Here is a 72,089-nt window from a genome sequence, read left to right on the forward strand (position 1 = left end):
TGATGGAATCATGCATATATATGTTATAAGGCAGTCAAAAAACTTTCATAGTTATAAAATCATGCTTATATGTGTTCTAATGTTGTGAAAAAACTCTCATAGTGATTCAATCATGCATATATGTGTTCTAAGGTTGTCAAAAAACTTTCATAATAATTCAAGCATGCATATATGTGTTCTAAAGTAGTAAAAAAACTTTCATAATGCTGAAATCATGCTAATATGTATTCTAAGGTTGTAAAAAAAAATTCATAGTGATTCAATCATGCATATATGTGTTATAACGCAGTAAAAAAACTTTCATAATGATGAAATCAAGCTCATATGTGATGAAATCATGCATATACTAGCTTAAAATCTAAACACATTAAACAAAAGACACAAAACTTTCATACCTAAGAGGCACCTACAGACGAAGTTCCCCTCTTCCAAAAAAAGTTGCGCAACTCATTACAGGCAACGTCAGAAATGACTTCATGTAAATAGTCATGCATTGTGTCCTTAACAAGCTGGCGGACACTATCCTAAGAATTAGCAGGGTCAATCGGACACTGAGAGTTGATGCTGGCAGAAGAACTCTAAGAGCTCCGGCTGGAGGAGGCAACGATTGGAGTGGTGTTCATATTACTCTCAAATCTGAACACAAGACCCTTTTTTGGTTCACCAGTTGCAGTCACCCATGCTGCAGGATCAAAAGGCGGATGCTGAGTGGAGTCATCGCCATATCGCTCTGCCATCTGTTACTCGTATGACTCCTACAAAGTAATGATTACAGTATGGATTAATAATTAAGAATTACAATGTTCATGGTAACTTGTATATTACAATGTTTATTAATACAATAAATACATATCGTTGTCGCTATCGCCTTCTCTGATACGAACTATGTTGTGCTCTTACGTTTATGTGTTTCAACAAACACATCCTTGTAAGGCACAACACCTCTTTTTTCTGCTTTCTGCGAGGTTAAATGATAAAAAAATCAATTAAAAAGTATGCAACAATACTTAAAAATTTGACAATATATATATTGATGAGTTACCATTTTCTTCAGGTGGCTCTCAAAAGTCTTAGATCCACCTGTGTGTAGATGAGCATCAGACATCTTTGCTCGATTTTATGCAGCATTTGATGAGCAGTTTCAAAATTCATGGCCCATCCACTTGTCGCACATTGCATCCCAATAATCTGACTTGATAGTAGGAGGGTCATGGCCCTTCCACTGCAGTGGAGCATCTATCCCACCAGATGCTTTTATTGCTGCAATTTTCATATTGTGCAACATGTCTACAAATCGACTGGCAGCCATCTTCTGCCATACTCGCCTCGTGTCTTGCTCCTCCTTTGCAGTCGCAAAGCGATTCAAAGCCTACAAATAATTTCATAAAGTTAGGACACATGACTATAACAAAAAATTAAATATTAAGCACATTAGTTATGATAAATAATTATATATCATGAATAAGGACCACAATCTGTTCAACACCTTCTTCGGGTACTCTTTCTATTGAGCGATCGATCCTGAAAGATGTTGAACTAGTGACTGCCTAATTTTTCATATTACTTCTTGTGGCTCGAACCTCGCACTGCATATGAATTGATACACATTTACTAATGATATACACTATTTATAAAATAAGTATTGAATAAGTAAAAATGAAATACTTATGGTCAATTATAGATATACACTATTTGAATGAGTCATCGTATGTCAGACTGAGAAGACCTTGCATCCGATGTTGTCTCGTGACATGTGTGAATAGCTGGCGTAGGTGGGTCATATGCAGACAAAATATCATCTATTGAAAAATGAGTTAGAAATTCACACAATGCATATTTAAATTAATCAAGTATACAATTAGTTAAATGATATACTTATCGAAGTAGCCCGTGAAGTTGAAGGCTGAGACTGGCAACCACTGGGTGCTCGACCACTGTGACCTCCATGAACCATATTCTAACAAATAAAAATTTTATTTGGATCAGTTATACAACTCTATATCTTCATGAATACATAATCAAATCGAAAATAACTTCATGCAATACATTCAAATCATTCACATCAAATATTGTAATACATTCAAACATAAGATATGGCATCACTTGCTAATCATGGATAACTTATCTTTAACTTGCAATACAATTAGATCAGTTACACAACTCTATATCTTTATGGATACATAATCAGCATCGAAAATAACTTCATGCAATATATTCAAACATTGCAATACATTCAAATCATTGCAATACATTGCAATATATTCAAATCATTCACATCAAACATTGCAATGCATTCAAACATAAGATATGACATCACTTGTTACTCATGAATAACTTATTCTTAACTTGCAATACAATTGGATCAGTTACACAACTCTATATTTTCATGGATACATAATCAAATAAAAAATAACTTCATGCAATACATTCAAATCATTGCAATACATTTCAATACATTCAAACCATTCACATCAAACATTGCAATACATTTAAACATAAGATATGTATCACAAGATGCATTTCACTAGCTCGAGTATGCTTTCTCATCACTTGTTTGACTTTTATATTCTTCTTCTTTCTCCTCCTCCTCCTCTTTGTCTTCTTCTTCTTCATTGGGGGCTCATCCTCTTTATATATCATTTGGATCACATTCTTCCATACGTGTGCCATCAGACAATAAAGATATGACATACATACCATGTGCGACATCATGATCATAAGAGAAGTCATACATATCATCTGATTGATAGTAATCACCCTCTTCAGCAATCTTGTTTTCCTGTAATTGATCATACTCGGGGTATAGTTTAGACTTCACCTTGCAAACTGCCCACTATTCATTTCTATATGACTTTCTTGTATTCAGATATGAAGTATTGTAAACTTGTTGAGCTTGCGAGGCTAATATGAATGGTTTATATATTCCAAACCTTGATTTATGATTCACCTTCACAATGCCTGAAGCTTTGTCGACTCTTCTTGTTGTGTGATCAAACCAATGACATTTGAATAAAGTTACCATATTATTTATGCATAAGTAAGTCAACTCCATTATTTCTTCTATAACACCATAGTAGTCTTGTTCATTTTCATCGTAGCTGCTACCTTTGACACACATGTCACTTTCATCATTGACTTATTTACATTGTAGTCTTTTGTTTAGAATCGATAACCATTTACGATGTACCCGTTGTAACATTGCACAACTTTGGTCGGACCATATTGTAAATCACATATTCTTTGGTCATTAACATTACCATGGCAGACCTACAAGCATAAATAATAACTGTGATAACGACCAACTAAGTAACTTATTGTTGTTTACACGAAAAAAATGTATGTTATTGTCCTTACAAACTCTTTCAATTATGTCACAAACTTATTTTCATGTTCTTTCTGTACTTCTGAATCAGTGAGATGCGGAAGTTCTCTTTGCAACTCCAGATCAAATAATTTGCACTTAATAAATATTTATGTTACCGAACCATGTATGCACATATAAAACTTAGTGTTACATATTAAGTATACTTACTTGATGTAGGGGTCGATCACTGAGCAATTAAAAATGATATAGATTTGTGTTGTGTCTTGTTCTCGATCTTCCAAGTCTTGACAGACAACTGCCAAAGGCATACTCAAGTGGTAGAAATATCGACAGTTTGTCAGCTACAGTAAATTATTCTCCATCATCATTACGAGGTGGGCAAGTGTAACGTGTTGTAATGTGAGGTTCAAAGTACATAAATGAGAAATTTGAAATCTCTTCTAAAGTGTACCCCTCAAAAATAGAACCCTCCACTCTTGCTTTATTCTGAACCTTTTTTTAAGGTCAAACACACATCTGTCAATAATATATATCTCGTAATACAATAAATTCTCAATAGCATTAAAGAGAAAAATATAAAAAAAAACATACCTTTCAAATGGGTACATCCATCGATATTGCACATGACCACCAACCCTAAGTTCATATGGCAAATGTATAACCACACATTCCATAACATCGAAAAATTTTGGCAGAAATATCTTCTCTAGCTGACAAATAGTAGTGACGACAGAATGTTCGAGATTCTTTACTTCAGTTAATACAACTTTCAATACGCACAATATTCTAAAAAATCTACTCAATGTGAATAATACCTCCCATATAGGTTTGTCTAACATATCATAGAATGCTAGGGGAATCAACCGTTGCATAATGACATGACAATCATGAGTCTTTAACCAATATAATTATCCATCGTCTATCTTCACAGCTCGAGCAATGTTAGAGACATATCCATCTGAAAATCTTAATTGTTTCAACTATTGACATACCTGCTTTACTTGATCTGGTCCAAGTACGTACCTTGCCTTTGGTTTCAGTACTTTGCCATTGTACTCTTTGAGTTTCAATTCTGATATTTTACATATTACTTTTAAATTCATGCGGGCCTTCAGATTATCCTTCATTTTCTCTTTAACATTCATTACCATATTGAACACATTATCAAACATATTTTTCTCCACATACATAACATCCAAATTATGTCCTATCAATAAGGTCAGCCAATATGGTAGTTTCCAAAATATAGATTTCTTTGTCCAATTGTGATCCTTCTCAAATCCATGGAAGAGCGTTAAACTATGAGCATCTGTCAATACATCTGGAAAGTATTGCAATCATCTTAAAATCTCTATGCTAGACAACCGTGTAGGTGAACATTTCATTTCAATTATACCTGCTCGGAACACATTATTTTATCGTTAAAACGGATGTTCGTTGGGTAAAAATCGACAGTGATAATCAAATCAGCACGACTTCCGTCCATGCATCAATCTAAAAGATTTTGTATCCTCATGCGGTACGGACATGCCAACCTCCCATGTATGCTCCAACCAGATAACATACCATATGCAGAGAAGTCACTGATTGTCCATAGAACAGTAGCCTTCATATTGAAGTTTTGTTTTTTATGGGCATTGTACATGAGAACACCGTCATCCCACATTATTTTTAGTTCATCAATCAATGACCTTAAATATACATCAAGATTTTGGCGTGGAGAGGTCAGACCAGAGATCAATAGAGACAAGAAAAATTTTTGATACTTCATACATAAGCTTGGAGAAATGTTGTATTGGGTGACAAATACTGGCCAACACGAGTATGAAGTTGATCTATACCCAAATGGATTGAATCCATCTGTACATAAACCGAGCTTAACATTTCTCACTTCCATTGCGAATGTCTGATGAGTACGATCAAGGTGATTCTAAGCTTCCTCATCAACAAGATGCGTGATTTTGTCTTCATCATGTTGAACTTTATTTGCATGTCATCTCATGTGTTTAGTTGTCATCGAAGACATATATAATCGTTGCAATCTAGGATTGAGAGAGAAGTAGCAGAGCGACTTGTATGACACTTCTTTTGACCTCATGCTACCATTGTCTCTTGTATTTGACTTGAACCGAGGATGCCCACATGATGGACATGATCTTTTATTTTCTTTATCTTTGAAATACAACATGCAGTGATTTGGACAATCATCTATCTTTTGATACCCCATACCTAGAGTGTTGACCATAACCTACGCACGATAGAATTTTTTTAGCAATTTCTCATCTTTGGGCAACATACTCTTCACAATAGAACACAGACAATCAAAACATAATTGGCTCCAATTATACTCGAACTTCAAATTCAGTAGTTGAAGAACTGTAGACAAGATAGTGTGACTCTCACAACTATTCTAAAGTGGCTCATCAGCACATATAAGTAAGTTATAAAATCTACTAACTGCATCGTTTGTTGCTTCTTCCTCTACCCAAGTTGGTACATCATTAAGGCCCATAGCAGAACTCGGTTCTGGTCTTGCAGTATCACATATCAAATCCACATATGAATTATCGTGCACCACATCCACTTGTGCATCAAAATTGTTCCAAAATTCTTCACCATGAAGCATCCAATTCTGATAATCATTCACAAAACTCTTCCTGTATAGGTGATGTCTAACGTCATGAGGTTCTACAAATCGATTGTTATTACACATCGTGCAAGGGCACCTGATCCAACCGATGAGATCCATTGTACTGACACTTTTTGTTGCAAATTCAATAAAACTGTCAACACTATCTATATATTCAAGCGATACCTCATTGTCAACTATCGTACGATACATCCATTCATGGTTTGTAGTCATTTTGTCCTATGATATTATGGATATTATCCTAACCAAATAACAACGAATCATAAGAATGCTATAATGAAGAAAATATCTAATTTATCATGCATTCTTGGATATATATATCACAAAGATGTTTAGAAAGATGAAATTACATTAATAAACACAATATATTCAATTTAAGCATATTTTCATAATACAATTCCACATGGAGGGTTAAATTAATTCAAAAATAACTTCATGCAAGCGTGGATACACGACACACACACACACACACACACACACACACACACACACACACACACACACATATATATATATATATATATATATATATATATTACAAAGATATTTAGAAAGATGAAATCACATTCATAAACACAATACATTCAATTTAAGCATATTTTCATAATATAATTTCACTTGAAGGGTATATTTAATTTGAAAATAACTTTACACATGCATGGATACATGATACACGATACACACACACACACACACACACACACACACACATATATATATATATATATATATATATATATATATATATATATATATATATATATATCACAAACATATTTAGAAAGATGAAATCACATTCATAAACACGATACATTCAATTTATGCATGTTTTCATAATACAATTTCATATAAAGGGCATAATTAATTCAAAAATAACTTCATGCAAGCAAGGATACAGTAATGCCAAATATTGCAATACATTCAATCATTCATATCACAATAATGTCAAACATGTATCTGCAGCAAACACACTCCAATACCCCGCTAACTACTACCATGACTAGCATGAACTCCGAACTACAAAAATAAGAGCACTTCTATTTTCATACATTCAAATCATGCTAAGCATGATCTCCGAACTCTAGCAAAGCAGTCCTAGATATCCACAACTAAGTGAGTGTGTGAACAGAAAAGTGTTGTATCCAAGAAAGTAAATAACATATGATGCGCTTGCATCACTTACTCACTACGGGTATTTACCCGATTTTCTTTTGCCTTTGCATTTTTTTCTTATTTTTTTTTGCATTGCATTTTTAGCCGCATGCGATGCTTAGCACTAAGCATCGCATAATTAGCTCAGCTACGTACTTGCAATGCACATTTATATACAGCAAAAAAGGACGAGGGCAACGTTGAGAGGGGAGATACAGTCGTGGCCGAACCCCTCCCTCATAACCCAAGCAACAGGGAGGGGGTCTCAGCCCCTCCCTTACGAAGAAGAAGAAATGGGAGGGGGCTGAGCCCCTCTCTCAAAACCCAAGAAAAAGAAGACAGAGAGGGAAATCGACCCCTCCCTGGCAAAAAAGAAGGAACGGGTGGAGCAAGAGCCTTGCCCCCGCATGCCGAAAACACCCAGGCAGTAGGGGCAAAGCCCCTGCCGGTCAGAAGGAACGAGAGAGGTGTCTCCCCTGCCAATTGAAAAAACTGGCAGGGGTGCCCCTGCTTGCTAGTCGGAAAAGGGAGACAAGCTGGGGCGCAACCCCTACCAGTTGGCCAAAAAAAAATAGAGGACAAGCAGCCTCTGCCTGTCGGTCGAAAAAAAGGAGACGAAGAGGATGGGTGCATGTCGCCCAGCGGCATGTAGCTAGATGCAGTGTGGGCCGACGGAGGCAAAGGGGTCACCGTCTGCTAAGGGGTCGGCCGTTGGAGGCAAAGGTGACAGAGACGAAGAGGAAGACGGAGGGATGCTGAGAGAGAGAGAGAGAGAGAGAGAGAGAGAGAGAGAGAGAGAGAGAGAGAGAGAGACCTAAAAAATAAGCACAGTGTTGAAACATGCTAATGGATTTTTGGTGTTTTCTCAAAATTTTGATGGTAGAGATGTAATCTATGTGCTTATTTTTATAGGAATCACTTCCTGAAGCATTTGATTCCGATGCAACTATAGTATTTTATAAGATTTCAAAAAATCAATGGTCTACAATTTTCATAAATTTTTGAAGCTCCAAATACCATTTTTTCATCCAAAATGCATGATCCAAGTGTCGATTTCTACTAAATCAATCATGCTAAACACATCTATGGGGGTCAGAATTTTGAAAAAAATACCAAAAATCGATTAGCAAGTTTCATTTAGCACCGTGCATATTTTGTAGGTTTCCATCAAGTGTGTGATTCAAAAAATGGATCCATCACTAATCCAATCTGTTATTTTGCATTTTTTAATTTTTGTTAAAAGAAGCTACAAATTCAAGAGAACAAATGAGAAATATTGTTAATATACGATTACTTGTAACCGGGGCCAATCCAGTCAGAATTTGGCCCGTGGACCTAACAAGCTGGCTGTAGGATTTGTAGTAGACCCAACCCAGTTGGTCAACTGGTCCGGCCAGCCTAGCCCACGCATCGTCCAACAATAATTGTGCAGATACACTGCTAGAATGAAGAAAGATCCATGTGTTCATATGAAAATAAACAAAAATCCCTCCTGCCCACCTGGGAGACCCAACTTTGATCTTACGTAGGGATGTCAACGGGTCGGATGCATAAACCAACATCCAACCCAAATCCAAATCCTATTAGTCGGATTCAGTAGCCAAATTTGGATCCCAATAACAACCAGATTCGGGTTTGGTATTGAGTTTTCCATTCTAACCCGAATCTAAATCTGACTAAGATCTGAATCTGACTAAAACCCGAATCTGATTAAGTGTAAGTAACGGGTTTTAATAAAGTTGGATTCGAATTCATTTTCCGTGGAAGAAGGTGCTGCGAGCAAAGGGGCCCTAAAGCATTGTGGATGAGAATGAGATCTTTGGAGGCGAAGAAAATAGTGATTGGGTGCTAAAATGCTAATCAGTATCCATTCATAGGATGCTTTGCACAGTCATGAGAGCAATTACCATCATATCCTATATGACATTATATTCCATCACCACCGGGCATCGCACTCGATGGAGGTGTGCATAGATCGTACTGTCACACATCTCATTGCTCTGAGGCGAGATGTGCGGCGCTGATTGAATATGACCAACCATCGGTTATAACAACTTTGATTCCGAATAGGGAGCAATTACCAACATATTGTATATGACGTTCACCACCGAACATCACACTCGATGGAGGTGAGACATTGTCCACATATGAATAAGCACCAAGTAGGAAGCTCACAATGGCGATGCACATCCGGCTAAGTGGGTCGGCTAAAGGTTCCCAAGTAAAAGGAGGCCGAGAGTTCGATACCCGCAGTGCGCGACTTTTACTACGAGGCCTAAGTCAAACAGGAAGCTATCTCCGGTTATGATGCTTCTTTTACACTATGAATACCGATTCAGTTCCACAGTCAACATGATACATGATTCTTCTCGGCTAGTAATGGTACATTCAAACCATAGTTACCAGAAGCGCCACTATAAGGGGAAGTTTCCTAAACGGAAGCACTATGCTTCCCCCAAAAGGGAGAAGTGTAGGGGAAATTCGCTTTCCATTTATAGGAAGTAACATGCTTCTCATTTATGACTTGCCACTCGCTTCCCCCTCGCTTCTCCCTTGTTTCTTTTGTTTTTCATGCTAATATTTATTTTTTTCACTTTTGGCCGTCACATCCCACTTGTTTCCTTCACGTTTCCTTTTGTGCTTCTCACACGCATCCATAATCGCTTCCAAAATGAATCTCACTTTCAGCTTTACACTGCTTTTTAACACTGATCTCTTCCTTGCTTCCGCTTCAAGCATCCGTTTCGGTATCCATTTTGCTTTCTGGTAAATATGTTTCACACTAAATAAAAAAACTGAAAGCTCTTATGCCTCATCTTCCATGATTGCCATTCAAAATAAAGATATCTTGAAAGACCAAAAGTTAGGTTCTTCACTTTTAACTATAGAAATGACAAACTTTTTGACATTTTATTATAGTACTGAGGATACCAACTGGCTAGGATCCCTCTGCAGTATGTCATGGAAGTGCAGTGGGTGCTGCTGGCTCAGGTCAATACCTTTCTTAAGAGAGCGAAATTCTAGTAGTGGAGTTGAATTACTGTCCAAGACGTACAGCATGGTCACCATGCAAATTGAGCACACAAACATGGGAATTGGACCAAAGATCCAAAAGAGCAATATGGTGGCAAAATAGAGAGCTCTGAGGCCTAGAGACCAGAAATTGCTCCCTCTGATCACGGCTCGCTGCACGTATCCGACTGGTATTTCGCAATTTGGAGTGCTGATGAGGAAGTTGGCGTGGACAAAGTGTCGCGCGGACTGAATGAAGAAGGTGAAAGCCAGGAGAAAGAAGGCAAGGAGAGTCACATACTTGACACTTGCAGTGGATGGAGATGCATCTCCATAGTTGACATTGCCTGTGAATATCTTTGAAGAAGGGGAACTGCTTCCTATCCAAGTGCCTATGAGGGAGCTAAGTGCAATACATAGGGATGCTAAGTATGTTGCTGCTGATAGGTTGCTTGAGATCACATCCAAAGCAGTGCTGCTTGCACCTGAGGCCCTCTGCAACCAACACCATGAGAGGAAGAAATATCTTCTTAGGTAACAAGAAGTTAGAGGCTATGTCACGAATATCGTCGATATTATGAAAATATACATCACGATTTCAACGTTGATATCTTGAGAGGCTGGTATAATACCCCCCAAAAAAAATTGATATTTTCAAGAACATGGCCTATTCGAAAATATCTTGTTTTTATCATGACACTAACATGATAAAAAGAATCATCTGTAATACTTTTATTTTTTGTTTCTTATTTCTATTTGTACGTATTCCCAAGATTTATCCATGAAAAACGGATCAGCAGTGTGCACACATCCTAAACTCTTTGCTGGAGTGGGGCATAGGGAACCACAGTTTGGTTAGACTTATCCCTTATGCCATCCTCATCATCATACCCCATACATGACCTCATTGACACAAGTTATTTTGATCAAATGTGACGAGATAGATGGATTCAGCCTGGTCAATTTGATAGGAATCAAATTGTTTTTTTTAATCAACAAATTTTAGTATGTTTATGGTTATAGATTTTTTGATTACCACAAATCTTGTTTAAAGTCTAATTTTAGCCATTCAAATGTTGACTCAATAAATAAACCATGTAGACCATATCTATGAAGCCAGATTTGATAAAAAAACAACTTGCATCAATGAGATCCCAATATGGGTGACATAGGAGATGACTAGAACTGAATGGAAGGGGACCATGCCCATGTATATATAAGCTGCTCTAACTAGGATAAGAAGCGGACATGAACTTGGTTGGTTGAAACCGTGATCCGTATCCAAAGATAAAATTTGGCTAGATGTTGGGCCAGTTTTAGACGTGGAGAGAGAGAGAGAGAGAGAGAGAGAGAGAGAGAGAGAGAGAGAGAGAGAGAGAGACCAAAACAACATTTTCCAGAATGGATCTTAGTAAGGCTAGACTCCAAGTCGGACCAGGTCAGACAGGCCCGTTGTTGCTTGATGGGCCAGGAAGAAGGCTTAACCAGCCAACAGCAACCCAACTATGATAGGGCATGGTCCCCATCGAAAATCTGGTGCAGCTCGCGATGGGCCCCCATCGAAAATCTTTTTGGACTTGGAACCCAGAGCCTGATGTCCATCTGTAAGCCGTGAGTACGGATCCCATCATTTGAGATAGGATGGGTTCCATCCTACATTCAACCCTAGCCGCCCAATCAAGGGCTAGGCTTGGTCCACATTTTAACCTGGATGTGGACGGCTAGGATCGAAATGTCAAAGGATGAGATCCTTTTTGGTAGGGAATCCGGGGTCTAGTACTGGTTACTGGAATGGGATCTGAAGTCCAGATAAAATCCAATTCGTCCCGGTTGACAGCCTTCGAAGGTAAGAATGAGACGATTGGTTGAGAAGCTTAACGTTTTTATCAATTGGGTATGACAGAAATCAACGATGTGAGGAGAAAAGTAGGTCACAAATTGTTTTTGCAATAGAGTAAAGGAAAGAACAAGAAGGTAGAAAGAGTACTCCAAAGTCCCAAGTCACCCAACCTGGTATCTCTTGGGCCAGGTTAACTTTTGCCAAAAAGCGCGCGCGCGCACAGACACACACACGAGAGAGAGAGAGAGAGAGAGAGAGAGAGAGAGAGAGAGAGAGAGAGAGAGAGGTTTGTTAGAAAACTTCCCACTTATGTCAAGAAAAGAATTAGATATTCAAAGACCAAAAAACAAGCAGAACAACGGAGTTAAAGAGATTAATTGAGAGAGAGAGAGAGAGAGGTTTGTTAGAAAACTTCCCACTTATGTCAAGAAAAAAAAATAGATATTCAAAGACCAAAAAAAAAGCAGAACAATGTAGTTAAAGAGATTAATTGAGAGTGAGAGAGAGAGAGTTTTGAGAACTTTTGTGGTTACCTGCATCATCCTCTCCACCCAGGCCATCTTGTTGTGATTCTCGTACCCTATGACAGTGGTTTCAGGGCGCCTCAACACCCTGTAGAGGAGGAATAGATGGTATCCAAACATCAAAGCCAGGCTCGACGGCACCAATATCACATCCAACAACGCCCTCTCCATCACCACCTTCCTTCCAAACCCCCCACCTTCACTCCACGTAGCTTGCCTTCCTATACATAACATGGATCCTGACTCACAGTTTAATTAAGAGAAGAGGGTCGTGGGAAATTAATGGGAGGTGTTTGAACTCTCACATTATATACGAAAACAAGCAATCAATCAATAATGTGTAATGACACGTCGTGGGGCTCTGACCTTCTGTTCTACGGTTGAAAAGGAGGCGTTGGATTTATATAATAAACATAAATCATGGAATATGCTATGGTAGAGGAGAGGTATCAAATTAGATGGCCCCAACCCAAGAAATGAGGATTGCTTTTCTTTATATATATATATATATATATATATATATATATATATATATATATATAGTTAGGTTTTGTGGCGTAAGAAGGCAAATGGGAAAAAACAAAGCTTGCAAAGCAATAGGTGGCCAACACGCTACGCGAGAAATCATGGTCAATTGGTTATTGCTTGCATCTTGAAAAAAATCATGGTTATAAACCAGGTGTTGGTGGTAATATGTGATCATGTCCTGATCATGTTGATTAAATATTTAATTACCACGGAGTTTATTAGTCGATTATATTTGCATGTTACTATTGCCACTAAAGTTGTTCATAGGGAGAATCAGGTGCAATGTGATTGCACACTTTTAGTATACTGCTGCACCTGATCAACCACCATCTTCACTCCACGTAGCTTGCCTTCCTATACATAACATGAATCCTGACTCACAGTTTAATTAAGAGAAGAGGGTCGTGGGAAATTAATGGGAGGTGTTTGAACTCTCACATTATATACGAAAACAAGCAATCAATCAATAATGTGTAATGACACGTCGTGGGGCTCTGACCTTCTGTTCTACGGTTGAAAAGGAGGTGTTGGATTTATATAATAAACATAAATCATGGAATATGCTATGGTAGAGGAGACCCAAGGAATGAGGATTGCTTTTCTTATATATATATATATATATATATATATATATATATATATATATATATATATATATATATATATATATATATAGTTAGTTAGTTAGTTAGTTAGTTAGTTAGGTTTTGTGGCGTGAGAAGGCAAATGGGAAAAAACAAAGCTTGCAAAGCAATAGGTGGCCAACACTCTACGGGAGAAATCATGGCCAATTGGTTATTGCTTGCATCTTGAAAAAATTCATGGTTAGAAACCAGGTGTTGGTGGTAATATGTGATCATGTCCTGGTCATGTTGATTAAATATTTAATTACCACATAGTTTATTAGTCGGTTATATTTGCATGTTACTATTGCCACTAAAGTTGTTCTTAGGGAGAATCAGGTGCAATGTGAAGGAACACTTTTAGTATACTGCTGCACCTGATCAACCACCATCTTCGGCTTAGCAGCAGATGGTGGGTGATCAGGTGCAGCAGCACACGAAAAGTGTAGTCACATTGCACATGATCTCAATTCAGTTATTCCTATGTTGTTTTCATTCAGGCTGCAATTTGGAGGGTAGAGTACACGTAACCCGTGCAAGTACCTTAATGAGTGAGGTTGGGTAATGGAAAAGATGTGATGTAAATAGGGCTGAACATAATTTGTTTCAAATTCACAAATTTTGCAGTTGAAGAAGTCACGGAGGGGCTCCCCTTATCAGATGGGGGCAAATAGGTAAAGGGAAGGGATGTCATGAGTTCAAAAACTCAGGCAGTGGGGGTAGTTGTAGGAACAAACACTTTTATTATCAACCAAGTACAGAACCAGACCGCTTGTCTGTTAGGAGCAGCTAGTGCACGTCCCCTTGTGTTGGAATGTTGTAAGTTCGAATCCCAATGGTATCGTTGAATAACTAGTAAGGGTATGCCTAACCCCAGTTTGCCTATAAAAAAAAATACAGAACCAGACTTATTCCAGATATCCTTCTCCTGTTCATCACTGTTGTACTTGGGGTTTATTTTGCATTGTGTAACTCAAGCAAGTTGGCAGCTGTTGTACTTCAGCCTGGATAATTGATCATATCTGTCTCCCTTAGATAGTGTTTGAATGGTGGGATGCACTCGCTCGTGCATCACGACCACAACGGGCCCCCATGTCCCACGTCAAATGCGGGACATGGTCATCCCTGTTAAAGCGGGACAAAATGGTCCAAGACATTAACGTCTCCTGAACCATTGCATTTAGGGTGTTAAACGCACCCTTAAGAGGTATTTGAAACATGAGATAAAACCGCCCAGAGACACTCCAGTCCCCGCAGCGGGGTTGTCCTGTGTCTGTGACTGCCCCAGGGACAAAATGGCCTCACCCTGATGGGGTTGTTTTATCCCAAAAAGTGGGGATGACAGTGTCAAGAACCTTTTACCCGGGGTAAATGACACTGTCAGCATCCCAGCCAAAACGAAGACGCAGGGACACCCATGCCCCACTTTGGCCAGGGCGCCCACGTCCAGCGTTTGATGTGGAATGTGGGGCCCACGGTAAGCAGGATGAAGTTGTCCCAATAAACGAGTCACGCCATTCAGACAGCCCCTTGGGGCCTGTTTGTGTGCCGCGGAAATGCATGGGGGGGGGGGGGGCATGCATTCCCACAAGACCCATGCATTCCCACAAGACCTACCACACGAACGCGATTACACAAACATACCCTTATTCGTTGATTCATATGCAGACAATAGACAGCACCCTGCATGGATGCCCATTGCTTCTGTCAACTTATCCTTGCATAATAGTTAAACCAAGGTAGCACAGCTTTTCCTGACAATCTCAGTTGATAAAATCCATTTATAGAATCATATTGATACATAAAAAATCCAAAAGTTTTTAAACCCTTCTATTAAGCCAATCTTGGAAGTTGTCTATAAGCAAGCTCATTCATGAAACTTAAACAACTAGACTAGGCTCTTGGTAATGACCAGTTATGCATGCTTCTGGCATGTCAATGGCAATGAGTTCAGTTGTAGGTCAGAAACCACGCAACCAGGAGCTTATGAAGTCTAGGATTGAGCTATTCTTGATGCCTTAAATAGAAGGCCAATACAGATTTGGAAATTGCAGCAAATGATCAAATGCTTTCATTCAGTATAAACCAACTTTATAGCAGAGTTGTGGACAAAAAACCTTTGGAAAAGCCAATTGGTAACAAAGCAGTTTAAAAGGCATTCAAGTCTTGCCCAAACACAGCTTGAAATATTGGTTTGAGCAGAGTAGCAAAGAACCAAATTAGCCCAAGAATACATCCTGTCATTAGTCATCACTGAGGCAGAATGAAGGCTCAGCAAGAATGTTCTTTGCTATGAAATGAAGATAACACTACTACTCATTGAGCTGCTATAGCAAGACAGTATATATACTATTTTCCCAGCGTATCTCATTCTTTCCCAGATATGTGGGCTAGTGTATAACAGAAGATATCCAACAGAATAGACGCTACAACCTTTTCAAAATGGAAAAATGAAGCGGACAGAAACCTGGATGGTTGGTTAAGTCATCGTTACTGTCAAAGAAGAATCCATGTGATCTGAAGATGATTTGGATACGTCAATGGTTGCAGGGGCATCCGAGCAACTATTAGCCTCATAGCTTTTCATTCGAGGAGACATCATTAACACCTCCTCATGAGTGAATATCTGAATTTTGGAAACAATGTCACAGAACTCCCTGAAAAAGTATTGTGACAAATAAGATGCAAATTATAACATATGATGAGTATCCCATCAAACAGCAAGAGATTGGCAAAGCAACTTACTGCCATGGATCATCGCCCACAAGCATCATATCATTCTCGCTATCAGTATAGACTACTTGCCACCCTTTCTTAGGGTCATGCAACAGCCCTTCCATATCAAAGAGTTGCTCTAACTCTGAGATCAGATCATCATATCCATTGAGTTTTGAAAGATCAACGGCCCTCCCCACCAAGCTCCCTTGCTTGTGGACCTGCAACAACTTAGAATTGATAGCTGTCAGCTAGGACAGGGAGCATAAACCAGAACCAAATAGGTGAAATATCAAAAGTAAAAGAATTCTTACTTTAGTACAACTGCGACCGGATGATTTCAAAGAACACTGAATGTTAAGATGTACATGATTTTCACTTCTTTTTGAACCAGTTGTCAGGGGAAAATGCTGATGAGGCATCTTCCTTCCATGTAAGGCATCTACCGATGCAAGTACTGGATCTTGCACATTCGATTTAGATTCATCCATCTTTAAGGAAAAGCCAAAGAGCCTACAACTGCCTTTACCATGATTTTCAACAATTTGGCATTCATTACTTTCTTTTTCATAAGCAAGACAAGCAACATGTTCATCCTCATGCTGGTTGAGCAATCTCAAGGAATCCAATGGGCACATGCTTCCAAGTGCCTCTTGAGAACAATCCAAGCCATACACAGGAGAACCATGTCTCCTGTTTGATATTTCAGAATAATCAAACCAACCACCATAGTTGCCCTGTTCCACGCTTTTCTGTATGGTGTCAACCCCACATGTTGCATAAGGATACAAAGCCTGATTACTTGCTTGTTGGAACATGAAAACAGATGATGGTGAAGAAACCTTTGTTGATGTCCTCTGCTGCAACTGAGAAGTATATTCCTGCTTCTGCCAGGACTGTCTGTTTCCAGCATTTTGTATCTGAAGCCCTTCTGCAACTCCAAACCCTAACTTTTTTAATGGTAGGGCATCAACTTGAACAGGTGGTTTTGACTGAAAATTTTCTTGACCTTGCAAGACCTTTAGGAATCTATTAGACTCTCCAAAGCCTATGCACTTCTTATGACTGCCTGAAGCTCGGGATGGAGGCTTCGTGAATCCTACAATTCCGGCTAAGATGGAAGATTTAGCCAGGGCATTATGGCTCTGGTTACCAGGTGACCAATCATTTGTTGAATGAATGTTACCACACGGTGCACCAAAGCCTGAAATTTCTTGACCTTGCAAGACCTTTTGGAATCTTGAAGATTCATTGAAGTCTGGCAACCCACTTCCATCTGCAGGAAAAGAAGAGAGACAAATCTCCTTATCAAAATACAAATAAGGCACCTCCAGAACTATGCCGCTTCCGAAAATGAAAAACATACCAGGAAATGGGAATTCCACTCTGATGGATGGGAGACTTATCTTCGGTCTCTTTGACCCAGCTGTTAATGGCAAGCTGAAACCTGAAACTGAACTGGATGGCTCAATCTCCCATGGTGAAACTCTATCATGAAGATCAATTCCTGCATCGTCATCCCATTTGACCTGTAAAAATGTGATCAAAGACAAATACTTTGAATCAACATTTTAGAATCATGTGCATAATGCAATTACACTCATGAAATCAAACTAAAGTATGATTACAGCATATGTGATGGCAACAAATGACTTGATAACCAGATAGAACTGAGAGAAACAAAGAATCAAGTCAAATCAAAAGCTTATACTTCCATGTCATTTGCTCTTTCCAGTTATCAAGCAGCAGTCATTGTGTTCATTGGCACAATAACTGAGCTTATTGAAGAAAATCATGTCTATAACAATCAAGTTCACCACACAGCCGCGTATAGAGGTTTATGTAGTAAATAACTTAAATGTCAAATAAGAGAATAAAGTAGCACTAGGTATCAGTCTATCCAAATGCTCAAATTCACTAATACATCATCCAAAACAAAGAAAATAAATATAAAAGCATGACTAGCAGCTGTGTGCACGGGCACGTTGCATGTGCAAGAATTAAGTTATTAATGAACTCCACAAATTTCAGTTCAGCATCTTAATTTGAGTGCTAAAAAAATATGCTATTTCATAAACAGATCAATTATCAAAATATAAGATATGAAGTACAGATTCTATGATCTTTGGTCACTGCCCAAAAGTACCTCATGCTGTAAACAAATGACGGAAAACAATCAATAATTGAATACTCCCACAAGTTAACCATATCAACCACATCAAGAATGAATTTCACAAACTGAACACATTGAATATGATATTAGAGTCAGCAGCATGTACCACCAAACATCTCCATTTTGAGCCAGGCCATCTAATTGGATCAATATCACCAGTACCAGTTATCTGCCCAGCGTATCTGCAATTATCCATGCTTTCATCAGTCTATACGGATAGCGATGATATCTACTGAGCTTCAGCAAGTAGAAACAGATAACAAACCTCCTCTCGACTGCATCTTCAGTTTCAACTCTCATTTTGAGCCTCATCCCAATGGACAATGGACGGTTACAGATCTTAAAATACTTCCAGTAAGGTATGATAAATTCAGCTGGGCTGGCCCTAAATTTTTAGAGGTTAGGAAAGAACAAAGAAAAAAAAATGTCAGAACTCCCACAAGTACCAAGTAACAGCTGAATATCAGAAAACCTAATTATGATAAGCAACAATAGCCCTCCATTCAAAACTTAAAATGATCAGAAACATCTGATCTATAAGTATTCTAGCACTGAGGATGCAGCATGAAGATTATCTTTATGTTCAAATTATTGGTGTATTTCAAGATGTTCAAGGGAGCTGCAATCATTCATATCCCATCATTTAACTATTTTGTAAAAGATATTTTTCAACCAGAAGATATAGGTTCCAAAAGAAGAGACAATCAATTAGCAAAAATTACCAAATAACAAGGACCAAAGATACCTTTTGAAAAAAAAGGCAGAACTAACATTGTCTGAATATGTAAATTTGAGAAAAAAAGGAAAGGTGAGGTATGACAATGTCTTGCATACTTGAAGATCCAGTGAAGCAAAGTGACACAAAAAAACTATAAATGAATGACAATTACAAGAACGATCACCAAATACATGAAGGAGCAGGCTAAGATATTCACATAGAACATAGGCACTGATGAACTGAATCCATCTTAATACCGTAAATGTATATAGGGGTGTTTTAGTCATTTGTACATATAAGGGTATTGTGGTCATTGTACACATTGTATATTTTTTCTTTTTCTTATTTTTATTCTTTGTTTTATTTTGTATTTTTGTAAATCATAGAATAGGATTGAGCTTAGTGGCCTTTTGACCATAGAGTCGACTCCCTCTTGGTTCTCATGTGTATATAAAGGGGTTCAAACCCCATATCCTTTAAGGCTTTTAGCTAAAAGCTTTTGGTGAATATAAATCATATTTTTATATTTGTTGTGCACCCTTAAGTGGGTGATTTGTGTGGATTCGTGATTGTGTAATCGACCCATCAGTGGTCACTGTGATTGTGTGTGTCCATAAGAGACATCTTTGTATTTCATTACATGGTATCAGAGCCTTGATGCTCTTTTGATAAGGTGATCAAAAGACTCGTGGGAGATCGAGAAGATCGGATAGAGCCTTGAAAAGCATGCATATAGCCTCACTTGTAAGTTGATGCTCCTGTGGCTGATTTTTAAAGAGTAGAAAAGTTCATCATATCAAATTTGTGGAGCATTGCCAAACCAAGTACCTTCTACTCTTTTTGTTTTTCTTCTCTCTCAAATGACTGACAAAGAAGTGGCGACGATGGTCCCTATTAAACCAAGTACCTTCTACTCTTTTTGTTTTTCTTCTCTCTCAAATGACTGACAAAGAAGTGGCGACGATGGTCCCTATTAAGTTTGATGGTAATAACTACAACCTATGGGTCATCACCATCAAAAGAATCCTAATCGGAAAAGGCTTGTGTGAATATGTCGATAGTTTCTCAATGGAACCACAACCTATTCTCACAAAGACTCTTAGCGAAAATGTTGGGTCTACTAAGGAAGAGGTCCTTAAAGGAGAAGATAGAGAAACTGCTCTCTTAAATTATAAAAAATCCATGAAAGAATGGGAGATTGGACATGCAAAGGTCCTCTTCGTATTTATGAGAAGCTTGTGTAAGGACACATGTGAGACCATATTAGAATTTGAAAGAGCTGATGAAGCTTGACTCTTTATTAAACAAACCTATACTTAAAGTGATCACGCATATAGATGGGAGTTGCAATACAAAATTCATACTTGCAAGCAAGAAGAAAAAAATATAAGAGAGTACTACGGGACGCTCAAAAAGTTGTGGGATCAAATGGCAAAAATGGAACCTATTTGGGAAACCCCCAAAAGATGCCCAACAAAGGAAGAAACAAATTCTGAATGAATAATTTTTTCAATTCATGAGGGGTCTACGACTCAAATTTGAACAAATGATGAGCAACATCCTCTATAGAAAGCAATAAGAACTTTCACCTATTCATGAAATTTGGGCTCAAGTTTGCATAGAAGAAATGAGGTTAAAATCTCAAACCAAATCAAAGGAGTCCATGGATAATGTTCTAGCCGTTTCAAGACCGGGTGCTAATTCCCATACATATAAGCCTCTACTCAAATTCGTTACAAATCTGTTCAAAACGTATCAATATTTTGTTCTGATTCAGGGAGAGAATACATGTCAAACGATTTCAAAAGTTACTTAGAATCCAATGGAATCTTATACCAAAGGTCTTGTGCACACACACCTCAACAAAATGGATTAGCTGAACGAAAACATAGGCATATAGTAGAAACTACAAGGACGTTGCTCATTACCAAAGGTGTTCCAAAACATTTTTGGGTTGAGGCAGCTCTTACTGAAGTGAACTTATAAATAAGCTTCCATCATCAAAACTTCAAAATGTAACTCCGTATGAAAAACTTTTTGAAATTTCAGTTGATTATTTTAGACTAAGAACCTTTGGATGTAAGTGTTTTGTGTTGACAAACAAAAATGACAAGTTATCTTCAAGAGCCATCCCCTGTGTATTTCTTGAGTGAGAGTTAAAAGGGATTTTGATGCTATGATCTTGAACATGATAAATTATATATTTTAAGAAATGTTATGTTTTTAGAAAAGAAAAGTTTTTTTTGATAAAAATGTGCCTAAGAGAAGATGAATATATATATTCTTAGAATTGGTTCCAAAGAATGATAGAAATTTGATATCAAAAGGGAATCAAATTGATGATGATCAAATACATACTCAGTGTGGTGGACATCATGGTCATTCTCAAATTATTTAATATAAACGAAGACACAAAAGCTATCATCCTAATGCGTTAAAAAAATACTCCAACTTAAAAGCCCAAGAAACTAGAAATATTAGTCACTCCGAAAGACAACAAAAAGAACATGATAGATTCATAACCATATGAATCCTTTACCCCTCAATACAGAGTCTGTCTAGCAAAAATGTTCTCTTACTTGATAATTGACTATCTTACCACCTGGGAAGAAATTAATAGAATGTAGATGGTTCTTCAAGGTTAAAACTAAAAGTAATGAAACATTGAAAATACATAAAGCCAGACTAGTAACCAAGGGATACCCACGAGAATATGAGATAGATTATGATGAGACCTTTGTCCTTACCACGAAAATGACTAATGTTAGAACACTTATAGTTTTAGCTGCTGTTAGGAAATGGCCCATTTATCAAATGGATGTCCAAAATGCCTTCCTTAATAGAGAATTAAAAGAAAAAATATATATGGATCCACCACCTAGATCTGATATTACAAAAGGAAAGGTTTTTCATCTTAAAAAGGCCTTGTATGGTATCAAACAAGCACCTAAGGCCTTGTATGATCGTTTTAGTTCTGTTATGACTAGTCTTTGATATTTTTCATGTTATACTGACACCGCTTATTTGTTAAAAAATTTGTTGCAGGTATTGTAATTTTGCTTTTTTTATGTTGATGACATGAACATAAAAGGAGGAGATAAACAGGGAGCAAATCATATTAAACATGTACTTAAACAAAATTTTGAAATGACTGATTTAAGCTTTCTCAAACTTTTTCTCGGGAATGAAGTTGCTTATTCTACTGGAGGATATTTATTATCTCAATCTAAATTTGCTATTGAGTTTATTGACAGGTCTGGATTGACTGACGAAAAGAGAGTAGATACACCAGAAGTTATCAACTCAAAGATGAAGATTGATGATGGAACTCCATTAGATGATCCCACACCACATCGACAGATGATCGGTGCCTTGACATACTTAGACCGTCACCAGACCAAACATCACTCATGCAATTCACAATTCTAGTCATTTTCAGCACTCTCCTACCTCAGTTCATAAGTGTTGTTATGCGTATTATTAGGTATTTAAGAAATTTTATTAACACATTACTATTATTGTCTTCCTCCTCCCCTCTTGAATTAGTTGCTTACTCTAACTCTGATTGGGGAGGAGATCCCAATGATACATGCTCAACCACGGGCTTCTGTGTTTTTGTAGGACTCACTGGTGTCTTGAAAATGCAAAAAGCAACAAAAGGTTTCTTTGTTATCCACAAAAGAAGAATATCGGGCTATGGCCACAACATCAGAAATTGTTTGGTTGAGAAGCTTGCTGGCAGACATGGGAATACCATTAACCACACCATCCATGTTATGCTGACAACAAAAGTGCCATACACATTGCTGCAAATGATACATTTCATGAAGGCACTAAGCACATCGAGGTGGACTGCCATTATGTCAGAGAAGAATTTTTTAATAAGACAATTTTGTTGCCGCATGTCATGTCTGAATATCAGCTTGCAGACTTCTTCACTAAAGCCCTTCATTCGTCTAGATTTTATTTCTTTTTAGGCAAACTTTCGGTGATCACACCGTAGGTTTGATGGAGGGTGTTAATGTATATAGGGGTATTTTAGTTATTTGTACATATAAGGGTATTGTGGTCATTGTACATATTGTACATGTTTTCTTTTTCTTATTTTTATTCTTCCTTTTATTTTGTATTTTTGTAAATCCTAGAATAAGTTTGGGCTCAGTAGTCTTTTGACCATACATCCATTGGGATCTCTCCAACGACTCCCTCTTGGTTCCCATGTGTATATAAAGGGGTTCAAACCCCATATCTTGTAAGGCTTTTAGCTAAAAGGTTCTGGTGAATATAAATCATATTTTTATGTTTGTTGTGTGCCCTTAAGTGGGTGATTTGTGTGGATACGTGATTGTGTAATCGACTCATTAGTGGTCATTGTGATTGTGTGTCCATAAGAGACATCTTTGTATTTCATTACAAATAGTTTCTCAACATTTTAACAAAAGAACCAGATGACAATATTTGTTACATATTCATTTTATCAATTATTTATTTATTAGTCTTTATCATGAAATCATGCCAAAAATCATGATTTCTTAATTTTTGTTGTCATTTCTTCTAGAGTTTCCATTATCTTTGGCATTAATTCTGTTTTTGAATGCCTACAGATATTTTCCCAATATTTTTCATTGAACACCACCAAGACATTCCCTTGCCAAGAACATTGCAAGAATGGGAAACATTGAAGCCGACATGTTTGAATGGGAGGTGAAAATGTGAATACCTTAATAATAAGTCATCCAAGTGGAAGCAAAAAACAGAAAATAAAAATAAATGCTATGATTGATTCTGTTCTTGACAACCTATCTTGCAACAAATAGCTGCCAGTGCCTTGAGTTTTTTTTTTCTTTTTGGGCCTGTGAATCCATATGGAAAGGGTCATGATTTCTGCTAAGATGGGAAGCCAGTTGAAACCAGAGTTACCGGAAGCGCCTAGCTAAAAGGGGAAGCGCGCTTCCCCGAAGCGCGAAACGTCGCGCTTCCGAAGCGTGGGGGGAAGCGTCCCCCTTTTTTGGGAAGCGCGTTTCCCTTTAATGGGGGACGCGTTTCCCTTTAATGGGGGACGCGCTTCCCTTTAATGGGAAGCGCGCTTCCCATCACGCTTCCCCCACGCTTCCCCCTCGCTTCCCCCTCGCTTCCCCCACGCTTCCCCCTCGCTTCCCCTGTTTTTTTCAATTTTTTTTATTTTTTATTTTTTATTTTTATTTTTTTCGCTTCCCCCTCGCTTCCGAGACGCTTCCTAGGTCGCTTCCGAGACGCTTCCTAGGTCGCTTCCGAGACACTTCCCGAATCGCTCCTAAGTGGTCCCACACTTCCCCGCTTCCTAAAATTTTGAAAGTGCCTCGCTTCCCGCTCCCGCTTCCCGTATCGCTTCCCGCTCCCGCTTCCTCAACTGGCAACCATGGTTGAAACACATAAATTTGGCATAGGGTGAAAGGTGATCCTGTAATCTAGCATTTCAGCATAGAATCTGCACCTATAGAAAGCTTACCAAGAGAAGGGACTTCAAATAATGCCAATATAGAACGCATTGACTCTGCATTAAAACCTATTGGTAGCATTATCTGGTGGAAAAGGATTTCCAGGAGAATAACCAACGATGTACAGAAACAGGACAAAAACAATTAATGGGAGATAGGTGAAAGGTGGCTGATTTGTTCAAGTGTCACTGGAAAAGGTCAGAGTGAAATCTTCCAATCAATTGAGATGTCATTGGAAGATCATACAAGGACAAGCCACCCATACTGACTTTCCAGCACTGTTAAAATGCAGAACCACATGAAGTTTGTTTTATGCATTGTACTGAAGAAACTGCAAAAAACAGAATCATGAAAGCAGAAAAGCATACACCTTTATGAGTCATGTTGCTGCCTATTGTTACTTCAATAAGGGATAAACAAATCCACAACCATGAATGAAGCCTCTAACCATGGATTCATCCAATTTATTAAGTTGATAGCTATCAGCACAATATGAAGAACATTTTCCAAGGCAAATAAAGAGGAGAAATAGCAAAGTTATATTTGTTCTGTATCCTTGTACTCAATTTACAACCTTTTAACAAGGCATAAAGCCTTTTTTTAAGACTACAAAAATGAGAAAAAACGTGTTATAAGATCTTCACTGGGTTTCAACTTTTAACAATGCCAACCAACACACATTTTCTGTTATGTGGGAAGCTCTTGTTTAAATAAGAAAGATAGAAATCAAATTTAGCTTCATGAGCATGCTTTATAAACATTTTGTGATAGTCCTAAATGCGTTTAGACATTTACTTAGTTCATTCAAACACCAAACAACATCCACAATTTTACAGCGATACACATGATATCAATATATATCAAACCGACCATCATCATCACATCCAAAGTACTTGATGATAAGTCACATGGCTATATATTTTCAGTACCTTGGAAAGATATTAGGATGCCACCATGGGTCTGTCGTCCAGCTTGACTAAAAAAGAATGCTAACACATGAAATCCCTGTTCTATTCTACTACATCCACCTCCACCTAAAAGGAAAAACAGCCATGTAACATTCAGATATACCTTGGACTGTAGTAGACATGAAATACGCTCTTGGTGGACAATGCATTAGCAACCATGGAAAGCATGTTCACATTTGAAAGCTGGCCGAGAACAGCAGAGTAAGGAACACAATATCGTGGTCTGTCTGCTCTTCGAATTCCTAGGAGCAATTCTCCATTTTCACCCCTGTGGAAACAACATTTGAAAAAAGATGTTCAACAATGAATACATGGATGCAAGGAGAGAAATCATCATATGTCAAATGATAAAATTTAGAAGCAACAATCATAATCATGAATACCATACCTAAGAAACAACACAGCATCACCAGACATCAACTTCTTCTTATTGACAAAGGAACTCCATCCTGTAGTAAGCAAATGTCGCCGTGGCTGACCTACAAGAACCACATTATACCATCAACCTCTAATGACATAATCTAATTTGTGAGTGGTACTTATTTGGTAACGCCATAAAGAGAGTTTTGAGAAAAACTTAAGAATCCAATCATGTAAATCATTGAAACATCCAGCATTACAAAAAACAAACCAGAAGATACTCAATTGCACAAGAAAATAAAAGGAAAAACTTGATAAAAATTCAGTTCCAGCAGAACTACCTCGGTAGATATGACGAAACCTCCACACCATGCCATGTAAGTCTTTCGCAATAAGCTCTTGCGAAGGCCGCTGCTGACTATAGTCCTTCAAGAGACATGCACAGAGGAAAACAAGAATGAACATGAAGAACCACCAAGAATCTCAAAGAAAAGAAGAAAAGCAGAGCCTCTCATTACCAAGGGGGGGAAGCAGTCCTCAGCAGCTCGCCGTGGGACGGAGAACCCACCGTGTGTGCTCGTGTCCGACGCAGTCAATGTCTTACAGAACATATGAGGGATTGTCCTCCTTCTCAGCCCCTCCATTTCTTCATTCTCCTCTTCCCCACCATCAAAATTCTTCACAGGTGGCTACATACAATTGGAGAAGAAACCCCACTTTAGAAATTAGAAAAGAGAAATCCTAAATTATTCTTCTTTTGGAAAAGAAAAACCCACTAACATTCAGCAGAAGAAATCCTCAAATTTCAAAATTTCCAAAGAAAACCCACCTCATCTTCAGCCAAAAGCGAAACTTGGGTATACACTTCATCATTCAATTTCTCAGCCTGGAAAACACAAAACCACAAAAACAAAAGCATGAATTGATCGATTGTCAGCATAGAAACTCAGGAAAGGAAAAAAAGAAACCAACGTTGGAATACCAAGGAATAAATAAATCTCAGCCAAAAAACCCGAAAAAGGGAGAAAAACCAACATTTGAACATGAACCAATGAATCAATGCATGAACAAAATAATGGAATTAGAGAGGTAGATATCCTCTTACATGAAGGTTAACGTCCATAACTCTGCAGAAGATTTGAGGGGGGAGATCGTAAGTTCGAGCGTGGAACTGTTGTGCTTGCTGCTCCAGATGACCTTGTGGGAAATACATCACTGCAGTACCTTTCCTAGGCAGAGAGATGAGAGGGCCAGCACAAGCGTACCATAGCTCCAAGCACACGGAAGAAGAGGAAGACGAAGAGCACGAAGAAGAAGAAGAAGAGGATGTGGGAGGGCAAACCAAGCCCAGATCACCACCACCACCATCATTCTCCACACACCCCTCCACCTTGTTTAGATCGATCTCCATAACGCACCACCACCAACTTCCACCTTTCTCATGACAAGGGCATCGTTGGTTTCAACACTTCTCCCCTCCCCCTTTCCTCGCTTCCCCATCAATTCAATTTAACGCCAACCCCATCCCCATCCTCATTCCCATCTTCCTTCTCTCCTCTCAGACCTCCCCACTTGATGACAACAATTATAGCAATTTTACCAAAAAGATACGGGTCAAAAGAGACAGCCCACACATTGTGTACAAAATCTGCAGCCCCTCCCTCTCTACTTTATTTTTTAATCTTTTCTGTGAATTTCTTTTCTCGTTTGCAGAGAGAAAAGACGCAGAGACGGAAGCCTGAGCCTGCTCTTATAAATCAAATCAGAATCTCAAAGTAAGCTCTTGTGCACCTATCAGCCTGCACATACTGAATTACTACTGCTGTTGGTGCTGTCCTGCTTACCCTCCTCAGCCTACTACCCTACTACTATACATGAACCCTAGACAGTAGATACTACCACCACTAACCAGTTGTACTACTATTACTAGTTTAACAAACTATATGTATATTATAGTAGGCCTTATCTTTACTATCATTGTATACGTTGGTAATAACAACAGTGGCCATTAACCAAATCTCTCCAACTCATTCTCATTTTCATTCATAATTTCATTCATCCATTTGTTTTATTTTTGTTGGTGTTTTCTATTTTGATTATTTTATTGGTTTTTTGTTCTGTGTGTGTGTGCATTGTGCAGAGCGAGGCAGGTTGTGACTTACCAGTAACCGACAAAGACTCGCTTGCTTTTGTTAGAGGGGACCCGGACAAAACGAGTTATCATTCAATGCCTCCCTCGCCCTTTTCGGCTTTATCCTCTGATCCTTGTGGTTACGGAGGTGGTCGGTATTTTTTTTTTATTGGTTTTGCCTTGCAGGCATTTACTAAAGTGCCCCTATTTTTGGGGGTAGCTAGCGCGGGGCCCACTGACACCCATGGGGTGGAATTGCAACTCCCGGCAGGCGAGGGGGTTCTCCATTTTCTGCCATTCTGTGTTTTTCAATTTTGAGATTTCAAAAGAATCATGACTGGAGTTTTGGTGATCCCGTGAAATCCAGATTTTTTTTTTTGAGATGCCACTGTTTTTTTAGTGGTAACAAGAGTGACAAATATCCTATTTTGAAAACCCTGTGAAAAATGAGTATATGATAATATTTTAGACAAAAAATATCGTGTTTTTATTGTGATGTTTGCATTTATAGCAACATGCGATTGTTAAAATATCAGGTATTTTGTTTCATATTATTTGATTTGTTTGTTTTGGTTCATATGAAAATATATTCTTTTTAAAGTTTGTTTATTTTGTAAGATTCTGATGATAAATGCAAGAAAACAAATCAAATATCATGATATTTTCAGGTTGATAAATTAGTTGCCATTTAACTATTTAAGGGTTGGCATCAGGCCCTGTATTCCATATGAGTTGGGCCGAGCTGCAGATTGCAGACCTAGTTCAATAAGAGTGGGGCCTAGGCCGACCTGACTATTGATTGAGCTCAGCCCAACCCGATTCAACAAGAACCGGGTAGCTCGAACTGAAGTTGAGCTTGGCTTGAACACAATAATAATACTATCCAAACTTACCAATGTAAGACAGAGTTCCCATGAAAATGATTTACCATACTTGAATCAAAAAATATTCCATGGCTGGTTCAAGAGAATTGGGGCAACCATAAACTTTAAACAAGTTATGGTTATTGAGGTTTATCTGTTTCGAGTACCAAACAATGGTGGTGATTGTCAATTAATGAAATGATTGGGAGTTTATAAGAAGTAACTGTGGCTCTTTTAGTATATCCCCGGCTGAAAACATGGAAGCTTTGGTACTGTCTTTATTATGTCACACCATAGAATGATAGAAGATAAAATTATATATATATATATATATATAGGTGACGAGGATTGCCTTTACGAGGACCATTCTGGAATTTCTTTTTGTGGGGGTGCTTCTGGCCATTTCTTTATAGTTGGTCTGCAAAGATACGGTATGCACAGATTACTATTTTTTAGATATCTTTTTTTACTGCTAAGCAAAGTTGACGTGTGTTCCTTGCTTTTTTAGAATGTTTCCTTTTCATCTGCTTATATTTTAATAATAGAGTTGCAGTAGTTTTTTTTTTTTTTGAAAAGAATACTGTGGCAGTTCTAATTATGGTAATCTAGAACCACTTCTTAAATACTGTTGTCTTCTTCTCTTTAATTTCTGCTTCTTTTTTCCATTTTCTTGCATCTGATTATGTATTTATTATGGTAGACTCGAATTTTGCATTGATGGAAACAAGGGAAATTTCAAAGCTTTTACTGTCTGTAGAATCACTTTTCATTGGATTTTACTTCAGTCGAAATTCCTTAGCTCTTTCCATTTTCTTGGTTATTGATGGTTGTTAAGAGAGGTTTTAGTTTGCAAAAGTTTTAGAGAATGCTGTTTATTGTGTGACAAGTCATTTTCATTCATTTTTTATCCCCTTGATCTCCACATATTTTCTTACTATAATCTTCTTGGACTGCATTACTTTTGGGATTGAACAAACGGCCAAAAGTGTAAGGAGAATTACTATGGTGGTCCACCTGAAAGTCTAGAATTTGCAAGACTTTGACTTAGCAAAAAAGTATTTTTGTTTTTGCTAGGCCAAGGAAAAACACTCTTATCATCGACACGGTCATCCGGTTGGTAAAATCCTTGAGGGTCGGCTCTGCCTATCAGGGAGTACTAACCAACTTTGACTTTGCAAGAACAGACACCTCCCGTGAGCCTTGAACTGTGGTCCTCTCATCTCAAGTAACAAACTATTGTTGCCACTAGCTGGAAGCCGGGGCCCTTGTGAGAATGAATCAAGTTTTTTTTACTATAATTGTGCTTTAAGCTCATCATCACCGTCACCATCACCATGAAGCTTTGGCCCATTTAGTGAAGGCTTAAAGTTATCCTAGATAGAGAAAAGTCACAAAGGTTGTATATAGCTAGTAAACAAGCCAAATGAACCCAACAAGGGTTGTTTAGTCTTGGCTTGTTTGTAGCAAGCCACTGCTTAGTTCAGCTCGTGCAAGCCAAACCGAGCTTGAGCTCGTACAATCCCGACTCAAATTATTTGAGTCATAAGCTGAATCATAAAGAAATAAAAAATAAAAATATTTTTATAGGGTCAGTGTGTTGAGTAATGAAGATAACAAAAATATTTGTGTGGAAGCAATATAAGATCTAATAAAGGCACAATTAAATCACAACACAAAGAGTTTACGGAGTTCGGTCAATACGACCTACATCCATGAAGTACGGAAAGAATAATTCACTATAATAAAAGTAGAAAGTATAACGTCCAATAGCCTGCCCAAAGCTAAAGAGAATAACAACAAAAAAATCACACGAAAAGATGAATACAAAATTACCTCTCGGGTGCACAACCCGAATCAAAACGCACACCACAACCAACACTTCTCTCTGAGGATCAATGCATGGTGACGAACCTTCTTCCTTCTTCTTCTTCTCTCTACTCTTTCTTACTTTTTCTCTCTCTGCACGCTGCATATAGTCACTCTGCTCACAACACTCTGCTCTTCTCTTTCAGCACGCAACCTCTGCAACCTTATTTATAGATGGCATAGAGTCTTATATATGTGAACCTTCTAGACTTATTGCAGAAATCAAAAGGGTTTTGACCCTTCAACTTTCTGTATTAATAGGAAGTTGGTGCCTATTCCACTTTCTCACATCATTAATAAAGGGATAGAGCTCAACTTTTTCTGTATTAATATAAAGTAGTATGTGGTTATTCCACTTTTCCACACCATTAATGAGGAATAAAGCTGAACCCAACACAGTGTAAATGAAAATTCAGACCTCTTAATTGCGTACGTACCCAACTAAACCTGCAGAGCTTCCATATGTTTTTTAACATGTATCACACACAAATCCTATATAAGCTCATCTCAACAAGCCTAAATGAGAGGACTCAGTTACACTATACGAGCAGCTAGTGGCTGGTCTCACGAGCCAGCTCGATTCATTTACCAGTGTATGGAGAGGAAAAGGCAATCCATAACAATGGCATATTCATTTCCATGTTTCGGTTACATATGAAATAGGTGATGGCATTCCTAGACCCATCAATTCCCCTTTTTCAAATGCCAGAACAAAATGATGCCCTCCCTTCACATTAGATCTGACTGACAGAAGGACTCTTGATTTCATAGTAAATGAGGGCATCAACCCTTGATATCAAGGCACTGTATGGACACTGTGCTCCCATAAGTGAACCCAGTCATGTCTCATAGGTATCATATCTAGTGCAATTTTAATGCAACAATCAATGACCAAGTGCCCTAGAGCAAAGTTCTCATCAATTTAATTAGATTTATTTTTTTTGAAAGAAAATTAGATTTGCTTGTAGACAATATTGCAATAACGTATCCTCCATGTCTAGGGACTGACCCAGAAACTTTTATTGGGGGAGACCCAAACATAAACAAGATATTTCATTTTTCTTGGTTTTTTTTTTTAGAAAATGTGAGAAATTGCCTAGAAACATAAATATCATAAGATACTTGTTTTTTTAAATTTTCCATTGTAAAGATTAGTTTTTTTTTCTAATTAAATTTTTTGTCAAAAAATGAGAAATATGGAAAAAATCAATTTCTCACCAGAACTTGGTTGCCAATGTTTACTGTTTTTAACGTTTTGTCTCTATGCCAGCCTAGTGTAATGAACCATACACATTTTGTAAAGCATGGTTGGTTACAAAAGACTGAATCTCTTGATCCGCTACCCGGACCAACAACAAGCCTAGCCTAGTGTCATGAACCAGGAAGGTTGCAAACCATAGGAAAAACCTCAAAGAGAGAGAGAGAGAGAGAGAGAGAGAGGTCATTGACTCATGGGAGAGAAAGAGGAGGGTAGAGAGAGAAGGGGTAATTCACTCATGAGAGGTCTCATAAGAGAGAGAAGGGGTAATTCACTCATGAGAGGTCTCATAAGAGAGAGAAGGGGTCATGGCTCATGAGAGAGAGAGAGAGAGAGAGAGAGAGAGAGAAGTCATGACTCATGAGAGAGAAAGAGAGAGGGAGAGAAAAGAGTCACATTAGTACATGAGAAGGTGGGCGTGGTAACTTTGGGTGCATGTTTAAAGCTGGTGGTGCGAACCTGATTCCTCCTCCTCCTCCTCGGCCGTAGAGTCGTCAGTGATAACAGCAGCAGCAGCAGCAGGCTCCTGCAGCAACACCTCCTCCTCTTAACTCGTACGGTCCACGGCCTTTGGTCGTATTCTTTTATCTTTTCATTAAATTCTCCCTACTTTTAATCTTACAAACCTTACACATCACCTCACTGCCCAGTGCCCATGTCCCTCTTCCCCAAATTGACTGTCATGCCCCCACAATATCCAAGAGCATTTTAGTAAATTTGAAGGTGGTGCCCTTCCTTTTGCTTGCTTGCTTGTGGAAATGAATGCGTTCTCGTGTAGTTTTGGATTTTCACAGTTGACATTTCTTAGCATCAAAAGACTTTTCCACCCCCGGATAGTAGAGATGATGTGAATGGATTGATAAAAGAGGGCAAGCCTATCTCATTGTTCCAAACTTCCAATTGTAGGAAGCACATGCATTTTTTGATGGTGTTTTTTTCGAAGTTGGCGTTTGAGTTGTCGTCATGAAAAGACGGGAGACAGTAAAGCACGTATGCACACTACATGTCCCCCTTAATCTTTTTTTTTTTTTTTACTTTTTTTCAATTAATGAAATACCAAATTCAAGAAATATTTTCATTATTTGTTTATTTAAGACATACCAATCTCAAAGAAATTTTAAAAAAAAGTACATGTTTCTTTTGGCATCAGGGCAATGTTGAGAAATACCACTATTGAAAAGAAAGTTATTTAACTATTTAAGAGATGCCACCCTCCTAAAAAAAGATAAAATTTCTTTTGGCAGCATACCCATTTTGAGAAAAACCACTCTCAAAATAAAAGTTATTTAACTATTTAAGAGATGCCAACCTCAAAAAAATAGGAGAATGAAATATTTCTTTGGGCATCATAACAATGTTGAAAAATAAAGACTACAAGCCTCAAGAAAAAAACAAGTTAACTATTTAAAAGATGCCACTCTAAGAAAAATATGACAAGAAAAAAAAAAGAAATATTCCATTTGTCATCATATCCATGTTACAAAGAAAAGCCATGTCGGCTTGTTTCTCTACCTTTTTTCCTTTTTTTATTTTTTACTTTTTGTGAGGATTTTTTAGTCAGGTACGCTGTTGGTCCAAATAAATGTTGATGGCAAGAGAGAAAAAGAAAGGAAAACAATTTTTGGAAAGGTGTCATAAGTAGCGTAAAGAGGAAGCATATTTTCCATGAACCAAACATTACAAGAACATCACGAGTGGCTAGCAAGGGGCGTTTTTGCTAATCCACTAGTTATTCACAACTTTTTCTAATCTCCCACAAATTTATGAACTAAATTTTATTGGTGTAGAGATGAAGCAACGAACTCCTTTTATATGTTTCCATCCCCAACATAACATCTTTTTGTTCTTATTTCTTGATTCTATCTAATGTGGCAACTAAATACTTTACGTGTGACATTTACTATTTTATTAAAAGTAAGCTGACTTTGAACCAGTTTGTATAAAGTATTACCAACTTTATAATAGTTTTATAATTGTAATCAATGCAATCATATATTCTATAAAAACTGAATTTATTAATTCTTATTATTTATCATAATATTAGTAAAAAAAATATAAATTCTATGCACATTTATAAATTTTTTTTATGTATATTGTCAATATTTGCACTTTTGCTTCACACAAGAACACAAGTATGAGCATGCATGGGGGCGGGCCTGCCTGTTAGGCCCGTGGGCCAGGCCTATATATATATATATATATATATATATATATATATATATATATATATATATATATATATATATATATATATATATCGAAGGTTAAATTTTGTATTTTTTAGTACTTCTTAGTGTTGAGTTTGATACAATATGACGATTGAGAAGTCTGTGTCTGAGGGGCTCACACCCACATCGTTTGCTAGTGGTAGAGTACAACAAGAAATGTCAAAGACGAAAAACTATGTCTTGAGTCATTCTATCTACTATGATGTATGTAATAAGCTTGGCACATATATAGAAAGGGAGCCAACTCCATAGACAAAATACTGGTTGTTTAATATTTATCAAAAAATATAGGCTCAGTTATCAATCACCCCTAAAGAAGCAATAGAAAACACCTAAAATGTTGGTCAAATTGTAGTTAACAACTCTTGCCTGGCTCAAAATTGAAGCAAATTGTACAAAAAATGATAAAGAGTTTGTTGCTACAATCATGTCTATCATCCCGAAAGAATCTAAGGAGAGAGATGAAAGATGATTCAACGAACAAGAAGTTTGACCCATGTGATCACTCTGAGGTTATTGTTAACCTCAATGACTAGATAGATAAAGTTGAAGACACGACCATTGATATATATATATATATATATATATATATATATATATATATATATATATATATATATATATATATATATATATATATATATATACATAGACGGGCCACAGCTCAGCCAATATTGGCCTAATTCAAGTTGGGTCACCCGGGCCCATTGTCCCCCCCCCCCCCCCCCCACACACATATATATATATATATATATATACAAAATTGGTAGTTGCTCACTACTTAGTGCTTGTCTTTTTTTCGCAAAAAATATTTTTATTGGCGCTAAAATAGCACTAGTAAAAGTCTAAAAGTGTCGGCTTAGACTTTTACTATGCTACTTTAGGTCCAGTAAAAGCCTTTTTGTATAAGAAAGATGTGACCTTCGTTTGAGCACCTAACCAGTGAGTAGCTATGCATCAGTCCATATATATATATATATATATATATATATATATATATATATATATATATATATATATATATATCAATTTTTTTGTTCCACATAAACTTTAAAAGGTCTCATTTTCCTGTATAAGTTTCCCTTGCGACCTTGGCTCATACCACACCAAGGAGAGATTTCTTTTGTCCCATGAGAGACGATTTCAAATTAATCAAATGAGAGTTGGAACCACAAGGAGTCCCCATCTAGAGGTGTCAATGGGTAGGAATCCCACTAGCTGGGACCAAACCCAGATCTGACTAAGTGATGTGGGTGCCGGATTTGGGTTTGGGTTCAACCGGATTTTTCATAAGAAAAACCATACCTGTATCTGATAAGAATTACATAAACCAGACCTCGTCCATACCCTGAAAAATAATATTGTTTAAGTTTTTGACACACTACAAGAAAAATCCTGATTAATGACGAATTTTTTTCGTCGCAAATTAGCAACGGACTTAGCGAGAGAACATTATTTGTCGCCAATCTTTGAAATATTTTTGAAATTAGCGACGATATAAATTCTGTCTCAAATTTGTCGCTAATTATCGACAGATCGTCGATACAAAATTTTCATCGCAAAACTGTAGGAAATTAGCGAGAGATTTTTTCCGTCGCTAATTAGCGACGGAAAAATTCTCTCGCTAATTTTTTATTTAAACCGTCCCAGCTAAGGCGCGAAATTTTCCCTCTCCCCCGTTCAAAATTTAAACTGATGTTCGATTTAAATCGTTCCTAAACGAGCGTTCTTGTGAGCAATTTCCCTGCCTCCGTCCTCATCTTCCCCTTCGGCCCCATCAGATCCCTGGCGTCGAGGAGGTCAAGCGACCACTGGCAAGGCTCATCGGACGATCCCGCTGGCTGATGATCTCGTTGGTCGATGAAGTCGAGCCTCGTGCTCGCCGTCGTAAGGCTCGTCAGACAATCCCGCTGGCCGATGTCGACTGTCGCGACTGTCGTCGAGCCGTCGTCCAACTTTGACGTAGCAGAGGAGGGTGGGGGAATCTCGATGAAGGGTGTGCGGATCATGGGGCGATCGCTGTACCTGGACATGCAGGCGACGTCGCCGATGGACCCGCGGGTGCTGGAGGCGATGCTGCACTTCTTCACTGGCCGCTTTGGCAACCCCCATTCCCGTACTCACCTCTATGGCTGAGAGTCAGACGAGGCGGTTGAGCGCACCGGTGAGCAGGTCGCTTCCACGCCACCTACCTCCTCGTCGGCTCCGACGACCTCCTTGACCTCGACCTCGATCGCCTCCGCGACGCCATCCGCCCCAACACCGGCCTCGTCTCTGTCATGGCCATCAACAACGAGATTGGTCCATTCCGACCTCTGCGAGACCCAATCAGAGATCTTGGGGCCGAGGGAGTATGGCTTGCTGGGATCCGGTGGTGGGTCGTCTTCCTCCTCCGTCACTGCCGACGAATCGGTCCAAGTCAGACCTATTATTGCCGGAATACCGCCCAGCAGCGAGCAAAATTTTTTTATTTTTTTTTAAATTTAGCGACGGATTAGTGACGAATATTATTTGTCGCTAATTTAAAATAGTGACAGACTCACGACAGATCATTTCCGTCGCTAATCCATTGTAAATTAGCGACAGATAAGTTTTGTCGCTACTTAGTGTCGAAAAAATTGCGATGGAAGCTATCTGTCTCTAATCCGATGCTAAACTGTTTAGCGAGAGATTTAGATCGTTGCTAATTCACAGGTTTCTTCTAGTGACATTGAAAAATTGCAGATCTTATTCAGAACTTGGGTCAGACCTGGGTTTGGTATAAAATTTCATTAATCATACTGAAACAATTTAATAATCAGACTTCATGAGAAAGTTAATTGGACTCCTTCTTTGTAACCAAACCCTAACCTTATAGGATTCAGTACAAGCTCTATGAAAAACGTCGCGATATTTATAAAAATATCACTGATACATCGTGAGAAATTGCCTGAAAGTTTAAAACTGCAATTTCTCACGAGATTTTTAAACCATGACAAATATCATGATATTTATATTTTTAAAAGATATTTATCGTGAAAGCCCCCCAATTTTTTATTTTTAAATGTGTTTTATTTATATTTTCTTATAAAATATTTTTTATATTTTGAAATTATTTTTTATTCCCAAGAATTTGCCAAAAAAATAAGAGATTTATAAAATTTTCAAAATCTCACGAGTTTTTTCCCTGCCGAGATATTGATGTTTTAAACTTTTGTCACTATGAGTACAGGTAGGGAACGGGTCATACCTAATCTGTTGAAATCCCTAGCCTTTGCGATTCCAAATCAAGCGTAGATGAGAAAACTACTCATTTGCTTCCACAAATGAGAGTCGTTCTTGACTCCAATCTTTCACATTTGCTTTGACGTGAGAGAATAGAGCTGATGAGAATCATTCTCTCATTTGGGTGAGAGAATGCTTTTAATAGGAAAAAAGCAAACGCCCTCCAAATGTTGTCATAAAAGTTAAGCGTTTTTTGTTGAATTATTTTGATACAAAGCATGCTTTGTAGTAAACAGGCAATGATAAACACCTACACAGATCAAAATAAGAAAAAACCACTTGCAACTATGGTTTTTGAACAATGTTAGGATAGTGAAGGGAAATAACTGGTCAGGACTAGGGGTGGCAAAATCTGACCCGACCCGCCAACCCGCTTCTTAGCCGGGTTAGGGTTTGGCTTAAACGGGTTTGTGTCGTAAACGGGTTGACCCGTCTAACCCGTTTAATAAACGGGTTAGGCGGGCGGGTCAACCCGTTTACACAAACCCGTCAACCCGCAACCTGTTTATATATATATATATATATACTTATCTAACCCTAACTCCTAACTTTACACTTTAGTCACCCACCTAACTCCTTCCTACCCAGCGGCAACCGAGAGCTCGAGACCTCTCCTCTAATTGCAGATTTGCAGAAAAAAAGTATAATATGTATGTTTATTTTGTGTTTCTAATTGTGTTAGTCGGGTTAGATAGGTTATTCGGGTTACTCAGGTCGGTTATCGTGTCTATGTTATCGGGTCGACCCATTTAAAAAATGGGTCATCGTGTCGTGTCAACCCTACCCGTTTATTAAATGGGTTAACCGTGTCGTGTCGGGTTACCCGTTTAATAAATGGGTCGTGTTCGTGTTTGCCACATCCGACCCGTTTAATAAACAGGTCGTGTTCGGTTGAGGTATTCTGACCCGCCAATCCGTTAACCCGACCCACTAACCCGCCGTCCCGACCGGATTGCCACCCCTAGTCAGGACTAGGCATTTAAGACTGCAAACAGATTGGGTACGGTCTGGATCTTGTTAGATCCAAGCCTGGATCTGAAATGTGCATTATAAAACCAATTTTGAATCAGATCTGATACGTAGGGTTGAATCTGCATCCAGAACATGTGAAAAGTTTTAATCAGATTGGGTTCCGATCGAGATCCGAATTAGGACCAACCCAAGATACTGATTCGAATCTGAAAAAATCTGATTTATCAAATTCGGATCCGATCTGAATCTAATTTGGATCTTACTGTTAGGAATGATCAATATATATATGAGGATTACAAATGCATCCGTTTAGTAAAGGGATTGATATGGTTTTGTTTACATCAAGTGCACAAGTCGTTTCCTTGAAGGCTAGGGTTTCCTCTTTGTTGATATTTTTTGGAATTCTTCCTTAGATAAGATCACATTAGGAGAACCCTCATGAGACTTTCTTTCCTGATTTTGTTTGGAAACTATAGACACTTCCATACTTCTTCTTGCCATATCTGAATGAGAGTCCTTGGCTTCCATACGTTCTCTTGCCATATCTGAACCAGAGTCCTTGCACATCTTCTGTGCATCCAGATCTTCTTTGATCTAATCTGAAATATCATCCTCTCAAGTGGAATGTTCTATTTAGAACATTTAACTTGCTGCAAAGGAATTGTTCTAACTTGCTTGAGACAGTAGACCTCTGCAACTTGCAAATATAATGAGGAAACCTAGAGTTCTTCAGACCCTGGGTATATCCGTACACTTTTTTGCTTAAAAAACTCATTAAAAAAATGCATTCTTAACAGCTAGTTGATAAATATTTCACTTGTGACTTGGAGCGACAGTACCTGTCTAATAATACTAGGTTTGAGTGAAGGTCTCCAAATAATCTACGTCTTCTTATTCAGTGTACCCTATTGCAATTAAACGAGCTTCAATGATCTCTTTCTTTTTATTTTGTGGACCCACTTGCATGCTTGACAACTTTAGGAGCAAGAGTCCAAGTTGGGTTCCTCTTGAAAGCATTGAATTCACTTTCTATGTCAGCACACCATTTGGGATCGTTATAAATCTTTCTGTAGGTGATATTTTCATTATCTTGTAAGAGAGTGGTAAAATTTTTATTTGATGGTTCCATCTTGAAATCTAGTAATCATAAGATGGAGGTACAAATAGGTTGAGGTGGCTATAGAACAATAGGCTAGGTAGATGACTCTTGAGTTGAAGCTGAACATGAACGAGTACTTGGTGAAGCTAAGGCATTAGTGTTAGACTCAGTAGACTCCTCATTGATATTTTGTGGGTCTTCTACATGCTCATGGGCTAGGTGGGATTTCAACAATCATGGGAGGTGACAACAGAAACGGTCTCTGATCAATCACACGAGATGACATGCATTTTAACAAGACTTTCTTTGAAAGAAAAGCATTTTCATCAAAAACATGTCAAAATATAAATTTTTCGAGAACTGAGACTCATGCAAGAGTATCCTGCTTGACAACATATCCCAAGGATATACACTTCACCGACCTGTAATTCAACTTTTGGTGTTTATAAGAATGAAGACAAGAAAGCAAGCACATCCAAAAACTCTCAAAAACTTATAATTTGGATGAACATTAAAAAAAAAAACTCACTAAGAGATTTTTTTTTAAAAATTTTTTAGGGTGTTAATTAATAAAATACACTACATAGGAAAGGCATATGACCAAAAAAATTTCAGAACTCCCAATCGAGCCATCATATACGTACATGCCAACATCATGACGGTGCCTGCGTTCAATAATACCATTTTGTTCGTGGGTGTGTGGAGATGTCCAATGCCATACAAACATTTTGTTAAACCTGAGTATTCTCTACCTCAACCTGAGTGAAGAAATTTATTTATGTTTTACCAGAAACATCCTCAACCATCTTTTGAAAGGCTCCAAGCAATTTGTGCTTAATGAGACATGTTTAAAAAATGCATCAATAAAAATAATATAGAACTTATATCCATCAACATTCGTGATTGGAGAGGGACCCTAAACATCAGAATATACAATACCAAGAGGTCCTTGTACCGAGTTCGTTCTGCAATGAATTGAAAGGCAAGTTGTGACTTGCCTCTCTGGAATCACACACATCAGAATTGATAATATGTTTTAATAATATGAAGAACTAAATCAAGAGCAGGATGTCCCATGCCTACTGATCAATAGAAGCCTTTTTTCGTATACCAGCTTCTTTACTTCGTCCAAGATCTATCTTATAGAGAGCATTATTGCTTCCCCCTTGTAGAAGAACCTTTCATGTGTTAGGATGAAACTCAAGTAACATTATTATCCTAACAAAATTTTTGAACCTTCTTTGTAATAGAAGGAACATGCAAAATATCATTAACACATTTATTATCTAATATAGAGGAACCAACGTGTTTGATTTGCAAACCTGATCTGTTGCGGATATTAACCCGTCTTCTCCTTGATATTCAACGTGCAATGACTAAGTTGTTCAGATCATTGGTCACATGATGTGTGACCCCCCAATCTCGATTCTAGTTGTTATTTCCTATGGAGGTGGAATCCGAGGCCTGTGGAGCAACATGAAAAGCTTGAGGGAAAGGAGACTTTCCTTGAACAAAGTTCAATAGATTATAGCAATTTTTGGTATTATGACCTGTTTTATCACAGATTTGATGAACCACTCTTGGGTTCCAGTCATTGGCATTGCCATGACATCAAAACGGCCACAAGATCTGCCATGTTGGAAACAACCTCTATTGTTGGGTTCCTCGACCTTCTCGATTTTGATAGTCATAGTATTGTTTGGCGGATAAATTCACCGATGCAGACACATTGTCAGAATCAGCCCCACTCATTCATATCAGTCAGATGAGCTTCTTGAGAGAGTAGGAGGCTATGTAATTCGGTTAAGGTGATTGGGTTCTCACAAGTTTCAATGGATATCTTAAAAACATGATATTCAGTTGGTAAGCCGCCCAAAATTTGCATAATAAGATCAACCAGCTATAGAGAGCTAGTGGGCAATCGATTTTCCCTTCTGTAGATATTCATCTACCGATCTGGAGCCTTTCTTGAGGCCTTGAATTTAATTGCATAATGCACGATTGAAAATGAGCAGCATTAGAGTCTTTCAAGGCTTTCCAAACTTCGAAAGAAGTGGACAGACCAATAATCTGGCTATGAATCCCTTAGGTTAGGTACTAGAGTAGCCAACTGAGGAGCAACTGATCGAGCTTCCTCCACTCAATATACGCAGGATTAAGCTCACTTGAGCCTTCGATGAACAGAGGTGGACATGGCTTGGAACCATCCACATACCTGCCCAAATCATATTTTACCAAAATTAGTTTACACTGAGATTCCCAAAGAATGTAGTTCTCAAAGTTGAACTTAATCGATATAAAGTGATGGAGATTGGTACAACATGCGAGAGCCCTTCCATTGATCTCTCTCTCTCTCTCTCTCTCTCTCAACTCACCACATGAGAGAGGCCCTTTCATTGATCAATATATATATATGATGATGATGATTACAAATGCATCCCTTCAGGGATTGATATGATTTCGTTTAAAGCGTCATTTCCTTGAAGGCTAAGGTTTCCTCTTTGTTGATATTTTTTGGATTCCTCCTTGGATAAGATCACATTAGGAGAATCCTCATGAGGCTTTCTTTCCTGATTTGCTTTGGAAACTATAGACACTTCCATACGTCCTCTTCTTGCCATATCTGAATGAGAGCCCTTGACTTCCATACGTCCTCTTCTTGCCATATCTGAATGAGAGCCCTTGACTTCCATACGTTCTCCTCTTGCCATATAGGAACCAGGAGCACATCTTCTGTGGATCCAGATTTTCTTTGATTTGATCCGAAACACCATCCTCTCTAACAACAAGGTGATGAATTTAAAACCATCTTGAAATGGGATTATGACTCATCACTGAAGGTTGAGGAAGTAGAGTCATGGAATCTCACTTTTAATTACTTTTTAACACAAACAGAATTAGGTTCCTTTTGATGTGTAACAACAGATTCAAGCAGAATAAAAGTAAAGGCTTCTTGTACAGGAGAGTATTCAAAAAAATGTTTTGGAATAGGGGCAGCATCTCTTCAACCATCCCTCTAGATAACAATTTCTTCAACAAACTCATTGGTGTTTTTTTAAATAACGAAAAGTAAAAAAAGAAGGATTTCCGGGAACTGTTATACTTAACACGTGGCATCAAATCATAGCGTGACTTTTTTTTTAACACCACCATGGTAACCAGACCATAATTTCAGCCTTGCCCATTAACCATGTGCCTTCCATATGACAGAGAGAGAGAGTTTGCTTATATAATGATGCAGCTTGCCGGCTATCGTGCAACACTATGAAGGCAATGACTGGAATTCACAGTTCGTAGGTGGATTCCATTGTGTTGGGAGAGCATAATGCTATATAGCCCATAGCTGCAATAAGAAAACAACCCTACTTTGTTAAAGGTGTTATTTGGCGGAGCCTTCATGAGTTTGTTCCGGTCATATATATATATATATATATATATATATATATATATATATATATATATATATATATATATGTGTGCCAAAGTAATTCGTGTTAAATGGGTTTTTCTGTCCTTTCGGTGTTTTTTTTGCAGTTCCAGCCACATAAATGTGTTTGACATGGCCGATTTATGAGGAATTCATACCAGGATCATGTGTTTTAGATGAAAAAAATGATATTTGAAGCCTCGAAATTTAACAAAGATTTTAGACCGTTGATTTTTCTAACCTTAAAAAAACCTACTCATGTGTCGGAATCGAACACTTCAAGAGCTGATCCCTATAAAATCGATTACATAGATCACATCTGTATGATCAGAATTTAAAAATAAAATAAAAAACCCTTAAAAACTCATTTAGCATGTATCATTTCACGTATATATATAGACAGTAATGGGCAAGTGCTAAATGCAATATGCTATTTGATGCGTGCTAAATGGGGTTTTCAGTTTTTTTTTTAAAATTCTGACCTTACAAATGTAATCTGTGTACTTGATTTTATAGGGATCATCTCTTTAAATCACTTTTTTAGCCTACCTCCAACTTACTAGGCTTTGGAAGTTTTTTTTTTTTAAATTCTGAACACATGCACACACATATATATAAGAAGATCGTCCAACTAAAAGAAGGTCCAAAATCTACAACCTATGATAATCGACCACGAACAATCAAGTTTTTCATGGATTGGACTTTATATATTGGATTTTTATCATTCATTTAGTGACAACTTTGGACTATAAGGGAGGTTTGTTAAACTCCTACCCAAGGAAAGCCTGTTTCCTTTGAAAGGGTCACTTTAGAGGGAAATTACTTCTCAATGGGAAGAGTTATGAACCCATTTCAACAGAAAAGTTGCTTTTTTATATTTATTATATGAGTCTCACCATGTATTTTCTTATGGACATGTTTGTTTCAAAAGGTCATATTTCATATGAAAGAGAACCACTTTTATAAAAAAAGGGCATGAAACAAACGCACCCATCCCCGGCGGGGATGGATTTTATCCTCCACCCCCGCCTTCATCCCCGTTTTATGTCCTCCATCCCTGGTTCAAACGGGGATGAGGCGGGGCGGGGCGGGGCGGGTGGGGATATTGCGGAGAAAAGTGGTCGGGGCGGGGATGAGGCGGGGCGGGGAAAAGTGCACGTCCATCCCCGGACGGGGATGGATTTTAACCTTCGTCCCCGCCTCCATCCCCGTTTCATACCCTTCATCCCTGGTCCAAACGAGGCGAGGTGGGGTGGGGCCCCGCTTCGCCCGGTCCACTGCCATCCCTAGTTCAGTTCATTTACTTCGATCTTGCAGTAAGGGATGTCGTTAACCTTGAGTACCGAACTCTCTAATGTTCAGTTTGAATGGCTAAACCTACTCAGCTAGTCAAATGCTTAATGCCCTTTTGAGCACATCACCTTATAGATACTATTATTATTTTTTCCGACAATTTGAGGGATAACTTTACATGATTCAAACCCAAAATCACTCCGTTATTATAGTGCAACCTAACCATCCAGCAATCTCAAGATCATTACCACCTACAAAACCAGACATCTCTCTCTCTCTCTCAATGGCGTTTTGGGAAAGAATTCCTCTGTTTCTTTGCTTGCTGAACCGAATTTAGTCGAAATTTTCATGTGGGTGTCAGAAGTTGGCCTTCTTTCTTTCTTGCTGAATCAAATTAGGTTTAAAATTTTCATGTGGGTATTGGAGATTGGGACCTTCTGAGGCAAAGAGTATATTCCTTTCCACTTTGTGATCTTTCTGGACTGAACTGAACTGAAATTTTCATGTGGGTATCAGAGATTGAGGCCTTCCGAGGCTAAGAATTTGAAGGAAGAGGCTCTGGATAGCCTGAAGGCCATGGGGACGGCCACACTGAGGGACACGCCACAGCCTTTGCCCGCTCAGGATTTACTTGGCTGTGCAAAATTGAATCGTTCTCAGGCTGCCTCTGATCATTTCTTGGTTTGTCCCTATATCGCCTCACCCAAATTTAATTGTCATTCGTGTAACTTGCCTAAGGTTCTCTCTGACCATGCGGTTGGTCTATGAATACATGTGGTTATGTTTACCATCATCATCATTTGATCAGCATTACTAGTCTAAATTCTCCATTAATTTGTTTTATTTCTTTTGTTAAGCATGGGTGATAGTCTTTGACTCTTTAGTTCATTAATTCAGGTGCTCTAATATGGCTTGACCTCAGATGCCAAATGCATGTTCCAATTAGGGGTGTCAACGGGTTGGGTTTACCCGGACCCGACCCCGACCAAGCCCTAGAAGGTCTGGGTATGGTGATAAATAAGAAGACCCAATTAAGACTCAGGTTTGGACCCATAGGTCCGATTAATACATGGATCCAGGTATAGTTTGTGAAATTTTATACCAGACCCGAGTTCCGATTAAGACCTGCATTTTTTCAAAGTAAAAACAATAAAAAATATTATTTTACCAGGTATGGTCTGGGTCCGGTTCATGTAGTTCTTATCGGGTCCGAGTATGGTTTCTCTTATAGTGAACCCAATTAGACCCACATCTGGATCCGATACGATACCCAAAAATCAAGCCCCAAATCTGGTTCCACCTGGGTCGAAACCGACCCGACCTGTTGACACCCCTAGTTCGAGTGTATGGAAACCAAACATGGATATGAATCCTTTTTATACACTCAGATCCAAGCCTTTCTTCTTATATGTTCCAAGTACCAAGGGGGCGTTTGTTTCACCCCACAACGTGGGAAAGAGTTCGCAAGAGATTTTGTGGTATACCATCTTTCATAGGAAACCTCATTTTTATATAAAAGTGGGGTCTAACGAGTGCCTTCAAAGGTCCATATCAAATCAAACATGGATTCCATGGATTTGTCGTCAGAATGTCATCGCAAGGTGGAGACGACGAAAATTTGACGACGTAGTTATTATCATGAGTGCCATTTCCATCATGAGATATATGATGGGATTCATACTGTATTCAATCTTAGGCGCCTAACCAACAGCTAGGATTAGTCCACATTCTCACATCCATCTGGACAAATCTTACCCCCAGATGCGTTGTAAGTTGGATGGCTAGGATCAACACAAGATCCTCTGTCTAATATGTAGGAATAGGATCTTTTTGTATTGGTGACTTAGCACAGCAGCATTACCATGGTGGTATTTATAATGATGCTGGGGAAACAACAGGCATGCTGTTGGTCAGTGGAGGCAATGATGAAAAGTTAACCACCACAAGTGCATATATATATATATATATATATATATATATATATATATATATATATATATATATATATATATATATTTATTTTTTTTTGAGAAGTGAAGAAGTGCATATAGGAAACAGATTCTCAAGTACTTCAAATAATCAGTCAGTAAAGGAATATCGGAAACTATTTCAGGTTTCATTTTATTTCTACAAATAAGTGCGATATTTACGTTGATCAAGCACGTTCCGGTGTTTCTTTCTCCTGCTAATGAATTTTCAACTCTTTCCTGAAATCAACAAACGTACCAACAGATTATCTGGAAGCTTCATTATGAATAAGAAAACTATTCAAGAAACAAAATATTCGACGTGCATTTGGTTACAAAGACCGAATTTTACCACCATTAGCATAGACTTCAACACCCATCTCGATGAGCAACAGTGAGATCTGAACTTAAAACCCCATAGTGAAGAACAATGTTAATCAAATGCGTGGCCTAAATTTTAATACAGATGGAGATCATAAAAAAGAAATTGTATTACATAAAGCTCTTCAACTGTGTTGATGTATGCCGATTGGATTCTTCAATAACCACTAGCCCAACTGGAATAAAGACATTGAAGTAGTTGAGAAACACCAATCAACTTCGACTTCTGTAAGGGTATCATAATATTATATAATTTGATCCCACCAAACCGTCCTTGCTATCAGTTGATTGTTTATGCGGAAATGAAGAGACATGCCAAAGTACAATATGTGTAGGTGGGTGAATGGTTTGACAAAACAATGAGCTTCCTTTATTGATAACTGTGCAGTTCCATCTTCCTTCCAAGGAGTAACTCTCACCAGCCCCTAGTATGATGGAGTCAGTTTGAATCCAAGGTTTTGGTACAGATCACCAATCACTAGACACCAAAATAAGTCTAAAAAATGCCTTTCATTTACTCGTTGAGCACATTTATATCCACCTAAATTAGCCTGGAATAAACCTCGCAGGGTTACCAGAAACGCTATAGGAAGATGGAAAACACGTTTCTTGGAAATTCGTTTTTAAACAGAAAAACCGTGCTTTCCGAAATATGTAAGAAATGCCAAAAAATGATCGTTTTCCACTCTAAGGGAACGTTTGGAAGCGAGAAAGATGAAGGAAAAGTGATGCAAAATGAAAACTCTGTACTGATTTTCCGACCCTTCCAAACTAGAGGGACTTTTTGGCTGAGAGTTTTTCTAAAAAAATACACTTTTTGATAAAAAACATTCCTCCATGAGGGTGGAGAAATGTTTCCTACCAAGAAAAAATTTATTTTTACACTCCATCACACATCTCACCACCACCATCACTACCACCCTCCTCTCTCACATTTTTTTAGATTTTCTCACTTTATTTTTCTCATGCTACACAAACAAGCTAAAAACTTTCTTGTGGAAAACTTCTCGTATCAAAAACTCCCATAGGCAAAACTTTCTTTTCATATGAGAGTTTTTCTCTCTTCCAAACGTGGCCCTAAGGGAAAACACATTTCCCATGTATTTTTTCACGTGTTTTCTACAAGTTTCACATGTTTTCCATGCATTTTCCAAATGTTTTCACATGTTTCCCTTGCATTTTTCAAATGTTTTCCATGCGTGTTTCACATGTTTCCCATGTGTTTTCCAAGTGTTCTCTTTTTGTGGGATGCATATTTCTCATGTTTGGTTAGTTTTTTATCATTGTTAAATGTTTTTCCATCGTTTCCCAACTTGTTTCCCGACAAAGTTTTCTCTTTTTCTTTCATGTGCACCTGAAAAAACCTCGTTTCCCTTTCTAGCGACCTTGCTTAGATGCCACATCTATGATATAGGACCAATGTGGCAACAAAACTAAAAATGCCAAAAAAGAAAAGCAGGTATTCTGCACCATGGGGAACAAAGGAAACAGGGATTAAATGATCCTGGAAAAGCTAGTAGAACCCAATTTTTTATCAATTATGTGTAGTACAATAAGAAAGAAATCACAATTGCCACTTTCCTGAATCACCAATTATCAAAAGCATTAAAAATTGTTGATAATTAAATCTGTACATGAAAGGATGGAATTTACTTGGATTCGCTTGAGCTTCTTTTTTAAAAAACATAGGGGACATCGTTATAAGCTCCGACTATTGTTGGCCTTGTGAGAAGTTAAAGACGAAAAAAGTTTTCTAGCTTGAATCGTTTCGTCGTGGATTGCAATATGCAAAACAAATATTGTATATTATTACCTAATCAAAGGTTAAATAAAATTGAAATAACTGAATTAAGAATCCGGAAAAAAATAAATTTTTTCGAACTCAAAGGTTAGTTTGATCATTTAGGCACATTCTTCTATCCATAGTAGATGCGATTGTTTTTTAGAAGTTTTTTGCACAACCTGTTGGCAGGACTGATGTAAACTTGTTCTTTCCGAGCGAGCAGGTAGGTATGCAAATTCCGAATGCCTCAGGCACTCATCTAAAAGAGTTATTTTCATGTTGGAAGGAGATAAGGAGATAGGGTGTCCTATTTTTGTACATGCACTTTAGAAAAAAATTAAAAATTCTACAAAATAATACCCAATTCTTGGTCATAAAAAAAACATTATTTTCATATATCAAATGATCAAGTGCATTCATCAAACTCTCCACAAGCCTCCTTCAAGAGCCATCTTACAAGTTACAACCAACATGCATATGAATCCATTACATCTAACAGATCTGTTCTTCCCCAAACAATCCTACCACCATATCATTCTACAACACAGTGACACACCAACACAACCGTAAATCCTTCTTTTACACCAAAAGCAGAAGAAGAATCAATTGAAAAGGGGAAAAGAGAATAGATACAGAAAGGGAGCTTTGGTAATTCTACCTCCCAGATCAACCAACTACATTGTGAGGGCTGTAAAAGTTATTCTTCCTTGCCCTGTGATCATAGAAACAGGAAGAAGAGTGCCCATTTGAGCTCACACGATTCCCGCCCGAATCTGGTCGCCGCCTATCGACACCATCGAATTCCGGTCGGCCGCGCGACTCCGGCGACCCTCCGGATACGGGGCGGGCGCCCTCCCTAAAATGGCCCGGCGCGGTCTCCGAAACTTTGCACCCTTCTCCGGTGAACCCCGACCGTAGGTGGGGAGGGATGAAGGGCTCCGGTTTCGACGACGCCGGCCGGATCACCAGAATGGGGTCGTGGGTAGGCTGGTTTTGGGTTTGTTCCGGCGAGGTTGGTTGAGAAAGAGGGGCGGAGGGTTGGTGGGGTGGTTTGGGGCGGCGATCAGAGACGGTGGTCGGTTGGGGCTTCGGTTTGGAGGGCCGAGTTAGGACGAGCATGCCTCCATTGGAGGAGAAGCGAGGCCTGGAAGAGGCGAGAGGAGAAGGGGAAGGAGGGGCGTTCTTGGTAGTGGCAGAGGCAGAAGGGAGGGAGGATTTGCTGCCGTAGATGTCGTTGAAATTAATGGTGGCGTATCTGTTGCTGCTGCTTCTTGCCATCCAATAACAGAGACTCCTTCCTGTCTTCCTCTCTCTCTCTCTCTCAGAAGAAGCGAGAAGATGGAGAGGAAGAAGGAGAGGGAGAGATCCGTGTTTTTATGGGCGAATAATAAAGGCAGGCCTCCGTCGGCATTCGAGGAACGCTACTCGTAGGCGCGAATCACGCAACGGCCCTTTGTTTTGTACCAAGAGTCTAAAAACTGATAAAATTGGCGATGTTTTCAATATATCTTCATTTTTATGGAGATGTTTTCAAAAGCTGATACAATCTTTAAAAAAATCCCAATATTTCAAAATTAAGTTTTTTTTTTGCAAAATAGATTTGCAAAACAGTCTCTTCCTTATGAGATTTTGCAAATTGTTCTTCTCCTTTTCATTAATCCTTGAGGTTGACAACCGTTTAAGGCAATGTTATCAGTATCGGTGCGTAACGGCTTGTATCGGCAGAAAATCTGCTGCAAGCCTGAATTGGCTATTTTTAATAAATGTAAAAAAATACCATAAAATAAAAATTTTAAATTATTTAATGGTTTTAACATGTGTCACGTTATGATTGACATGCAATGTTTTTTTATTATTTTTAAGTAGATACGAAATGATTCACTTGAGTATCGTATCGGGCCTATACAGCTGAATCGGTGGCCAAACGATTTAGGACCGATACGATACTGACAACAATGGTTTAAGGACAGGCAAATTGATGGTTTTGCCTTCACATGTTGATCATTTTGCAAAAACCGAGTGAGACAAAGACTAATTTGCAAAATGTGAATAAAAATGACTGTTTTGTCTCATCCAGAACCATATTGCAAAGAAAAAATAAAGCAGGAATTAATTTGCAAAAAACAACACATTTTCAGTGGATGTAATGGTCATTTTTGTTAATATAAAACCACAGTCAATGCCTAAATGTGCTTAGCTAGACGCCGACCCAATGGAAGGACTATATTAAACTAACAGTGCAAAAGGTGGGGATTAATTTGCAAAATGTTACAAAGTAGGAACTATCCTGCAAATCAACGAGAAGACGGGGACTATGTTGCAAAACTACCCTTCAAAATATTTGCTTATTTGGGAGATGATGCGTTTTATCCCGACATGAATGCAATAAAACTAGGGGTGTGAACGCTACCCGCTTAGAAGGTCCCACCTCAAACCAAATTCTATAGGGTTCGGGTATAGTGATAAATAAGAAAACATGATTATGACTTGGGTTCGGACTCGAATGTACTATTAATAGATGGGCCCGAGTATAGTTTGTAAATTTTTATATCGAACTCCATTTTCAATTAAGACTTGCAATTTTTCAATGTAAAAATAATAAAAAATATGGTTTTATCGGGTATGATCCGGGTCTGGCTCATGTAGTTTTTATTGGGTATGGATATGGTTTTTCTTATAGTGGACTCGATTTAACCCGTGCCCATACTTGATACCGTACCTGAAAATTGAGTCAAAGTCTGGTTCCAACCGGGTTTGAACCAAATTAGACCCGTTGACACCCCTAAATAAAACAGATTGCTTTAGCAACTTTTTGTTGGTTTTGTATAATTGTCTAATGTATAGCTTTACATGGGTTTTTTTTTTAGAAAAGCAAAATCTTTTCATTTACGAGATTTCCTCATGAGGGTGTTTGTTCTCACTGAATAAATTTATATATTTTTGCACATACTTTACATAGTGGGTTCGATGTTTGGGGTTTCTCTTCGATTTTGAGAGAAGTGTGAGATAGAATGTGATAACTTCTTTCTGATGAGTAAGATGAAGTTTTGGGTTGCACACATCGATTCTTTTGGTGAGTTTGAATGTCAGGTGTAATTGTTTCTGTTTGTAGTTTAATTTTTTTTCTTGTATTGGTGATTGATTTTATTAATAAAGGCTCTTGATACTTTTCTCTTGGAAGTAGGCGGTTTTGCCAAATCACTTAAAATCATCATCTTATAATTATTGACTTTTTTTATTAATTTTATTGTTAGTGTTTGTGCTCTTTAATCACATTAATATCAAATTCGATCTAAGATGATGCTAGGCATGTACTTAAAAGTCACAAGTGATTTCAAAGTTATTGGTTGTAGAAAATATAATTAAGATATGACTTCAAAGGTGATGAATATTAAGTTTGAAGTATAAAAATTTGATGACATAAAAGTTTGCGTTATGACAAAAAAGGATTAAGGATGAAACATAAAGTTGAGAAGAAAAGAAATGATGATGGTTTTTTGTTGATAACTCACTTTAGAAGGCATTTAAATAAAATTGAAAATTATTCAATTTAAGGTGAAGATTGTTGATTGTGGCTTGAACGAGTCTCTATTGTACTAGAACTCACCTTGTCACGACATGAGAAATATAAACGTTTCATGATGGATAATGACACATTATCTCCCTTTTAGACTCTAATTTTACTGTGGCACCCTAGCGTCTATTTTTATCATATTTATGATTTCTTTGATGAGGAGCCTAGGTGCATTCATTATGAGTCTTTGAAGTTCTTGTTCTGTGTACAAATTCTTTCTTTTCTATATTGTTATTTTTGCTTCAATTATTGTTCTGATCTTTTGGAAATTCACAATGCTGACACGAACCAGAGTTTCTTATTCTGTAAATTCGTTCATTTTCAACATATGTTAGTTAAAAACATGACGATTCAATATAAGTTGGTTAGGAAGCCAACTAATGGAGTATGATGAATAATCATTGCATCAGAGAGGAAGTTAACACCATATTGTTTCTTTTCTTGGTTTTGGATTTAACCTTTGGAGTTGCTATATGTTTAAAATATATTTTGATAAAAAAAAAATCCTTTTGAGAGTTAATACAAAATACTTATTTCACTATGCCCGCAAGTTGTAGGCATTTTTATGACACGTACAATTGCACCATGCCATGAAATTGAACAACCAATAAAAAAAAACACAAAAAATTAGAAAATAAAAATAAAAAACTCATGGAGAAAAAAGCATCATAGTAACTCTGATCAATACAAAATCAATGAGAAGCGAGGAAGGCAGCCATTGAAAAACTGGTTATGTAATATTCTTTTGTTTTTTTCTTTGCAAAGGTGTTCTCCACAATGACTGAATACCATGCATTCCACCTCCAGCATCTCTCATAATGACTGTACGTGTGGCATCTAGTGATTGGGCCATCTGCCATCCATCTTCTGTTGGACCCCACAGCTGACAGGTCGTACCCGAGAGATGAAGGGCAGTCATGGGCAGCGACGCACTCAAAGCATGATCCACCCTTGATCTTCTTTCCTTTTCATAAAAAGCTTCCAACCTATGTGACATGGACACGCCATTTTGAGTGTGTTCCTAGCAACGCACCCTTGAACATGTATGATCATTATTTTAATATTAATTCAATAAAAGTGCCTTTGTTACTATTAAAATATCAAAAAAAGTTTTTTATTGATTGAAAAATTAAAAATTATGCATCTTGTGTCATATTTCACAAAAAAAATCTGAACTTGCAAGTCAAACCAGTGTCATTGTGTCCTCGTGTCAACGTATCTTTGTGACATAGCCTCCAACTTTAATAGAGTAGATGCTGTGGTCATGCATGAGAACTAATTAGCAAGGTACTCAGTCTCCCAAAATAGAACATGTGTCCAATGTACTGCCATTGCACTATACACACATCATTGATGTTATTCTTTTATGAATTGCTTAACATACCAGTGATTTTTCAAAAAGGCTACTATGTTCAGAGATTTTCAGGAAGAAATCATTGTTATGTTTTGGGATACGAGCGATTTTTGAAAATTTACATTTCTGTTTTTCTCATCATGCAAAAGAAGATGTCACGTGCATGCGCATTTTACAGGAAAGGGGTATCATCGAACTCCCTTTCGTCGGACTTAGAATCGGACGTGCATCTGATCGCGGTTTTTCATTGATTTTTTTTTTGGGTGTTTGATGATACACCCTACTCTATATATACGAAAACCCGTAACAGTGGATGGGTATATCGTCGGATGCTCGTTGAACGCGCGCCCAAAGTGGATTTGTATGAATTAGCGCTGTCCTTGACCGCCGCTAATTGTCGGGGCAAAAATTGCCTTTTAGCGAAGCTTGCGGACCACCATTAAAACTGTTTTTCGCTTTAAAATATGCTTGCCACTGATCCGCAATCAGCAGCGGACGTGTGCCCGACTAACAGCGGACGAAACATCCACTGTTACTGGTTTCTCTTTCCCTAACCCCAGCTTCAGCTTGCCTATATATATATATGGGAGTAGCTAGGATTCATGGGGGGGGGGGGGGAACAGGGGTATAGCAAAAAAAATTTTGGTGTGATAGCCTGGGGTTCGGGGGCAGTGCCCTCGAATTTTTTTTTTTGAGATAAAATAAAAATGGCTACAATTATTCATAAAAATCTATTTCATAGGGACAAATCAAACTATTTGTGGGAGACAGGACTGGGCTACAAAAATGGATAAAAATCTATTTCATATGGGATCAGGGCTGGGCTAGGACTGGGCTTTAAAAAAAAAAAACTGAGCTGTGAGGCAGGACTGGGCTACAACCCAGTTCTGCCCCCCCCGCTCCGCCTATATATATATATATATATATATATATATATATATATATATATATATATATATATATATATTATAGGAGTAATGCGCTCCTTCTGCCCAGTTCGGTCTCCTCAAAAATCATTATTTTTTGCATTTTTTTCTCTCATCTAACACCATAGATGTGATCTTTAGTAGGAATAGGCTTTTGGATCACTCGAATCTGACCTGTATACAGGTTTTTTTGGGTATTTTTGGGTGATGCAAAATCAATGGTTACGAAGGTACTAGTTTTTATTGCCCATAAAAACATGTTTTTCATCTATCTTTAAACATTTCAAAACTATGAGGCAGAACAAGAAATGGGACCTAATATGTTCATCTCTCTCTCTCTCTCTCTCTCTCTCTCTCTCTCTCTCTCTCTCTCTATATATATATATATATATATATATATATATATATATATATATATATATATATATATATATATATATATATATATATATATATATATATATATATATATATATATATATATGCGAAGGAACGTTGTCAAGCCTTTTACACCAGCTTGAATATGTAGAAACCCAGACTCAATTTGAGTTGTTCCCTACCTTAGAATCATCACGGTGTCCTGATCGGCCACTGAACTTACAATATGACATGATACATTGCAAATTCGTCCAAACATCAAACTTCAAAGGGCATTTTTATTTACAAAAAAAGAGGAAAAATGTATTGGGCTATTTTTTCTTTTGAAAATCTTTACAATGTGTAGATATTTAGGAAAATTTTTAAATTTTCAAGGGTAGTTCCTCACCTCCAAAAGATAGCTGCTGTATGCTGGTAAATGTTTGGCAAGATAAGGACTTAGAGGAACAGAAGCTAATCGCGACTCCATTTATGCATTAGCAAGGTGCCCAAAATGCATCTTTTTTTTTAATCTTAAAACAAAAAACAAAAAACGAGGTGATAACACTCATGAGGTTTAAAGCCGAGACCTTTGGTAATGATAGTTCAACCCTAACCATCTGGTTATCTCATTGAGTAGGGCTGGTAAACAAACCAAGAAGCTCGTGACTCGGCATAGTTCAGCTCGTTACAAACTGGTTCCTGATCTGTTCGTATAGTTGGTGAGCCGAGGCACGAGCAGCTCGTTCAGCTTAAATGAGTCAAACCCGAATACAAGGTGTTCGGCTTAGCTCGGCTCGAGAGAGCTCATGTGTATATATATATATATATATATATATATATATATATATATATATATAAGAAAATGATGAATGAAAAAATGTACATAAAATATGAAGTATTAAGTATAATAAATAGAAGATATACATTGTTTACATGTTTATATATATTTCATGTATAAATAACATGAAATGTTTTTACACGGCCAACTCATGTTCATCTCTTCTCACTCAAGGATGAGCCGAGCTTGAGCTTGATTCTGCTGAATACAAACATGAGCTGAGTCATGAGCTCAATCCACTGGTAAACAACCCTAGCCCGATTAAGCTCACTTATCAGCCCTATCATTGAGCCAACCATGTTTTCATTGTCCTTTTTATTAAAGTTTTTTCTTTACCAAAAAGTGTTGTGATGATGAGAAAAGTGAATGCTGTCAGCACCAGATCCAGACCTGAATTATAGATAGCACAAATCAAACTGGTTAAACTCTTAACCTTTTATACCTTTCAAGCTGGGATTAGGCAGACCCCTACCAGAACAACAGCCGCCCCAGGTGGCAGAAGGATTGGATACTGGGACTTCAGCTTGAGACAGGACCCTGCTTCCTACATAGATTTCTCATTGAAATTTATGGATCTTAATTTGAAGAAGGTCATATCCAGGTCCAGTTTGAAAATTTATAATCCAGAATTAGTGGGTCTGATCTGAATGGCAAATCAAACCTATTTACTTTTGCCTGAATCCAGGTCTAAAGGATCCAATTTGGGTCAGAATAGTGTCATACCCGACCCATTGTTAGGTCCAATATAGTTATAACAACACAATATCAATGGACGAGGAAAATATATATGGTGGTTCTTAACCACGATACGTGATGGTATGCACTCTTGTTATCATGGATTCAACTGCCAAATGTTAGACCGAACCATACAAATGTGTAGTATGGTTCATATCCATCCCCGTTTCATATTTTCCATCCCCGGTCCAAACGGGGCGAGGAGGGGTGGGGCCCCATTTTCACTCGGTCCATTGCCATCTCTTAAAAATGATTGGGGATAGGGCAGGGCAAGGTGGGCATCGGGACAAGGACGAAGTGTGGCGCGGGAAAGCGTAAGTCCATCCCTACCTCCATCCCGGCACGGGTTTTGATTTTAACCTTCATCCCCACCTTCATCCTTGTTTCATGTCTTTCATCCCTGGTCCAAACTGGGCGAGGTGGGGCAGGATCCCATTTTCCCCCAATCCACTGCCATCCCTATTCATTTAGCTTTTATCAAGTCATATATATATATATATATACACCCTGCTGAAGCGGATAATTTCTGGGTGGGTTCACCAACACCAACCAAAGTCGTACCTGAGCCCACCATAATCTTATATAATCTAATGTAAGATTCAATTTTTAAGATGATGAAAACTAGAACCATATTAAGTGATTTATTATACATTTTCATACATGTGGGTAATGTTTAGATGTACTTATATAAACAACTTATATTGTTTACATTTATCTTAAACAGTTCGGAGTTTCTTTTGTTACAGCAGTTTTATCATCGAAGATTTAATAAATTCTTATTTCATAAAATATCAAAAAGCCGAGCCAATCTTTTAAGAAATAAGTAAATAACCAAGTTGACTAGACATCACTGAGGAAAAAGGTGAAAAGATACATACACATCTCATTTCTCAATAAGATATACAATATATAACAGTTACAGATTATTTGTACAACAAGAAAGCAAATTCTAGAAAAGGAAAGAATCCACAATATATTTAGTTACAAATGCAAATTAGTAACAGACTGATAGGCGTGATTATCGGATCTGGATAGCTCAATACTCCCCCTCAAACTAGAGCATGGAGATTAGTAATGCCCAGTTTAGAAAGGAGGAACAAGAATTGGTCTCGACTAAGGGCTTTGGTGAACAAGTCCGTGATTTGATGTTTAGTGGAAACATAAACTGGGTGGATGTGCTCGACAGTCACCTAATCACAAACAAGATGACAATCGATATCAATATGCTTCGTACGCTCATGAAAGATAGGATTAGCAGCAATATGGTTTGCAACCTGATTATCACAATGTAGTGTAACAGGGCGTACGAAGGTAACTTGGAGATCGTGAAATAAAAATTTTAACCAAATTATTTCACACACTGCATTCGTCATTGCTCGGTATTCTGCTTCAGCGGAGGATCGAGAGATAGTTTGTTGTTGCTTTGTTTTCCAGGAGATCAAACTATGGCCTAAGAAGAGCAATATCCAGTGACAGAGCGACGGGTGGTGGGGCAGGTTCCCCAATCAGCATCACAAAAAGCATGAAGTGTAAGATGAGAAGAAGATTGGAGAAATATGCCTTGACCGGGATGTTACTTAAGATAGCGGAGTACACGGAGAGCAGCTTGCATATGCGATTGACGGGGGGATTGCATGTAGCGACTCAACATGTGCAGTGCAAACTGAATATCTGGACGTGTGATGGTAAGATAAATCAACGGCTGACAAGGTGCCTATATGAAGTCAGATCTCGAATTAGGGCATCATTCTGTGTGTGTAAATGTAATCGTTGCTCCATCGGAAAATCAATTGACTTGGCTCCCAAAAGTCCATATTCATTGAGAATCTCAAGTGTATACTTGCGTTGAGACAAGCAAATACCATCGGTTGATAGAGCAACTTCAATGCCAAGAAAATACTTAACCTGTCCAAGGTCTTTCATATGAAATTGAGAAGAAAGGAAATCTTTCAAACGAGCAACGACACTTTCATCATTGCCTGCAATGATCAAATCATCGACATACAATAATAGAGTCAAGAATGTATGATTAGCAACATAAGTGAATGGCGTGTAGTCGGCTTTGGATTGCTGAAAACCAAAGTTTTTGAGTACCATGACAAACTTGCAAACCAATTTCAAGGAGCCTGCTTCAAGCTGTATAGAGACTTATGTAGTTTGCACACCAAATTCTCCCCTTCCTTGGAATATTTGGGTGGTAGGTTCATATAGACTTCTTCATGAAGGTCACCATGTAAGAAAGCATTATGAACATCCATTTGATGAAGAGTCCAATTTTTAATGGCAGCCACAACAAGTAAACAATATAAGGTAACAAGTTTGGCAACAGGCGCAAATGTCTCATGATAATTAAAACCTTGATGTTGTGAAAAACCTTGAGCAGCTAAACGTGCTTTATACCGTTCAATCAAATCGTCTGACTTATACTTAATTTTGTAAATCCAACGACAATCAATAGGTTTAAAATGCAACGGCAAAGAAACCAGTGACCACGTCTTATTCTTTTCTAGGGCTTGAATCTCCGCAGCCATGGCATCTCTCCAACAAGCATCTTTGAGTGCTTCAGTGTAAGTTGCAGGTTCAAAGTGGGAAGAAATGGAGAGGAGAAGGGCTTTGAGTGAAGAAGAGAATCGGTTAAAGGAGACAGTGGGAAAGTGGGAAACGGGTACTTGAGGATCCCTCTATAGGTCTCGTAACTAGAGTAAGCAGCGAACAATAAAAATCTCTCAATTTTACAGATGGCTGCTTAAATCGGGTGGATCGACGAAGAGTGGCATCTTGACGTGATTCCAACGAAAGGTCAGATGTCGCATCAGTGAGATCAAGAGATGACGTGTGAGATGGGTCTGGGTGAGTGGCGTCATAAAGGTCAGAACTAGGGGGCGTTGGAGATGAAGTAGAAGAAATTGAACTATCAAGGTCAAGTTCATGAATTGGCTTGGGCAAGACAGACTTGGGCATCCATAAGAACACTATGAAAAGGAAAAATATTTTCATGAAAAATGATATCTCGATTAGTAAAAACATGTTGGGATTCTAAATCAAACACTTTATATGCCTTTTGACCAAAAGGATATCCAATAAAAATATATGTTCGAGCATGAGTGCCAAACTTTGAGATGGTCTTGTCAGGATTCTTTGCATAACAAAGACACCCAAAAACTTGGAGATGATCATACATTGGTTTTTTGTTGTAGAGACGTTTAAAGGGAGTTTGTCCCTTAAGTTTGTTTGATAGGGTGCGGTTAATTAAATAAGCAGCAGTAAGAACACACTCATCCCAAAATTTAAAAGGAAGATTAGCTTGAAAACGAAGTCCTCGGGCAACTTTTAACAAATGCCTATGTTTGCGTTCTACAACTCTATTTTGCTGAGGTGTAGAGACGCAACTATGTTCATGAATAACACCTTTGTGCGCAAGAAAGTTTTGAAAGTCATAGGAAAAAATTCATATCCATTGTCGGACCGTAATTTTTTAATATCAACATTAAATTGAGTTTTAATCAATGAGAAAACTTTTTTAAGAAGAGATTGAGTTTCAGATTTGTGATGCATAATACCCACACAGTTCGAGAAAAATCATTAACAGTAGTTAAGAAATAATGAGCACCAGAAAGAGAGGGATGAGAATATCCTCCCCAAATATCGCAATGAATTAAATTAAAAGGGGCAAAAGTGGAAATTTCACTTAACGAGAATGAAAGACGAGTCTGTTTAGCTCTTGAACAAACATCACAATGACAATTTCTTAAAACAATTGTGGAATCATAATGAAAATATTTTTACACGTGAAGTAGATGGATGCCCAAGTCTCCAATGCCAAATGTTGAAAAATGTGGACAATTGGGAATATGCTGAGATATTTGTTGATCCAACCATCAAATAATACAAGCCATCATGTTCTTCACCCACTCTAATTGTCGTCCCCATTGAAAGGTCCTGAATAACACAAGAATGAGGAGAAAAAATAACAGAACATTGTTGATTTTTAATCAACTCACTAACCAATAAAAGATTAAAGTGAAATGAAGGTATATGAAGAACATTATGAATGCTGAATTTGGAAAAAAAATTGGCAGATCCTTAATGAGAAGCTTGGGCAGTTTTTCCATTTGGAAGGGTAACATAGAAAAAATTATGAAAAGAACGAACATGAGTCATAGAATCAAAGGTAGAGGTGATATGTTTGCTAGCATCCGAGTCAATTATCCATAAAGATAGGTTAGAAACTGAACTTGCAAAATTTATCATTAAAGAGCTGTTTTTGAGGAGATCCTTAAGCTGCTGATATTCTTTCAAAGTAAGAACCGGAGTTGCGACAGTGGATTTCAAACTTGCATTTGCATCTTCGGTAGAGCCATATAGTTGTCATGAAGGAGCTGAGATGTTCAAGATTGAAGAAACAGATGAAGGTAAGTTATCCAGGCGATGCCCTGGGGGATATCCATGGAGTTTGAAGCATTTGTCCTTGACATGTCCAACACTATTACAATATGAGCAAACTGGGTGTGTTTCAACCGGTTGACGTACCCCTTTGTTCTTTCAATTTTGAGAGTCGTTTGCAAGCATGGCTACATTATTCTGAGATTGAGGAGATGTCTCTCGAACATCCCTTTGCTTTTCTTCTTAAAAAACCAGTGAATAAACTTTAGCAACGGAAGGTAAGGGTTCAATCAATAGGATTTGTCCTCGCACAGCATGATATGAGTCGTTTAATCCCATAAGAAATTGAATCGCCTTTTCTCGTTGTTGTTGTTCAGCAATGAGTTTTATTGCACCACAGTTACACGTAGGTAGAGGGAAATAGGATAACAATTCATCCTAGTAACTTTTCATCTTAGTAAAGTATGCAGAAATAGTCATAGAACCTTGTTGTAGACGACAAATAGCAGACTAGATTTGAAAGATTCTAAGGGCCAAACTTTGGGTAAATTGATCTTTTAGATCATGCCACACTTCAAAAGTTGTAGATGCATAAATTACACTATCAGCAATATCTCAAGAAACAGAGTTCAATAACCTTGATAAAACCATGTGATTACAACGCATCCAAGCATGCAATTCAGATGAAGACGCATCAGGTTGAGCAACTAATCCATCAATGAAGCCCAACTTGTCTTTAGCACTAAGTCCCATGACCATTGCACAACTCCATGTAGTATAGTTGCCGCCATTGAGGAGTTGAGAAACCAAAACAGTCATTGGACTATCTGAATTATGCAGATAAAACGGGTTTAAAGAGTCGGAGTTGGAGTCTGACTTACTTAATGTAGCCGTAGATGAAACCTGGTCTCCACTCATGATGAGAGAACCTCGCAGCAGTTGAAGAAGATGGAGGTTGATTCGACGTGTCCAACCCGCAGCAGATAAAACAACAAATCAATATGCTGAGGTGTATATCTAATGTTTTACACCAAAATATGGCCAGAGTGTCGTATGTAAAGAAACTGAGAATAGGAGCCTTTGCCTTGGCTCTGATACCATGAGGAAAAAGGTGAAAAGATACATACACATCTCATTTCTCATTAAGATATACAATATATAACAGTTATAGATTATTTGTACAGCAAGAAAGCAAATTCTAGAAAAGGAAAAAATCCATGATATATTTGGTTACATATATTTAGTTACAAATGCAAATCGGTAACAAACTGGTAGGCGTGATTATCGGATCTGGATAGCTCAATAGTCACAAATTTGAAACCCATTGGTGGGGTCTCTTGTCATAAGGTCAAAGTTGGGTGTACTTCTCGGTGGGCAGGAGAACTTCAAGGATTTTACCAACTGGAGGACAACCAATGTGCGGTCAGTAAAATTTTTTTTTTGAGGTAGGGGGTTCTCTCGGACTATTAAAAAAAAAAGTAGATAAAATCAAGCAGATCTGCCCATCAAAACAAAGAGACAAAAGATTGGTTGAATTAATGAAGTCAGCTTAACTAATTAAACTAAACCAAATGGGTCGCCTTGTTTATTGACTAAGACAAAACCTTAAACCTCACATTCAATGTTTCCATGACTATTAAATGCTAATATTTTTCATCCAAAAAATATGATCCAAGAGTCTATTCTCACTAAATGGAGCATGCTAAAATCATCTAATGGTTCACATATATCATAAAATACTACTATACGGCAAAATGGGTCAGAACAAGAAATGGGCCCTATTGTGTTCATCTCTCTCTCTCTCTCTCTATATATATATATATATATGTATATATATATATATATGTATATATATATATATGTATATAGCTACTTACTCAGTTCATACCTACCACTGTCATCTAGGGCTTTTCAAGATTTTTCCATGTCTTTCTCATATCTGACCATGTTATACGTGCCTGATTTTATGGGAATTGACTCTTGGTTATCCAATTTCGACATGTGATTAGGTTTTTATAATGTTTGAAAATCAATGGGATAAAAGTTTTAGAAATATTTAAGGCTTAAAAGGTTATATTTTTTATTGAAAAATATGATTCAAGTATCGTTTCCAAGCAAATTGACCATGTCAAAAACATATGATAGGTTAGAATTTTGGAATACCATGTTGGCTCACAGTTGACACCGAATTTTAGTAGGCTTCTACTCCCCACTCATATATTCATATATATAAGAAGAAAATATAACTTTTTTTGGTTAAAGAAACAATAACTTTTGTTTTAACATGAGGACTTTTCCAATCTCATTAAAGTTAGAGCATGAAGAAAAGACCAAAGAATTTGGGTCGAGTTCTTGATGGCTCCAAAATATAAGGCGATCTGTTAGAATCGGTTCACTGAACGGGCTAGCTTTAAAATTGGAGATGCACCAGAAAAGCTAGCCCCTTATTTCAACCCATTCTATTGAGTCAATGCATAGTTGTATAACAGACTTTAGAATACAAATGCAAATTCTCATCGTGCACTTAATTTAGTGTCTTGGTGAGTCGGTGACTGACCAAGTTGCTCTATTTTTTTTATTGAGCTTTCATTTTATATGACAAAACAGGCGGTAAAGTAAAAGGAATCTCTCTCTCTCTCTCTCTCTCTCTCTCTCTCTCTCTGTTAATGGAGTTGATGGATACAGCTTGGAGCTGTCAATGTATTAGACATGCACTGGACCCGAATGTGACCAAAGCTAGGTCCGACTTTGATGTGCTGGTACCGAGTCCGGTTGGACCTGGCATAGCCAGAACCAGATCCAGTCCTGAATTATAGATAGCACAAATCAAACTGGTTAAACTCTTAACCTTTTATACCTTTTCACATTGAAATTTATAGATCTTAATTTGAACAAGGTCATATTCAGGTCCGGTTTGAAAATTTATAATCCAGACTTTGTGGGTCTGATATGAATGGCAAATCAAACCTATATACTTTTGCATGAATCCAGGTCTAAAGGATCCAATTTGGGTCGAAATCGTGTCATACCCGATCCATTGTTAGGTCTGATATAGTTATAACATCACAATATCAATAGACCTTTGCGAGGAAAAAATATATGGCGGTTCTTAACAATGATACATGATGGTATGCACTCTTGTTGGTTATCATGGATCTAACTGCTAAATGTTAGACCGAACCATACAAATGTGTTTAATGTTGTTCATTTATAGGGATGACAGTGGACCGGGGAGGGGGCAGTGGACAAGGTCTCTACCTCTGCCTCGTCTCAAAATCCTGACCTGCATCTCCGCCTTCATCCCTGCACGGGTTTGGATTTTAACCTCCATTTGGGCCTTCATCCCCGTTTCAGGTCCTCTATCCCCGGTTCAAACGGGGCAAGGCAGGGCGGGGCCCTGTTTTGCCTTGATCCATTGCCATCTCTATAGAAGGATTGGGGACCGAGTTGGGCGGGGACAGTTTCGCCTCGGTCCATTGCCTTCTTTAAAGAAGGATTGGGGACGGGTCCGAGCAAGACAGGGATCAGGATGGGGTGGGGAAAAGCGTAAGTCCATCCCCGCATGGGTTTCGATTTTAATCTCCATCTCCGCCTTCATCTTTGTTTCATGTCCTCCATCCTTGGTTCAAGCGGGGCGAGGTGAAGCGGGCCCGTTTCCCCAAGTCCACTGCCTTCCCTATTCATTTAGCTTTTATCAAGTCTAATATATATATTATATTATGATGAAATTCCCAGACAAAGCGGGTAATCTCTGGGTGGGTTCACCAACACCCAAGCCGTTCCTGAGCCCACCATAGTCTTATATAATCTAATGTATGATTCAATTTTTAAGATGACAAATTGAACCATAGTAGGAGGTTTATTATACCTTTTCGTACATGTGGGTAATGTTTAGATGTACTTATATAAACAACTTATATTGTTTACATTTATCTAAAAACAGTTCTGAGCTTCTTTGGTTATAGCAGTTTTATCATTGAAGATTTAATAAATTCTTATTTCATAAAATATAAAAAAAGCTGAGTCAATCTTTTAAGAAATAAGTAAATAACCAAATTGACTAGACGTCACAAATTTTAAACCCACTTGTGGCGTCTCTTGTCACAAGGTCATGATATTTACATTTTTATCAACAAAATCTTATAAAAAAATGTTCATTTCAATCTGTCAATATTTTTTAAATTTAATCTTTTGCCCTATAGTTTTTATCATTTATTCACTTTACTTTTGCCAAGATTTTTCCAAAAAAGAAAAAAGAAAGAAAAATATAAAATCACAAGAAATTAGCAGTTGAATAATTGTCATTCAAAGTGCTTGCCACCTCTCCCATATCCAATCGACCATAGAAATTGCTAATTCAAACAAGGAAAGAAAGAACCAACGGGGGCTCCGCTTGTCTGGCAGGAGCAGTTAGTGCACGTCTTCTAATGTTGGGACGTAGAAGTTCTAACCCCAAATGGTATCGTTGTATAACGGGTAGGAGTCTGCCTAACGCGAGCGGATCCTGCCCAAGGCTGGCTGGCCTCTCTGAGATTTGAGGCCACCGCCTAGGGCATCAATTGAATATATATATATATATATATATATATAAAACTTATATTTTACATGCTGAGGGCCTCCAATGAAACCTCCAATAGGGCCTCAACTTCACCCAGCGTTTGACAGGATCAGCTCTCCTACCTAACCCCAGCTTTCTCTGTGAAAAAAAGAAGGAAAGATCCCAATCGATTCATGGTCCGATACCTTTGTGACAATATTATAAGCAATCCATCCTTGGCACGCTTTGTTGGTCAGACCCTCATCAGCAGACACGATTTCTACCTATAAGTTGGGTTGTTGGCTTTATTAATTGAAACCTTCCCTTTTGGATGCTTGCTGTTGTCCTCCTGTGAAGGGCAACTTGATCAACTCGGTTAATACAATGGGCCTGTTCTTTTTTTCTTTTTTGAAAAGCAAGATGGGGGTTAGTCTGACCCCACCAGTTATTATTCAACGTACCACTTGGTTTTGAACCTGCAACGTCCCACCACAAGGAGATTTATGGAAGGATGGAGCTCCAGCCGATTGTGTATAGTTTTGAGAGGTGTATCATTCAAAAATCTACGTGTAATTTGAATTATACCTCTGAGTTCTAAGCTCTTTTAGCAGAAAGGCGATTATGTAAATCATGGAAAGATCATCCCTCTGATTGGATCCTTCAAGGGATGACACTAATACAGTGTAATCTCTTTCTTTTCAAGAAACCTGGTAGTGTCTGCCTAACCCCAACTTGCCTTTTAATAATAAAAAAACAAGTAGTAACTATTGACTGCTAAGTGGGCAAATGGGGCTCTGCCCCACCTCGTCCCGTTTAGACCGGGGATGGAGGACATGAAACGGGGATAAAGGTTAAAATCAAAACCTGTTTGGGGATGGAGGCAGGGATGGACTTACTCTTTTTCCCACCCCATCCCCATCTTGCCCCGCACTACCTCGCCCCAATTGAACTGAGGACGAAGGACATGAAACGGGGGATGAAGGTTAAAATCAAAACCGTGCCGGGGTGGAAAGCAGGATTTTGAGACGGAGCGGGGGTGGAGACTTTGTACCCAGCCCGGGTCCACTGCCATCCCTAACTAGAGAGAGCCCCTTGCTTCGTTATGGACCTTCACATCAGCAAAGGTCAAGACGAACTAGACATGTGGGGGAGAGGCCCACCATGGATGCTCTTATCGCCTAGAAAGCGCCCATTAATGCATGTCATCACGCTGAAGTGATGTCATGAGTTCAAAACTCACGATTGCAAGTCTTTTACTCCAAGGCTGAAGTTGGGTGTGCTCTATAATCTCTAACGGGTAGGGATGGCAGTGGGGCGGGGCGGGGCGGGGCGGGGGACAAGGTTTCCACCCCCGCCCCGCCTCATCCCCCGCCCCGCCTCAAAATTTTATCCTCCACCCCCGCCTTCATCCCCGTTTCATGTCCTCCACCACGATCAACGCAGTCTGCGCCCGGTATGCCTCCTCGAAGGCGGAGTTGAACCGCCTGAAAGCCTTGGTAGAGCTCCGCCCTCCCGTCGAACTTGCAGAGGAGTTGAACCGCCTGAAAACCAAGGAAGTTGAACCGCCTGAAAGCCTTGGTAGAGCTCTGCCCTCCTCGAAGGCGGAGTTGAACCGCCTGAAAACCAAGGAAGAGGTAGGAGAGGGGTACGTCTCGGTAGAGCTCCGCCCTCCCGTCGAGCTTGCAGAGGAGGCTGAGTATGAGGGTGGAGGCCTCCCCCTGCGACGGCCAACGGTGGTTGGCGACGGCCCGGCTCGGCGGCTCCAGGGTTAGGAAATTAGGGAAGGGAGTTAGGGTTAGTAAACAGTAAAAATATAAAGGGTTGGGGGCGGGGATGGGGCGGGGGAACGTGCCAGTCCATCCCCGCCTCCACCCCCGGACGGGGATGGATTTTAACCTTCGTCCCCGCCTCCATCCCCGTTTCATACCCTTCATCCCCGGTCCAAACGGGGCGAGGCGGGGCCCCGCTTTCCCCGGTCCACTGCCATCCCTACTAACGGGTAAAAAAGGACAAGGTATTTTTACGCCAATGAGCTTGCATATGATGACGAGAAACCTTAAGGATGCGAGGAAAACCGAGAGCAGATCAGGAATGTCTAAGACCCCTTGGATGCCGTCCATCAAAAAAATGAAGGGTATCCACAATGTACGAAAAGGTTGACATTTTGGATGAATTTTAACCGTTCATTTTCTGCAATTGATGCCGTTCATCTAGAAAATGAATGGCATCAACAAAATTTGTGGGGGCTCATCTAGGTTGAGACCATCCTGTTTGATGGGTCTTTACTGCCATTCATCTTCTAGATAGACGGCATCCAAGGTTCTTTGGACCTGATCTGCTCTCGAAAAACCCCAGGCAGCACTAGGGAAGGCAGTGGTACCGGGGCGAGGGCAAGGGATAAGGTCTCCACCCCCGCCCCGTCTCAAAATTATGCTCTCCATCCCCGTACGGGTTTGATTTTAACCTCCATCTCCTTTTCATGTCCTCCATCCCCAATCCAAACACGACGAGGCGGGGTGAGGCCCCATTTCTCTCCATTCTACTGTCATCCCTAATGACATTTTAGTTATTTTACTAATGGGAATCGAGGACGGGGTGGGAGATCAGGGGGAAAGCGTAAGTCCATCCCCGCCTCCATCCGGGTCCAAACGGGTGAGGCAGGGCGGGGCCATGTTTTCCCTCGGTTCACTGCCATCCCTAGGCAGCACCCCATATGAAGGATGTAGTTGTCCTGAGTTATCTTAGATAAAAAACAGATACACGTGAAGGAGAAAAAGACGAAGTTGCCAATATAATCAAAATGGTTCTACTATACAATTAAGCTTAGAGTAATATTGTTATGCAAGTGTGCGCACGTGTGCACACGCAGTATGCGTATGAACGTACACACCAACACACATGTACAAACTATATAGAAATTAGTTAAAGAGTGAATCTGTGATTACAAATGTTTTACATTTAAAAAGATGGATTAGAAAACATCATAAGAAAATTTGTTATAATACCGCTTGTTTGGTAGGAGCTGTTAGTGCATGTTACATTTGTGTTGGGACATTGCAAGTTCAAAACCCAATGGTACAATGTATAACTGGTGGGGGGTCTGCCTAACCCAAGCTTGCTTATAAAAAAAAAAAATTATAAAAGATCGGCATCCTGGTGCAATTGGAAAAGCTTGGAGTCATTGGTTCTGATTTCTGCTAGAAGGATAAACCCCTTGACTGTTTTCCTCCTACTGTGTAATTCACTCTTTTGATGTAAATCTGGTCGGGGTCTGCCTAACCCCAGCTTGCTAATAAAAAAATACATATGGGTTTAATTCTATTTTAATATTATAAAACAAGGAAAAGAAGAAGAAATATAGATGTGATATTTTTTTTCTTGAAACCAAACCAGGACATAAAACATGATCCAAACACATCCGGTGAAATTGGATCCATACCAAAGTTTCTTGTTAGAAGTACAATTTTTAATATCAAAGTTTTCATGTTCCAACCTCCAAGCATTTCTCCCAAAAGAAATGAGCTTTCTTACCAGCATACCGAGGAAAACAAATTTTTTCTTTTTTAGTTTTCAAAGATTTATTGTAGCGTGATAGTACAGGGTAACAGGAGAATATCTGCCAAATTACAGATACTAATATATAAGTCGATATTCCACATAGAAGGTATATATATATCCTTTTTATCTTTTCAATTTTACTGGCGAGCAGCACCAATCCAACTGCCACAGTTGAACCAAGATGTGGTAATGCTTCACATAATGTGTGACAATTACTGATGTAATAATGGGTTGGATTTGAGTGGGAACCGGGTCTATATCCACTCCCAACATTGAAATATGCAGCCTAATTACGATCCAGCTCCAATGCTCTGAGATTGCACTAACCCAAACTTGTGGGCAAAGCTCTTTATTTTTGTAAGATTAAGAAAAATAAGATGTTAGAACAGGCTAATGCCCAAATTTTAGATCAAACATCAGGCTTGAAATTAGACTAGAAGTTGGGACCAACTGAGTGAACAATATAAGCTTCTATTGGACCTAACTGGGCAGGAACAGGTTTGGGTCCAATCACGGAATTGGTCAGGATCCAATCTGAACAAAACCATTGACCACACTATAACATGTTCACATAACTTTTTAGAAGTGAGAGAATGACGATCCACACAGCACCGACACGAGTTCCTAAACAAATCCATATTTTGTCACATGTACCATGTGATCCAAAGCGTTTTGAGAGGCACATCTGAGGTTAGGCAGATCCCTACCATGTGATTCAGTAGTTTTTTTTTTTAAAGGTGATCTTGGGTTAGGCAGATCCCTACCAGCTAGGTAACTATACCATTGGGTTTTGAACCTGCAAAGTGCCAACACAAGGTGACCAGCACTAGCTGCTCCTACCAGACAAGCGGAGCCCCCGTTGGTCCATATTAATAGTTTGTGGCAGTAACATTATAAAGTTTTTCATTTTCTTTTTTAATGGTGTTTGAGCAGGGGAGCGGCACTGGAAGTAGAGATGCTAACAGTTCGGATCTGGAACAACTAAATACATGGGAGTTCAGACTGGAATATAATTAGGAACAGTAAAAAATTACAAAACCTCCATCCTAGATCCAACCCATTTGCATTCTTAACAAGTATAATTGGTTGACCCATGCCTTGTTCGGCAACATCCATTGGTATAAAACTCAAGCTCCTTTTATCCACCAAGGATTAGTGCACTGCACCCAGCTTCGGCCTTACAAAAATGAATGTGCGCTACGGGTTTTGAGCCCGCGACGTCAATACAATTTGGTGACTTTAGGAACCAACCATTAATTAGCCAGATGGGTGGGGTTTATATATATATATATGGGATCATAGCTTTAATTTTGGCTGTATCCAACCATCATTATCTCATGAAAAAAAGGCTTTCCAATTGAAAATTTTGCCAATATGCCCTTAGCATATATGGTCCCCCATTTTCATAGGGTTACATAAGAATGACGCATCCCTTGCTTATGCACGATGGATGAGTTCCCCAAGCTGGGGTGCCAACCCTTTGATGCATTTATTGTGGAATTCAAGGGCTTATGCACCATGCTTATTAATTATTATCCACAAAAAAATTGGCAAAGCACCACCACCAAACCAAATACAGGATTGAAGTTGCACAACACAACTCTATGCTCATCCGATCCACATACCACACCCACGTAACCACTTTTCCTAAAGACGTGTTTGGACTTTGGATAGGAGCCCTCACTTTCTCCACCCACATTGAATCTATGCTTTTCTTTCTTTCTTTCTTTTTTTGATGATGACGAACCTCGCCGAAAACCAGGTCACTTAATGGGCCCACCCCCAGCTGCAAGGTAAACTCCTGGTGGGGTCACCGACACCGAAGCCCCCACAAATTAATTAAAGGCACTTGCATCAAATCTATGTTAAAATCTCTCGTTTGTGTGTAAACAGGCTGACTTCCCCTGCTTCCATTATCCTGCTTAAAATCGAGACATGAAGGGCATTCATGAATCAAGGGCTGCCATCTAAAGTCTAAACAATGGGAAGTTTTGACTATAGATGTTGAAACTCACCTCAAAACTGAACAAACACATGAAAACTGCTTATTTTTCAAAATATGTACCGGAAAGAAACTTTTAGAACATGAAAATTTATATTGAAATAACCAACCTTTTTAAAATAATTAACATGGATCAAATTTATCCGATATTGATTTTTTTTATGACGAAGGAAAACCTTCACTGAGAACCGGATCACTTAATGAGGCCGCCTCCCTGTGAGGTAAAAATTCGGGTTAAGGACATGACCACCCAACCTTACTTGACCCCAACCGTGATAAAGACCCTTGTAAAACTGAATTAAACTCCTATATATGGTTTGCCATAAAATTTTGTGATCCTTCTTTTCATGCTTCTGATTCCGTCCATCTTTTTTAATCATGTATTCTTTCTCTAATGAAATTTTGCTGTTCCACACGCTTTGCTGACTAGGGTTTTGTTGAATTCCTAACATCAGCCTTTTATGTTTTTACTTGGGATCAGGGACCCTCAGGCCAACTTTGAATTCCTACTTTTTTTTATTTCTTTTAGTCAAATAGAACGTGAGAGTTTTTTTTTTTTTTTTGACAGAAAACGTGAGAGTTAAAAAGCACACAAAGAAGTCTTACATAAACAAACTTGTATAATTTTACCCAAAGTCATCACCTTGGGGAAGTCTCTTCCCACCACAAGGACAAAGCATATGCTTTGGAATCAATGCGTGTTCCTTAGCACTATTTTGTATCCAACATCATTCCTCCATGCATTAAAGATGCAAATTAGACGTCTCTTTCCTGGGAAATTTCCCTCAATTACTCTGCATGGTCCCACTCCCCACCCATCGTTTTCTCACTTCCCCTCAATTTATTATATTGTTGGATTGATAACCTCAATGCTTACATGTTATTCTTATCTTTACACGCTCATATGTTACACCCATCCCACGATGCAAAGCTGTCATCATACGTCACTCTTTTCTTGCTATTATTATATCAAAGTCATCGGCAAGTCAACCTCTAAAACACCAACAAAGAAGAAAAATAAAATCATTTTTCTATTATGGCATACCATTTACAAATGCTTACTTTTTCTATACAAATAATTGTTCACAATAAATGGTGATAAAAAGTGAAATACAGAGAGAGAGAGAGAGAGAGAGAGAGAGAGCTGTTAACTCACTTCATCACCACGGTAGGTAAGCTAGTTTCTTAATTTCCTTCAATTATAGTCTAACATGGAGAATTGAGA

The 72,089-nt window shown here is 38.4% G+C and overlaps 3 protein-coding genes across 3 annotated transcripts; all 3 read right to left on the minus strand.

Annotated features, from left to right (window-relative positions):
- Nucleotides 1-10,040: 10,040 nt before the first annotated feature.
- On the minus strand, nucleotides 10,041-12,674 carry LOC149836537 (uncharacterized). The gene is made up of 2 exons (XM_090006940.1): nucleotides 12,513-12,674; nucleotides 10,041-10,634 (listed from the first exon to the last, which is right to left on the minus strand). Exons 1-2 carry the CDS (start codon nucleotides 12,672-12,674, stop codon nucleotides 10,041-10,043), a joined length of 756 nt encoding a protein of 251 aa, XP_089863066.1.
- Nucleotides 12,675-15,918: 3,244 nt separating this feature from the next.
- On the minus strand, nucleotides 15,919-27,555 carry LOC149836538 (auxin response factor 15-like). Its single transcript, XM_090007032.1, has 12 exons — nucleotides 27,171-27,555; nucleotides 26,895-26,951; nucleotides 26,584-26,754; nucleotides 26,407-26,491; nucleotides 26,094-26,184; nucleotides 25,809-25,973; nucleotides 18,808-18,927; nucleotides 18,649-18,724; nucleotides 17,736-17,898; nucleotides 16,684-17,645; nucleotides 16,400-16,599; nucleotides 15,919-16,311 (listed from the first exon to the last, which is right to left on the minus strand). The coding sequence occupies exons 1-12, from the start codon at nucleotides 27,474-27,476 to the stop codon at nucleotides 16,134-16,136; spliced, it is 2,574 nt and encodes an 857-aa protein (XP_089863158.1). The 5' UTR covers nucleotides 27,477-27,555; the 3' UTR covers nucleotides 15,919-16,133.
- An 8,571-nt stretch (nucleotides 27,556-36,126) lies between these two features.
- Nucleotides 36,127-39,214, minus strand: LOC149836539 (xyloglucan 6-xylosyltransferase 2-like). The gene is made up of 3 exons (XM_090006941.1): nucleotides 39,136-39,214; nucleotides 36,604-36,836; nucleotides 36,127-36,507 (listed from the first exon to the last, which is right to left on the minus strand). The coding sequence occupies exons 1-3, from the start codon at nucleotides 39,212-39,214 to the stop codon at nucleotides 36,127-36,129; spliced, it is 693 nt and encodes a 230-aa protein (XP_089863067.1).
- Nucleotides 39,215-72,089: the final 32,875 nt, after the last annotated feature.

Source organism: Nuphar pumila, chromosome 5 (genome assembly GCF_984573655.1).
Source record: "Nuphar pumila chromosome 5, dmNupPumi1.hap1.1, whole genome shotgun sequence".
In the NCBI taxonomy this organism is placed as follows: Eukaryota; Viridiplantae; Streptophyta; class Magnoliopsida; order Nymphaeales; family Nymphaeaceae; genus Nuphar; species Nuphar pumila.

Bases quoted from the DNA above. Each gene is read 5' to 3' on its own strand.
- LOC149836537 (XM_090006940.1), bottom strand. From the start codon at position 12,674: ATGGAGAGGGCGTTGTTGGATGTGATATTGGTGCCGTCGAGCCTGGCT. The intron at 10,635-12,512 runs GTAACCACAAAA...TGTTGGTTGCAG, and splicing joins GGGTGGAGAGGATGATGCAG to AGGGCCTCAGGTGCAAGCAG.
- LOC149836538 (XM_090007032.1), bottom strand. From the start codon at position 27,476: ATGGAGATCGATCTAAACAAGGTGGAGGGGTGTGTGGAGAATGATGGT. The intron at 26,952-27,170 runs GTAAGAGGATAT...TGTGTTTTCCAG, and splicing joins TTATGGACGTTAACCTTCAT to GCTGAGAAATTGAATGATGA. The intron at 25,974-26,093 runs GTATGGTATTCA...TTGTTTCCACAG, and splicing joins GATGCTGTGTTGTTTCTTAG to GGGTGAAAATGGAGAATTGC.
- LOC149836539 (XM_090006941.1), bottom strand. From the start codon at position 39,214: ATGTGCAAGGACTCTGGTTCAGATATGGCAAGAGAACGTATGGAAGCC. The intron at 36,837-39,135 runs GTATGGAAGTGT...CGGCAATAATAG, and splicing joins TTCAGATATGGCAAGAAGAA to GTCTGACTTGGACCGATTCG. The intron at 36,508-36,603 runs GTAGGTGGCGTG...GGGTTGCCAAAG, and splicing joins TCGTCGGAGCCGACGAGGAG to CGGCCAGTGAAGAAGTGCAG.